We start from the raw sequence: 72,089 nt of genomic DNA on the forward strand, positions 1-72,089 counted from the left end.
TCAGACTGCTGCATTCTGAATCCTATTGTTCTAGGACCAATCAGACTGCTGCCTTTTGGATCCTATTCAACTCAGTACATAACATTTTCATAAGCCTTTTTGTCGCTATATTGGAGGGGATGAACTGTTTCTACAGTGGGAATGTGCTTTCCCCAAAAAACACAGCTGTCTGGGCACACCCATTTCTCCCACTCAGGTAGTGTTGACATATGATTATTTTGGAAATGAATGTGCATAGCAGCCTTCCCCATGGGGCTGATGGGAGTTCTGGCCCAAAAGATCAGGAGGGCAACAGGTTAGGGAAGGCTGGCATTATTGGACCCAACTCCTAGAGACCAAGTCCCCCCTCCCATAGAATACTTGAGGGGGCCACCCCACCCCCAATGATGGGCATTGCCATTCAAATTGTGACTGTGCACAGTGTCTTGTTATCAGTTACGGTATGTGGGATGGGGCTTACCTGCCCCCCAATATTTTATTCAAGTTGGCACTCTTGGCTGGCACATATTCTCTTTCACTCAAATACTTGTATATGTATGCAGTCATCCAGTATACAGATTCAAAGTAACATGTTAACAAACCTTATGTGACATATCTAATGGGAAGCAATGTGCTTTTATCCTTCTTCATTTTAAAAGCCAACATAATTGAGCATAGACAAGAAAATATTGGCAGTTTTTCTGTGGTATGGAAGCTTTGGAAGTCTGCGTAATGTAACACGGCAGGGAGGCTGAAGTAATATTTATCCTTGAGCTTTCTTCTATTTATAATACTTAATTTGCCTAGATTATTATTATGATCGTCAAATCAATTTCTGAAAGTGTGGCATTGGACAATCATTATAACATCAAGAAAACCTTGAGTCTTTCTTTCCACTGGGGGCTGATCCAAACCTGAAAGCAGTTCCATTAGTAGGTAGTAATTCCAACAAGCTTTAGAGTCTCTGAATTTTCTCGTGCTGCAGTTTCCTGCATAATTATTGTCTCTTATTCGGGGCATAATAAATATGTGTTTCAGAGAATTGTTTGGTATCTATAAAGCTATTAAGAGTTTCTGTCCACTTTACAACTGTACTTGTGTAGAGGCTTAACAGCAGAACTGGAGATCAGATTGGACATTAGAGCTAATAGATTCTGGATTTATGGATATAGAACTTGTGATGGTGAAGCACACTTAACTGAAATTTACTTAGTGTCCAATTGCAAGTCTCTTGACTTTCCAGCTTTCTTCCAGTGCCTTGATAAACCATCTTACTTATTGTCGATACGTTGAGAACATACATAGTTAGAAATATAATGGGCTAGCTTTATTCTCAATGAGGGGGAAAGAGTGTGTTTTCAAAAATAAAAAATAGTTCATATTTGTAAAAAATCAGAACAGGATGAAGGAGTGAAAAGGCGCTGATCTGCCCTCATTCCTGCCCTGTTGGCAAGAGCCATGCAAGACTTTGAATGAGGTGGTCTCTCCTTCTCTCCTTCTCACTTTTAAGATTGCATCATTACTGTAGTATCCTGGTTTTTATATTTCTCTTGCTAACCCCAAACTCAGAACCAAGCACTCGACTTTTCTGTATTACTGAACATCAGACAAACCAACAACAACAAAGAAATCAAAGTATACGTTTGGTAACTTCTTGTTTTCTACTGTTCTGAGCAAGTGTACTTTTTGTCAGGCAAAGTTTATATTTATTTATTTTGGACAGAAGGCCATTTATTATTTACAGATGTTTTTCTCTGCTGTGCCTGTTGCCCTTGATAGAGAAAATCATTCCAAGAGGAAGGAAATAAATAAATAAGAACAAACTGATTAGGAAGGATTGGAGGAAGCATCCTAAAAGGACACTTTGATAACTTGCTAAAGGCTCGGCGACTATAATCTTGTGGCTGCCCTGCTTCTCCATTTATTTTTATTCTCATTTTCTTTCTTTCTCTTTCTGTCCAGAGGAAGGTTATATTTTTCTATAATTATCAGAAGCAAACTTTTCGCTGACAGCACATGCAATGATTAATCACACATTTTTATTACGGCAGAGGTTTCTTTTTTTCTTTTTTCACATCCTGTTTTTCTATATATCCTTTAATTCTCTGTGTCTTGTACAGGCAGCATGAAGTAGTTTGCAGCAGAGGGAAAGAAAGAAAGAAAGAAAGAAAGAAAGAAAGAAAGAAAGAAAGAAAGAGCACAATTCATTTTCTATGAGTATGAAGGGGGGGGAGAGAGAAAGAGACACTTAGATCATTTGGTGGTGATTTTGAGGTCTATCTCCTTCCCTTAATGTGGATGTGTAATCCCTGTTAAAATGAAAAGAAGCCCATCTAAAGAACAGAAAATGATGCCTTGTGTACACAAGAGAAAACCAAATTCTTACCTTCTCCTTCCAAAAAGCTCAAATGCTGAGTGAGTCACTTGAATCATTAAAACTGAAGCCATCAATATAGACTGGAAATATAAAGACAAGTGGTGATTCAGGGCATGGAGGACAGCAGTCAGTGTCAAGCCAGCTGCCAGGAGCTGAGGTTTAGGATGGATTTGGCAATGACCCTTTTGGTATGACTCTCTGCCATACCCTTTAAATCAAAACAAAATGTCAATAGCCAAGATGGTCTGGTTGTGCAACCAAAATGGCAACTAGTGATTAGTGGGTGATTCAGTGCTCTCACTCATGGATAGCATTTATTTCAAAAGAACCACAGTACATGAAAAATGCTGAATGTGATCATAGACCACAGACCTGATCCTTCAGCCTTTTCTGCTACAAGTGGTCCCCTGCTGTGAACCTGAAGCGTGTGGAATGAATCTCTTGTGGAAATTAAGATTACTGACAGGAGGAGTCAGGATGACAAGGCCAAGACTGCAGTCAAAAATGGTTTCTCTATTATTTGACCACATTCCCAAAGATTATGGGTTTGAATCTCAGACTGGAATAAGCAGCTCCAAGCTGTTAAAAGAAATATGGCTCGTTGAACTGAGGAAGAGAGTCCTGAAATAGCACTGCTAGACCATATTCTGTACTGCCAAGGAGGAAAAGAAAAAACACAGCCTCAACTGCTCTAACAAAAACTTGAAGTAGGTTTTGGTGTGATACGGTTGAACGATTAACTGGTTTGACTAATCAACTAAACACTGAATTGTGGATTAATTTCTCCTTATGTTCTCTATTATAGTAAATGAGGCCAACTTAAAAAAACAACAACTCTGCCACTGGGGCGTTGCTGAGATGCAGACCCAAGGGATGTACAAATTTGCTCTTCTCTGTGCCATATTCAATAAAGAGGAAACTAAAAGACTTTCCCATTTCTAGATATTACTATTGCTCCCCTTCTAACAGTAAGACTCACTGGCAACTGAAACACATGATGGAAGTGCATTTTTTTTAATAGTTGGCTCTCCTAGCATGGTGATGGATTTTGAACTTGTTTTGCTTAAAGTCATCTCCATCTGTTACTGTAAGAAACACTCCATATTCACAAATTAGATAAAGGTTAAAGTGTATTTTCCCTCCAAATAACAAATACATTTTTGTTGTTTATTAAGCTGTATGGCAGTTAAAATAAATGGTCCTTTCTAAGAATCTTCAAAAACCTATCTTTGTTGAAGGTTTTATAATGCTTTGTGATGCTTAAACATATTAGACTTGATCTGAAGGTGTCCTTCTGTTTGCCAAAAAAAGTGGTGAAGTGTAAACAATTTTCTGTTTGAATATTCAGCCCCTCTCAGTTTATACTTTCCTGGGAAGGCTCAGTGAATATTAAACCAGCTTATAATGCAATGCTGTACATGTACCCTCAGAAGTAAACCTTGTGGAATTCAGTACTCCTGGGTTACTCTGGGTAAGAATGTAGCCTTAATTCTGTATTGTGGATATGTCCCTTGAATTTTGCAGGCTAAGATAGAAAAGTCAAGGCAAATATTCAAAATTCGTAAAGCCTTATTACCAGAGGCTATACATGAATGCACACAATGAGTCACCCTGAGGGATTGCTGGAGGGAGTTTTCAACTGTATGATGGCGTGTGACATCTTTCCCCTATCCATTGCATGAAAAGAAATAGGAGTGAAAATGCTAATTGCCATCCAATTTATAACTGTAAGATAAGAGGGTAGCAAATGACATCTATATGGGGAAAGTTGATGATGATGTTGATACTACAAAACAATAAATAGTGTCTGCATCCTAAAATGTTTACAATTTGAACTGAAAACAGACTTGAGGTGTTTTGGACATCATCCTATGGTCCATGGAAGGGTGTGCCAACTCCCAAGGGTCATACAATAAGGAGGAGGAGGAGGAGTTTGGACTTGATATCCTGCCTTTCCCTCCCCTTAAGGAGTCTCAAAGCGGCTAACAATCTCCTTTCCCTTCCTGCCCCACAACAAACACTCTGTGAGGTAAGTGAGGCTGAGAAGTGTGACTAGCCCAAGGTCACCCAGCAGCTGCATGTGGAGGAGCAGGGAAGCGAACCCGGTTCAGCAGATTACGTGTCCACCGCTCTTAACCACTATACCATGATGGAGAACATCCTTCCTGGGAACACAGAGGAAGGAGACCACCACTGCCTCAGTACCTGTCAGGGATTACGTTGAGGAGGGCTGCACTGAGGAGGAATGGTGGGAGCCTCCCCCTCCCCCTACTGCTGATCAGGATCCTGAATCTTCCCAGGAGCAGTGGGACAGTATAGATTTGGAACAGTGGTTTGCCGAGGGACATAGTTCAGAAGACAGAAGTTGGGAAGAACTGGGTGGTGAACAGCTAGAAGAAGAAGAACTGGGATAGAGAGTTAAGAGACTCTCTCTCGCTGGAAAGCGTACATCTGCCCAGCCCAAGGTCACAATGAGCAGATAAGGTGGCAGTGCAGAAAGCAAAGTGGTTGCGAGATCAAGTGGCAAGATGCGGTAGTGAAGTGGGTGACTAGGGAGGAAGTGGGTGGAACCCTTAATTGGGAGCACCTTTATTCCTAGGAATGGATTCTTTGTTCTCTTGCTGTGATAATTAAAAATTCTAACTGGTAAGAGATTCCTTTTGCTTTGTTCTGCTTATCTACTGTCGGGGGGGGGGGAGAGTCCCTGAAGCCTGACAGCACCTTCTGTGGTATTGGTAAAGGAGCGGAAGCTGGAGATGCGTTTGGATGTTTTGTTTTTTTGGATCTGCTTGATCCAAAGCTCTTCTATTCTCTTGACACACCTCTGAAATGGGGAGAAAGTACATTAGTCCTGGATTTGATATACTAACAATTCTGGGAAGGATTCCAGAAGAGAGAGGGAGGTAGGGGAGCAAAAACTACCTCAAGGCCTGCTCTAGCTCCACTTTCCCAATTCCTCTGAGGGTGATCCATCAACTGCCCTGTGGTCAAGTGATCTTGGTGTGTTTCTAATGTATTGTTTGTTCTATTTTTTACTATGTGTAACTGAATGCTCCTTGCGAGCCACCTTGGCATGATTTATATCCTGAAATGCCAAGTATAAATACTTGTGATAAATAAATAAATTGCAGCCATGGAGGATCTGAAAAGAAAAGAAAGCAAAAATAGCCAATGTAGTGAAAGCAAACAAGAGATCATTGCCCTCTTCGGGATTTTGCCCTGCTACTATTGGACTGAGGGGGCTTTCAGTTTGGAGGTTCTTGCAGCTTGGAATCTCTCACCACCATCAGGGTAAGTTTGCTCTGCTGGAGTCTTTGTTTATATCTTTCCTGTACATTGTAAAAATACTTAATTCTGTGACCTGCATTCCTTACCATTACAGAAACTGAAATACAAAGAAAGTCACTCACTATACCTCCGTCTTTGCAGCTGCCCTGCTAGGAATGGAAAAATCCATATAGCAGAATCTGTGTTTTGGAATCTGGTTAAAACTATCGCTACTCTTCATCCCCCACCCCCTAAATAGAGTTATTGATAAGCTGCCTTTGTAAGCTGTCAATGGCAAATTCACAGAGATGCTATAAATATCTGTGTTAAAATGTAAAATGACTTCCCCTCCCCAAAATGCAAGCCTTTTGGTATCACGTAATTGACTCATACCCTTCTGCCCTGAGAATGAAAATTGTGCCGTTATTATGATAGATTAGTCTTCATTTCACTGCATTCAGATTCAACTTGCTTAATCAATGCTTTTGCGTGATAAAAGAAGAACTTCAGACATCCTGTCTACACTTGTCTCTTTTCCATTAACTATATATTAATGGAGGAGACTTTTAAAAGTTATAGGCATATATCATCAGATGAGATGTCAGAATAAGCCAAATTAGACAATAATCAATGTAAAATAATTGATGGCAGTTCTCAAGTGAAATTACAGTGCACAGCAAAAGAGTAATTTTTAAAATTAGAAGAGCAAAGAGGACATAAAGACATAAAGTGATGAACGGGGGGGGGGGGGAGCTTTGGGAATGGAGTATCAATGTAACATAAAATGCAAAATGAGCCGTGCTAATTGTTGAATAAACGTGTCTCAGTTGCAGAGCTATAGTGACAAAATTCCTACTTTGGAGTAAACGCAACCCTGATTGCCTCCGAATCTATTATTTATTTATCTAATTTTTTTTGTCCAACTCTTCAACTTCGAAGGGTTCCCAGAGTATCTCACAAAGCAGCCACATAAATCAACAATCAAGTCACTGATTCACCAAATATGTATAAAATGGCAAAACAGTAATATGAAGTATTAAAAACTGAGCCAGATTAAGTTATATAAGGACTCTCCTCCCTGAAGAGAGGGGAGTGGTTGTGGGCGGGAGCCCGAGCACCGCCCCTAGCAGGGGGCATAGCCCCCTGCCTCCACCTCACCTGGCTGGCACCCACGCCCCCCTGGAGGCATCCAACCAGGTGCCTCGGAGGGGGCGTGTTCAGCAGCCTTTTGCTGCGGCGCCACCCTCTCCCTGGCCTCATTCTTTGCCATCGTCGTTGCTATGGACCTTAGGTTGGTCGCTCTGGTTGTCTAGGGGGCCTGGTAGGAGTTTTTCCATTTGGCATTAGGCTTTTTGGTTTTTTCACCTACCTCGTAGCAATCGTCACAACTTTTGTGGTATTGGTGGGTAGGTTAGGCATTGGATTCATGTGTTGTGCTGTGTCAAGGGCTAGGTGTGGTCATCACCTATGCCTTCAATTTTTTGGTATTCCGTTAAAGGAATCTGGCGGTCGTGTGTTCTGTCCGATGCCTGCTTGGCGGGAGGCCATAGCACGACCCTCAGTGACATCAGGGGGGAGCCTATAGTTGGATTAGCATCAACAGGCTCCACCTACTGGTGAATAAACCCACTTGTTTTAGAGATCCAATGCCTAAGCCAATACCTTTTCACTGCTGTAATCAATAAAGTTGTGGCCTTTCCATGCCCATTAACCTTATATCATGTGTCCTTGTGTATTCATTTCGCATCGCGGGGGTCGGGTCCTCGAACCACAACTACTTGTTAAAATAGCATCTAAAAGATCAGTAAAAAAAGAAAAAAACAGCCTTTGAAAGTTGTTGTTTTTTCTTTAAGATTAAGCACCAGACTATTACTTGATAGAGAAAGCAACCCTACAGTGATGGCGGAAGATTCCAAGGGTGGAGACCACCAAATTCAAAGTGTTGGAGTCTTTGTCCAAAGGGAGGGAAAATCAGTAAGCCAGCCCTGGGGCTGTCAAATTTTCTCCCCTGTTTTCAGTATGTGTCAGAAGAATAGGACTGTGAATATAGAAGTCTGTTGTTGATGTTTCAAAGCCTACTCTGAAATAAAAAATGCTTTTTCCTTCTTATGTTGGTAATCTTCAAAAGAGCACATCAAACTGGACAATGTTTCCATTTTGTCATGAGATGCTGAGCTGAGAGGAAGCATCTTGCCTAAAGCAAGATAGTTAAAAAACCCAAAATCCAAAACTAGCGATGTATCTATTGGGTGCCTCTTTCCCTCTGCCCCTTTATTTAGAAACATCTCCTCTCATCATGAACCAGCTCCAACCCTCAGGCCATCTAACTGTCCAGTGCCTTCTGTATGATGCCTCAAACCACCCCAGGATTGAGGCAAGCTCTCCACTGTGCTGGTAAATACAAGCCTCCCAGCTACCTATTGTGCAAGAGGAAACAAATGTGATTAACGTCAGCTGGAATTAAAACCAGTTGGAAGGGCAAGGCAGTACAACGGTATTTCCATCATAAATTTTTGGTTTCTTTGCAGCAGAGACCTGGACGAGGAGAGCAGGAAGTCCTGACAGAAGACAGCCAAAGAGAAGATGACAAGGAGGCAAGGAAGGTAAGCCAGCTCAACATCTGCCTGTCTTCTACCACTTTCCCAGCTAGGTGTTTTCCAGACACCTAGTGCCACACTCCAGTGCCACACCAGCACAGGAATCTAACTCCTACCCCCCATAATGTCCCAGGTGATAGTGTGAACATGCACCTAAGTACAAAGTGTGGTTTCTAGATGAGACAATTCAGGAATTATTTAGTATGATGCGGTTCTAGAATATTTTTGTCTAGCATGTGTGTGTTTATTTCTAACTAACCTCATGGGTTAAATACAACTTTTTTTTTTTTTTGGCATGTGCAAGATATGACCCATGCCTGAAGATTAGAGCATCCTTTCCCTGGAGCTTAATCTGATTTCTGAATCTGAATATGTTTTGGAAGCAGTCTAAGTCTAAACCTTTCCATTTGGCAGGGATTGAGTGGCTTGCTCATATGGAGTAGGAAGGTATTTACATTTCCAGTCTTTTAAGTTTTGCTGTTCTCTACTATGAACCAGAGATTTAGCATGGAGTGCAAGCCAAAATAAATATAAATTTACAATATGATAGTTCAGCTAACTTGCTCTTGTGAGCTTGTTCTATCTTCTGCTCCTTAATACCACGTGCTACCTTTGCACTTCTTATTTATCAGCTTTGCTCCTTCCGTTTTAAGCTAAGTATTTTGTAATAAATGTCAATTATTCTATTGTGGTAGATATGATTCATCCATTGTTAAAATGCTTTATATGTCTGGCTTTTCTTTTTAAAATCTTTTGTCGTGTTCATTCTGTTCGCTCCCCCATTTTGCTCACAAAAGAGAAAATTATAAAGACAATAGTTTAGAACATAAGAATTAATCATTCCGCAGCAAAAAACAAAAATAATCTACAGGCAGAAGCACAATTTTGAGCCTAAAGCAGAATGATAATGTCTCTTCAAAACAAGGACTTTGTATCTAAATCAAATAAAATGGAGTGAAAGCTGCTGATTGATAACAGTAAACATCACAATGAGAGACTTTCTGATAAGTCACTTTATCCTTTATTTGCTGAAGAATATAGATAATGGGTTTGTTTGTGATATCAGAAAAAGACAGGGAGATAGAGGAGGTAGAGGGATGAAGAAGTAATAACTCAATGAGATCTTATGCCTCGAGATATTCATTATGTCACTTATATTTTGTATGCCTAACTTGATCTGGGTAGACTTTATTTCAAATCACAATTGTTTAAATTGTGCAAATAGACATCTTGCAAATGAACTATAGGCTGTCACCATATTTTCAATGAAAGCAAGCAACAGCTCTGGGAGGAAAATGACAGTTTTGGTTCCTGGTCCTAGTGAAAAATCTCCAATAGGTGATAAAGGTGACTTGAATTTTAATTCAGCTGATTGTCCCTCTTCGTTTAAGGCCACTGGGCTGCCTAAAGCATAGATTAGTGCATTGTCATTGCTGTTACACCTTTGTGACACTGCTATCTATGTAATCCCTTAGTGACCTATGACAGCCTTGAAGATACAGAGCCTATTGCAATTCAATATTTATCCCCTTTTTGCTTTCTTTACTCTGTACTTGCCGTGTCCAATGCTTTGGGTAGATTCTGTCTCACTTTTGGGACAGATAATTGGATATGTGTTCAATTTCTTCCTTCCTATGGGAAGAATAGCTACATCTTGCTAAGGATATTATTAATCGATCAGGAAGGGGTGGGGGGAGAGGGGGAGGGGAACACAAAAAATGTCAGAAAAGCAAAAAGGGAGAGACAAATCTCCAAACTGGTTTCAAGGGAATAATTTATTGACTTGAAAAAGACCCAGTGTGTCAAGGGCAACTGTAAATTGATCGGAGGACCACTGCTGAAAACTGATGCAGTGCAGTAGCTCAGAGTATGAGGTGTGCATCTATTCTCACTTCATCATGACATCCAGGCTAGGTGTCCTCAGGGAAGCCATAATCGCAATCTCAGGCACCTCATCTGCAATCAGATCCTCCAAGTGTCACTATTTTCCAGGGACAGTCCCAGATTTACAGAAGCTACTCAGGGTTTCTTATTTAATCCCAGGATGTCCCGCTACATCAGAGAAATGTTGGAGGGTAAGGAGTTATGTGCCCCCTGAACCAATGAGATAATTAACTATAGGCAGTGTTTCCCAACCTTGGGCCTCCAGCTGTTTTTGAACTACAATTCCCATCATCCCTGACCACTGGTCTTGCTAGCTAGGGATGATGGGAGCTGTAGTCCAAAAACAGCTGGAGGCCCAAGGTTGGGAAACACTGAACTATACAACCTTAAGAAGACATCTGAAGGCAGCTGGTGAAGAATGAGACCTGTGGAAAAAGCAGGTAGCCTAGAGAGGGGCATTGCCTTGGGAAACTCTTGAGGTGCTTCCAGGCCTGGGGATCCCCATCCCTACCCTCACAGACCAGCTTCTGCAGTTCCCATATTGCAGTCCTACACACACTTGCTAAAAAGTAAACTCCACTGAATACAGTGGGACAATAGGTAAACATGCATAAGGTAGAATTGCTTGCCATGGAAGTGTAATCAAAAGTTGCAATATTTGAAGGTATCTGGAATAGACTAGTGAAGGAAGGAGAAAATTGTAGCGAAACATCCCCTGACTTCCAGTGACCATTAGAGAAAATGAAGGAAGGAGCGGGGAGGGGGGAAAAACATCCCTAACAGGACAAAGAAAGGCAGATGGAGGGAATGCAATCTTCTGTAGGTGATACAAAGTTGTCTTTTACTCAGCAGTGTCTGTGTTTTCAGATGCAATGACTCAAATCACCTTGAATAAATAGTGCTAAGTTTAATTCACCTCCATTTACCATGGATGATCAAATACAATAAGTCATGATTCAAGAAAGCACTTAATCACGTGCTTAAATCCTTTCCAACCCAGATATGCATTTACTTTGATGAGGCTTAAGTACTGAAGTACCTCCATGAATAGGGATGCTTTGGAGGCCTGCCTGCCAAAACATAATTATGGCAGATGTTCAATAGCCCAGTGATCGAGGCAACATACAGGTGGCTTCTAATTCTCCCTTTCATTCTCCAGCCTTCACCAAGGGCAGCTTCGGGGCACTCAGAAAAGTGTGAGCTTCCATAAATGTGTATATCTTGTTAGAAGCAGGCATGTGGTATATATTATAAACATTAGATCTGGGAAAGTACACCGACTGAAGCAGACATTAGCTGTGCAAAATGCCATTATAATTCCCACTCAGGAAATATTTACAGAATCAAGAATGTAGGGCAACATGTATGTGAAATCTTTGGGTGAGAATATTCATTCCCACACTGAGAAAAGCAGACATATATCACAGTGTGTGAGAGGCATGTGTTCGTGTTTACTTCTTTTGAGTAAATGATCCATGATGCACCTCCATAATATTTTATTTTCTGACAAAGGTTTGGGAGGAACAAGGAAAATGGGATAATATCATTAACAAGGCCTGAGTCCAGACCCTCCAAGTGTCCTTATTTTTCAGGGACAGTTTCAGATTTACAGAAGCCGTCCCAGTTTCTGATTTGATCCCAGAATGTTCCGCTTTTCCTTAAAATGTCCCTATTTTCATCAGAAGGTATGGAGTTATGTGACACCCAAGCCAAGGAAATAAATAACTATACAACCTTTAGAGGACACTTGAAGGCAGCCCTGTTTGAAATGTTTCGTGTTTTATTATGTTTTTATATATGTTGGAAGCTGCCCAGAGTGGACAGGGCAACCCAGTGAGATGGGTGGGGTATAAATAATAAAATGATGATGAAGATGAGGACAGAATAGGAAGTCCTCATTTTTATCAGAGAAATGTTGGAGGGTATGTGAATCCTGTATTTTGCATGTTGAGATAGGTTTGTAAAAATCTTCCAGTGATGACCGATCCCCCTTTTATCCAGTTTCTTGAAGTTAACTGCTGTGTCAAGCTAACTTCAATAAGTTATTTCTCGGGTCATTAACTTATTTTTTCTGGTGTACAATATTATTTAGCTGATCCCAAGGGAGTAAGTATACAGTGAAAGGGAAACAGAATGACATTATAGACCTGAATAGGGAGCATACCTTATTAATTTTTTTAAAACCAAGAAATCTTTTAGAAAGGTCAGGTATAAACCACTCTGTGCTGCATGTTGTTCTGTGTTCTGTTCTAGTCTGCTTCTAAGGCAGAGTTTTCTGTTTAATGACACGCTGTTCCCTTAGCAACTGTGGCAAAATAAAGCGCAAGTACAAGTACTATTCAGTGATATGAAACTGTTATGAAACTAGGAAGGGGATTAGTTGTTCTGATTAGGTTTTTCGAAGGCAAGATGCATTTCCACTGCTAGAAGTAAAAAGGCAGGCATCTGATTCGGAGGCCAAATTCTGTATTAATTTAATTCTCTCATGAATTCTGAGGATGGAAATAGCAAATGCAGTTTCCCGGTGATACATGGGTTCAGGTCACTGCTTCAAAGAGCAGAGATCTAACTAAATCCAGAACTGCATGCATAAGCGGGCCCTTATGGGTAAATATTGAATAGCTGCAACCCTCCGTCCAAATCTGCTTATCCAAACATCAGTTCTGGAAGGTGAAAGAATGTCGTATGCGAAGGCTGGGATGCATGTTTAAAGATGCGCTTGGGAAAAAATGGCCCAGAGCATATCTGGGGTTTAGCAAGCAGTTTACTCACTCCCAGGGGAATGCGTTTTATAAACACACAACAACCATGTTAAATAAAAGAAAATCTGTTGTTTTAGCAGGAATGAAAATATGATTTGCTCTCATAGGTTTAACTACCATCTGTTGAAATCAGAAAGTGAAGTTGGATGGGCATCTGCCATGTAACCAGTTGAGATCCCTGCATTGCAGGGGGTTAGACTAGATGACTCTCAGGGCCCTTCCAACTCTACAATTCTATGATTCTAAGTTTTTTCGGAAGTGGAGCCGCACATAATTTATTTATTGGAATATTTATAGGCCCCTAAACATTAGCAGGGACGTGGGTGGCATTGTGGTCTAAACCACTGCTGATCAGAAGGTCAGCAGTTTGAATCCCTGTGATGGGGTGAGCTCCTGTTGCTCTGTCCCAGCTCCTGCCAACCTAGCAGTTCAAAAGCATGCCAGTGCAAGTAGATAAATAGGCACCGCTCCGGTGGGAAGGTAAACGGCGTTTCCGTGCACTGCTCTGGTGTTGGTGTTCCATTGTGCCAGAAGTGGCTTAGTCATCCTGGTGACATGACCCGGAAAAACTGTCTGCGGACAAACGCTGACTCCCTTGGCCTGTAAAGCGAGATGAGTGCTACAACGCCAGAGTCGTTCGTGACTGGACTTAACTGTCAGGGGTCCTTTTATGTTTAAACATTAGCATATACCACAGCAACAATAAAAATAAAGCAAATAAAAGCATTTTTCCCAGGAGAATTCTGACACTGCCTTTCGTTCTTCTTTGTTACATTTATATACTACCTCTCTCTTTGAAAGATCTCAAAGTGGTGTGCATGGTTCTCCTTTCCATTTCATCCCTCAACAACTGTGTGAGGTAAGTTAAGCTAAGAGATGGTGACTGGCACAAGGTCACCCAGTCAGCTTCATGGCTGAGTGGGGATTCAAACCCTGCTCTCCCAGGTCCTAGTCCAACACTCTAACCATAATGCCACACTGACTCTCAGTCAACATATCCACAGCACTGAAGGACCCAGTCCATGACTTCATGAAACAAACCTCCGGCACATATGGAGAGCCCCACAGATAATTGCTGTGAAAGGGCAAGCACCTAGCGGATAAGACGTTCTCTCAGATATCCTGGTCCCAAAGCTATGATATGGTTAAAAGCACAGGGGGACAGTAGAGAAGTTGGCAACTCTGAAGAGTGCACTGCTTCAAAAATGTAAGGCAAATGCCTTACACTTTTTAATGAGCATTGTATATCTGGGATCTATAAAAGAAGGGAAGTGTGTGGTTAATTTCTGCAGAGCTGAGGGAAACTTGTCTGTGTGCTGTCTGTGCGGTAGAGCAAGATGACTAAATTCAAAGTCACACTCAATTGAATCAGTATTGCCATTAAACCAGAGACTAGGATAGATCATTGTATTGGTACATTCGAAGATGTGTGTGACATCCTGTATAGAAATATAGCAATCTGGGTGGTAGCTGAACCTGCTAATTGGTAACAGTAGAATGCTTTGCAAGAAGATGAAGGGCCAATATTTCAAACTGAGCTTTTAATTGGCGATGAGACTTTGGTAGGGCATGTTTTATTTACTTGGGTTTATGCAGATTTTTAATTTTTTTTTAGTTATTGCACATTGAGCCCATTGCATGGCGTAAGCTAGAATTTCAGTAGTCAAAATACTACAAAGCAGAGGCATATCAAGGGCTATTTAGTTTACCTGATGGACTAAATTTGCTCAGTCCAAAGCAATTTTGTACATATATTTTATTCATCTATTTATACATGTGTATTTTGGTGACCTGCCTTTAGCATCTCAATAGCTTAAGGGCTGTCACATGGAAGTGGGAACAAGCTTGTTTTTCTTCGGCTGTGGAGTGTAGGACCCAAACCAAATTACAAGAAAGGAGATTCCGACTAAACACACGGGAAAACTTTCTGTCAGTAAGAGCTGTTCGACAGTGGGACAGTCCCCCTCAGGAGGTTATGTCCTCTCCTTCTTTGGTGGCCATCTGTCATGGATGCTTTAGCTGAGATTCCTGCATTGCAGGCGGTTGGACTCGATGACCCTTGGGTCCCTTCCAACTCTATGATCACTTATGGTGTGTCCTCAAAACTGGAGAGAATTAACAAACTTCTAAATGGCAATATATATTTCTGCTCTTTTAGAGAGAGGGAATGCTTCCCTTTTCCAAACATCTGCTACAGCCTTGGAACAGAGCAGTCATTTTCAGTCAACCTGTTATTCGCGAGGTCCTCTGAAGTGTTTTGTATTTTGTTGCCAGTAGCCGGAGCAATCGCTAAACTCTTGATCCACTGCTTTTGCAAGAAAATTCTTGCTCTTTGTCTTTGTTCTACAAGGCTTATTTGTTCAGCTTCATAAACTAATAAACTGTGCTGAAACGGCATCAAGTCAGTGGACTTTAAATGAATCTAAATCACCTGCTCGAGAATGTGGAATTCTCGGCAGGAGGGAAGTCGAATCCTCCATTAACCTATAGACTTATGGGTGAATATCTAATGCTGAACAGGTAAACAGATGGCAGGGTCCCTCCCTGTTTTGAGGCTGAAATTTGGCAGCTAACAAAACACAACATTGAGATATGTTACATTTTAGGGTATAAAAATAATAATATCCTTCTTAAGAAAACCACAAAGGTATTCAAATAGCAATAAAATGGTGATTTGGCACAGTGTAGGTCCAGAAACTTCTGATATCAAGAATTGTAAATTCCCCAGCACCACCAATCCCTAATTTATAAATAGACATTTTAGACTGATGGCATTACAAACCTGCTAATCCGGGACAGTTTCATCAGCCACTTCTACAGTGAGTTCTGAATAAAATTCCACTCCACTGGGATTTTACAGCAGAGTTCCTTAGCTGTCTGTAGGCTGCCACTACAGTAATGCAACTTTGGGTAAATTAATTAATAGGATCTCCATATTCACTTGTGCCGGATCTTTCTTCTTATTCTTGTTTATACACTGTACTGCAGAAAAATTATGTGAGCTTACACTACACTCATGGAGTTGTGGACTTTGTGTTCCAGTAAGGCATGGACAACACTTGAGATTTCTATATGGGCGCACAATTGTTGTGAGCTTCAAAGGTCTCTTTCATTACTCACATGGTAGTGTTATTAATCCAGCGCTCCCACCCGTCCCTTTGAAATACCTATTCAGAACATAGAACCCCCAGAGTTACTTATCAGGCTAGTAAATACTTTTCTAATGCTAGTGAGCTGGCCAGAGACAGAGGTGCTCTCGAGGGAAAACTGCATGTGGTTTGAAACAAGAAATGAAGTCTGTGAGAGAGAAGAGAGGGAAGGAGATAGTGGAACCTCCTTAAATGGATCAAGTTTGTTGGCTCTCATCCAGTCCATTACTGAGGCAAGACAACGTTCCTACACATCCACTGCCACACCTCCTGTAAAGGAGATGTAGAGCTGTGTGTCATCAGCATATTGTTGACAACATATTCAAAAACACTGGATGGTCCCACTCAGTGGTTTCACGTAGCTGTTAAACAGCATGGGGGATAAAATCAAACTCTGAGGGGCCCCACATTGAAGGCTCCATGGGGCTGAAGAGCACTCCCCAAGCATTGCCATATGGGAGCAACCATCAAAGTAGGACTGGAACCAGCATAAAGACATGCCACAATCAGTCAGCTGCTCCAGAAGGATATCATGGTCAATGGCACTGAAAGCTACTGAGAAGTTCAAGGAGAATTAACAGGGACACATTTCCCCTGTCTCTCTCCCAACAGAGGTAATCATACCGGGCCACCAAAGCAGTTTCTGTGCCAAAACCAGACCTATACCCCATTGAAATGAATCTAGGAAATCAGTTTTGGTGTGGTGTAGTGGGTAAGAGCGGTGGACTCGTAATCTGGGGAACCGGGTTCGCGTCCCCGCTCCTCCACATGCAGCTGCTGGGTGACCTTGGGCCAGTCACACTTCTTTGAAGTCTCTCAGCCCCACTCACCTCACAGAGTGTTTGTTGTGGGGGAGGAAGGGAAAGGAGAATGTTAGCCGCTTTGAGACTCCTTAAAGGGAGTGAAAGGCGGGATATCAAATCCAAACTCTTCTTCTTTTCTCCAAGAGTGCCTGGATCTGGTCTATGTAACACCAAGTACAGCATGACGTAAGCTGCAACCCATATGTATCTTGAAGTTTCTTGAGAAATACTCTGATTTGAGCATTCCCTGTCCCCCTCAGCCTGTTTCCATATGTTTTGAAAACGTAAGCTGTGTTTAAGCTGAAGTGTGCACATTTAAGACAGCTGTTGCACATGCGCAGATGACAGCTTCGTTGAACTGGAGTTCAGGGTGGTTATACAGATGGGGAAACAAATCAGATAATGTGCATCAGCAGTGTATAAAGATACTTGAAACACAGCAGGGATGAGGAAAAACCTGGCCGTGCTTTAAGCTGCTAATGTGTTCATAGCCCTACTTAGATAGTTACTCTGACTCTGGTGCCAATACTTCTACAACAGTCATTAAAAATGGGTACCTCTCCATTTGTTAATACTCGACTTCTACAACAATAATTAGACATGGGTAACTCTTCATTTGTTAACCAGATCATTATGATTATTAACAAGCATTACCATCTGAGAGACTGCTTTGTGTTGCAACGTGTCTTCCAGCAACCTTCACACTTCAGTCTTCTTAGTTCTTGGTCAATCAATGACCCCATCCCCACCTCCCTTCCTTGCTTTGTCTTTCTTGGCTGCAAAGTAAGTCTCATTAATCTTCTTTATCACTTCATTATACTGGAATTACAGTAGTAGTCCAAAACTGGCTTAAGAATTGGAATTCAGATGCATTGGTGAGCTTTAGTTCAACCTTGGACGTTGAACTAAGCACAATCAATCTAAGGATAAATGCTTACGCTCATCTAAGCTGAATGAGACACTGGCAATACAGTATATTTAAATAAATTAGGCACTTACAAGTAGCAGAGCTGACTACAAATTATTTTGTCCAGAAAGTGTAATAGGTTAACATCATCTTTCCCTACATTACAGAAAGAAGCATACTTTATTATTACCCCTCCCCAAGAAATCTGAAGTGATGTTTTACTAATTCAATTTCACCCTTTCTTGGCTGTTAACAATTGCTGAAATAGTCTTTGTCAAGCAACACTACTCTCATATTCTTAAAGGCTTAAGGCGGATTCACACGTGCATGTATCTCTTGATGGTACATGACTCACAGCGCACATGTGAATTGCCTCTTTTGAAAAGCATTCTGTCTGAAATGATGCGAGAAGATGGGAAAGCTTTGTCTGATGTGCTTGATCATTTAATGCCTTTTCTGTATGCACACCTTCTTTGCAGTGGCTCAGGTCTTCCTCCATAGAACACATCCCATTAAATGTGCCCACATTTCATTGGATACCAGGATTGAACGCTCACCATTGCTTTAGAGAAGGAATGTTAAAAGCTTCTCTCTGTGAGTGAGCATGTTCATGGCTGATGCAGATGCCTTTCCCTCCACTGATGGGGGGGGCGAGTTTACATAATTTTTGGTCCTCTGTCTCTCTTTCTCTTTTAAATGTGACAGCCATCTGTTCTATCCTACACCCCACAGCAGCCATTTTGTGACTGGCACCTAAGGCACTTTCCTGAAATCCAAATGAGCCTACTGGCCCAAAGAGCTTGGCAACCCCTGTTCTAATGTTTAATAGAATATTGTATTTTAATATTTTGTTGTAAGCCACCCAGAGTGGCTGGGGAAACCCAGCGAGATGGGCGGGGTATAAATTATTATTATCATTATTATTCTACAGAAAGCTCTCAAATCCATATCAGAAAGTCGGGTGTATGTTACAGAATTGCTCAAAGGGTTATGATATGATCTTGCTTTTTAGACCAACTGCATACCCTCCAACATTTCTCTAATAAAATAGGGATGTCTTACTATTGTTGTTGTTGTTATTCCCCACTCCTATCTGGCTTGGTGGCTTCCAACATAAAAATATAATAAAATATTAAACATTAAAAACCTTCTCTATATAGGGTAGCCCTCAAATGTCTTCTAAAGGTTGTTTAGTTACTTATCTCCATGGCTCGGGGATGGCATAATTCTATAACCTTCGATGAAAATAGGGACGTCCTACCATACCCTTCAACATTTCTTCAATGAAAATAGGGAGGTCCTAAGGAAAAACGGGACTTTGCAGGATCAAATCAGAAACTGGGATGGCTTCTATAAATCCAGGACTGTCCCTGGAAAATAGGGACACTTGGAGGGTCTGCAATTCCTGCAAGCAGAGTCTCCTCTACATTTTCAGCTTAGAAATCTAAAGGGTGTTGTTTGTTTGTTTGTTTGTTTGTTTGTTTGTTTTGCATGTCTGGACTAATGGGATCAAAGAACAGCTGTCCTGATCCTCAAAGGTAGAGCTGCCGGGGTATGCAAATATAGAAGGGGCCTTCGGCTTACTTTTCACAGCTCCCCCTACCCACCGAAAGCTGTCATATTCCTAATACAGTTTTCAGATACTAGATTACTTGCATTATTCATATCTACATCTCCATGTGCAAACAAAAGTATTTTCGGAGGGCACCATGATTCATTGAATTAGCTTTGAAACTTTCTTGAAGAACAGCTGAATATCTTTCAACTGCTTCTGAAACTCAAGGTGAGTTTTAAAAGCTGCTTGTATGGGAGCAGTATCTGTGTGCCTTTTTGCTGTTCAAAGGATGAACCACAGAATGATCTGAGGACACATAATATGATTCTACCAATACAGCTAAGCGCATTTGCTCCTGAATTTTCTGGAAGGGAAACCATAGTTAAGCCATTGTAAGCTTTTTGGAGCAAATGAAGGAAATCCAGAAGTCAACCTGGGAATAGAACATGGAATTATTTGTGAGAGCTTAAAACATAGGATGCAACAAGCCATCTTCAGGTCCAAGGTTGGAATGAAGTGCTTGTGGCACCTTGACCCAGAAAACGGAATAGAACTAATTCAGGTAAAATCACACATTTGGTAATGCATCTTCAATGAAATATAATGCAAGGCAAATTACATGAAAGTATTACTGAAAACATGGTACAATGTGATTTATCACAGGAAGTAACAAAGTATGATTTCACAAAAGGTTGATCATGCCAAGGTAATTGGAAATCTTTTCTTTTAAAAAGAAAATAATTCTCTCTCTCTCCCCCTCCCCCGCTAAGGCACAGAAAGTGCAGTCAATTTAGTCTGATGGGATTTCAGACAAGAAACTGACAAATTTTAATAGCTACTCAAAATAAAAAAAAGATGGGGTGGGGTTACTAAACGTATAGCAGAATGAATAAGAAGCTGGTTAAAAGACAGATGAGAGAGGGTTATGCTGAAGGGCACACTCTTGAGTTGGAGAGAGTGCTTAGAGAATCACCCTTGGGAACTCTTCTAGCCATATATTTTTATTAAAAAACCTTGGAGATGGAAGTAGGTATGTGCCAATGAACCTTGCTGATGACACTAAATTGGGAGGCACCATTAGTATGACTGAGGATAGGAAAAATTATATTTGATGGATTAGATTACATGATTATATTAGCTACCAGCATGGGATGAATTCTAATAGTTAAAACCATAAAGGCGCACAGTCAGGAACAAATATGGTCATACCACACTGACTGATGAAGTAGAAAAGAAGAAAACGTGGTCCTCTATATATTCAGAAGTTGGATTATTATTATTATTATTATTATTATTAACCCCAGAGTTATGTTAGAGCCAGTATAATGTGATGCTGCTGAATAATTGTTTATACAAATTAAATGATTTTCCTGCTTACTTTTTACTGAAAACATCAAAAAATGTTTTAAATACAATGTCACCTTGCAATTTCATGGTAATACACGGCTTGCATTGTTGAAGACTTGACCGTAAGAATTCAAAGTAATAAATAAAGTATGAGACTACAACTGTACCCTGAGGAGGAACCCTTGGGGTAGAGCAAGGCAGGTCAGTTGTTTCAGCACCAGGGAGAGCTCCCAGTAGACATCGTAACCCAACCAGGGTTGAAAGTGAACTGAAGCCCTTAAATATATGCTTGTAGTCCACCACTCCAGTATTCCACCCACTTTGCTAGAGAGCTACATACTCTTGCTTCTCCTCCCATGGCCTCCTGCTTTGTCCATTCCCTGTGCCATCAGACTAGTAAGCCCCCATCTCCAAGTGCACACCCATTGCTGTCTATCACTGTCTTTTAAATTCAATTCCATTGGGAGCCAAAGATGGCAGGGAAACCACAGCTTTCACATTTAACTCCATCTTCCAAGGACTGACAGTAATTTCTCCACTTCTATGCGTGATAATTCTGCACATGAAGGAAGCGAGAGATGGGCTTAGTTTGAAAACCCCCTAAGAAGAATCCATGTGATCAAGTGAAACCTCACTTGATAAAGACAGTAGATCTAAAGTTAATGGAGTGAACACAAGATAATGGCAGGACTATAATGTGCTCTGCGTGAAGCAACCTTGATGAATATTGGAAAGCCTCAGCTGGTGCAGAATGCAGCTCCCTAGTGGGCAAGGTTTACAAAAAGCACATGATACCAATGCCTTAGTACTGGCATTGTCGCACAGCGGTAAATTAATCAAAGCAGAGTCTTCTTCATAAACAGTATAAAACTTTACTGAAGAAAATAAACTTGTTCAGAAATAGCCTACTTAAAGAGCATACACAGAGTGCTCATAGCAGCTATCTAACTCTTCACAGAGGTGTAGTCTTAGTTACTGATTAGTTAATCAGAGTCCAGGAGCCACCCTGTCTGCTTTAGCTTTACATGGCAACAATACAGATACACACACTGGCTGAGACACACAAGCACTGAGTGAGGCACATAGAAAGGCTGGCTGCTTTTACATAGGGAGAAGGAGTCAGCACCCAAGATGAGTCACGAGACACAGTGACTTAGCAGTTTGCTGTTAACAGTTAAAAGGCTTAGGCTTGAATGATTGTGTAGGCCTTGTAGGCCTTACTGCTTCTTCTGCTCTCAAGGACCTTTGTCTCATGACAGGCATGTCTTCTAGCATTGTGTTCTATGCCTTAGAGATGCCGATTTTGATTTATAAACCTAAATGCATCTTTTCCCAATTCATTACAGTGGTGCCTCGCAAGACAAAATTAATTCGTTCCGCAAGTTTTTTCTTCTTGCGAGTTTTTCGTCTTGCGAAGCACGGTTTCCCATAGGAATGCATTGAAAATCAATCAATGAGTTCCTATGGAGACCGTCCGGGGACAGAGGGGAAGCGCCGCGCGCCTTCCCCTCTGTCCCCGGACCTGTTTTAAAGCAAGGGAAGGGGCAGCGGGGAGAATCGCTTCTCCCCGTTGCCGCCCCTTGGTTCAAAAGGGGTCCGGGGACAGCGAGGAAGACGCGCTACGCTTCCCCGCTATCCCTGGAGCTTGCGGGGCAAGCTTCGTTTTGCGAAGCAAGCCCATAGGGAAATGCGTCTTGCAAAGCGGCTAAGAAAACGAAAAACTCCTTCGTCTAGCGAGTTTTTCGTCTTCCGAGGCGTTCGTCTTGCGGGGTACCACTGTATTCTGATTGCTAAAATCGGTGGGACAAGCAATTCGGTGATTATTTCACCTGGAACTTGATTTTGTTTTTTAACAAAGAAGAAGCTGAGCGAGGCTAAAATTTGGGTTGAATGGCCAGTGTGATGTGTGTGTTTGTGTTTGAATTGTCAGATTAACTCTTTAGTCCTTGTTACCACCATAATTTTATTTATATTGCACATTTTCCGCAAACAAATCTGTGCTCAGAGCTGTTTACACAAACATGAGAGTCTAAGTACTGTAATACAATTACATAATGTGGCATACAATATCACTTTTACATTAAAAAAATCAACTATTAATAGTTCGTTTAACAGACACAAACACTTACCTAAGCATGGAGCATACCAATAGGTCAAGTCTATAAGCAGCTCCTTTATGGAAGTTCATAATAATAATAATAATAATAATAATAATAATAATAATACCACCACACCCATCTGGTTGAGTTGTCCCAGCTACTCTCCCCTCACAGTTCTTCCACTGGAAACAACTGCCTTATTAAAGTTCCTAGGGGAAGAGGATGGAGCAACATAGGTAAAGACAACCAAGCCCTGATGGCTGCCACAGAGCCCCTCACCACTCACTTTTTCATTTGTTTATCCACTCAAAATCCATCTGCTTCTCCCCAGGGCTATAACCACGTCATAAGTGATTCCCATTTTTATCCTTCTTCACCTGTGGATGGGAAGCATGTCAGTGCGGGAGTAGAGGATTTTGAGTGGACAAATGGCAGGAAAGGGAGGGATTCAGTAGCCACTACACAGCTACTGTAGTTATCTGACTCCAATTTTAAGTCCTGCATGGCTGCTATTCATTAATTTTTTTGAAAAAAAAAAACAACCTAGGAGGAAGAATTGTGGAATTGCTTGCCTCATATATTTTGGCCCTGAGCCTAGACATAAAAAGCCTCCTTTCTGCTGAGTTTTAATGGGTTAAGCCAGCAGAGGAAAATTTAATTAATTAATAACATAGCATATTTCATATTTAATGGGTGTTTTGATCTTGTTGGTTTAAGCCTTTTCCTGCCACAGCCTTCAGGACAGGGCAGATTAAATACTGACATAAGCAAGTAATAAAAGAAGAGCTGGACAAGAGAAAATGTGGGAGGAAAGTAAAGGGGAAAAGGTTTTTAAATCCTAGAGAAGGTGAAACCGTGGAAGATGGAGCAAGCTTGTTTTCTCCTGGAGGCCAGGACTCAAACCAATGGCTTCAAGTTACAAGAAATAAGAGTCCAACTAAACACCAGGAAGAACTTTCTAACAATAAGAGCTGTTTGACAGTGGAACAGACTCCTTCCGATGGTGATGGGCTTCCTTGGAAGCTTGGAAGCAGAGGTTGGATGGCCATTGATCATGGATGATTTAGTTGAGATGCCTGTGTTGCAGAAATTTGGACCAGTTGACCTTCAAGTTCCCTTCAAACTCTAGAATACCAAGGAAACAGGATGAAATGACAGTAAATGTGATGGAGTGGGGAGAGGAGAGTTGCAAATTTGTATGAAAAGGTGTGTCTTCTTCACCTCAAAGGCTAAGAAAAAGTATGCTTTGTATACTACCCATTCAACAGTTTTGTAAGGTTTTTTTGTGTGTGTCTAAGATCTGAGATCCACAACCAAAACTCTCAGCAAGCCTTTTAAACTCTTTAGTACCACTTCAGTGTTTGCAATCACTGCATGAGCTGTTTACTGCCTTGTACACTCTTCCACCGTGAACATTATCCCATAATTATTATTTTCTTTCTGTGAAGTGTAGGATGAGATTTGAAACCCAGATCTGCCTGTTTTTTTCATTGAGCTTTGCTGTGTTGAAATTGCATTTGAAGTCCCGTGTTCAGGAGGACGGATAGGTTCTGGAACGTTTTACAGCCTATGAAAATGACGATTCTGGGAAAAGTAGAGTGCTAATAAAGTTAACTGAACCTTCGGGTGATCGAGTGGCAGCCCACTGTAGATTTTTGAGCACCTGATTTTGTTTCCACAGCCCAAACATTTAATGCAGAGTCCAACATGTGACTTAAATATTTCGTAGTTTCCAAGGTAAAGGCTGTGGTAAGCTCAACTTGACAAGTTGCCCACAATCACCTCTTTCAATTTAATGGTTAAAAATGACTTGCAGTTGGAAGCTGAGCAGGAGAGAGAAAGGGTTTTTTTGTTCTTTTTTAAAGAAAAAAGGTTTACATGGGGCAATTAGAAAGAAAAGAAGGAAAAGCTTTCAGTGCAGAGTTTATATGATATCTGGGAATGGCGAGCTTTTAAAAGCAAGCCCCAAATGTAACAACAAGTAAAGTAGCCAAAATGCACACAGCTCTCTAATAATTGCAATCTGCTACACCCCCTGTGTAACAGATATAATTATGTTAACAGCTTTCCTACTCAAGACACCATACACTCCTATTATGAAGCCAGCTTCATTTAATTAGCATCATGCAGTAAATTAGCAGTTATAAGGACTGCTGGGTACAAGGGGCTCTCCATTTTCTCACCATCTACTTAATCCTCAGTCAATGTTGAGATTACTGTTCGCTGAATCTCCATATTCAGAAAGAAAAAGGGAGTGAGAGAGATGTTAACACCCTCCCCCTAAGTTGCAGTTCAGTCAGTGTATGGATTTAGAGCAAGTAGCCCTCTACACATGCTCAGGAGTAAGGATTATTGTGCATACACGTTGATGTACTTTGGGAGAAATCTTTTGATAGCTGAGTCAACAGTTTACCTGGGCAATAATGCTAATACACAGGCAGGAGAAGATAAAAGGCAAGTTTCTTCTCCCAGAGAGAGGTTATGCTAAGCTAGTGCGTCACTAAAAGGAATTTTTGACGAAGTTTCAGTCATACAAATACCAAAATGCTGCTGCTTCTAGGGCAGGGTCAGCTGGGAATTATATTTGCTGAGCAGAGAGTGAAGCTTGCCCCACTCAGGTCTGTTCATCAAGCCATGCCCTCCTAATGCCACCACAGGCACGTTATTTTGAATCAGTGGGTTTGGCGGGAACACCTGAGCCTCCATGAGGGCTGAGGGGGACATGCTGTGCTCAAAATGGCGCAGCGTGTCAAAGCATTGAGGGAGGTGCTGCGTCAGGCCGCAACCACAGGTCACTGAGGAGGTACAGTAAGTGGCCATTCTTTCCCCCCTAATTATTTTATTCGGTTTCAACATTTTTAACATATACAGAAAAAAAAAATCAACTTTTATTTTTGTTGACTTCCACCCCTTTTTCCATGGAGTTGTTTCTTCTCCCCTTCTGCTGCACCCTATCTTCTACTTCTCATTTGTTTCTTTCTTAGAACTGATGCTGTTTGTGAACAAAAGGCTTATTAACTATGTGTGGCCAAATTCACTTCTTTACATTATGCTACCCAACCTGTGGTTTGGAGTTCACAGCAGCAAAAAACCTTGTCCATGACTGGAATTTACTTTTTTCAAACCACCTCCTTCTTGATGGAAATGAATAAGAGGGTTCACACAACTTAGTCTGACCCTTATGTTCCCCTCCCCTTATGGTTTTGATCTATGGGCAACTTTTAAAATGAGGCTGCATTTTAAATTGTATTTTAATCTGTATTTTAAATTGGGTTCCCCCTCCCCATTATGTTTTTACTTAATTTTACTGGTGTTAGCCGCCCTGAGCCCAGCTCTGGCCGGGGAGGGCGGGGTCTAAATAAACTTATTTATTATTGTTGTTATTATTATTATTGTTATTATTAATATTAATTTATTTAGAAACAATCTTAAGACTGGGTTTGGGGGCTGTGCAATCAAGTCACATACCCTTCTGTTGTACCAGTAGTGACTTCCCCCTGATACAGTGGTGCCCCGCAAGACGAATGCCTCGCAAGACGAAAAACTCGCTAGACGAAACGGTTTTGCGTTTTTTGAGTCGCTTCGCAAGACGAATTTCTCTATGGGCTTGCTTCGCAAGACGAAATGTCTTGCGAGTTCTTGCAACTTTGTTTCCTTTTTCTTAAAGCCGCTAAGCCGCTAATAGCCACTAAGCCGCTAAGCCGTTAATAGCTGCTAAGCCGCTAAGCCGCTAATAGCCGTGCTTCGCAAGACGGAAAAACCGCAAGACGAAGAGACTCGCGGAACGGATTAATTTCGTCTTGCGAGGCACCACTGTATCTGTGAGTTCTAGGTACATGATGATGGGAAAGTGTTGCAGCTCAGTGGTAAAACATCTGCTTCAATCTCTGACATCACCAGGCAAGACTAGGAAAGATTCCTTATCTGAAACTTTGGAGAGCTGCTGCCAGTCAGTGAGCTAGTTTGGGCCAGCAATGTAATGTTTCACCAGTGCCATTTTTCTAGGAAAAGAGATCCTGGAACTCACCATGAAGGCCTCCCTTTTTCTTTTATAATGGCAATGGTGCCTACCTGAGAGGGACCGGAACTTAGTTCCTGCAAATTCTGGCTAAAATAAAGGCCCTGGTTTCTCCTCATGTAGAACTTCTCCACAAGAGGATGGACCCTGTAGGGCCAGCATCCCTCCTCCTCTAGAGGAGCACTACACACCCATTGCTTCAAGCATGGAAGTCCTTCTGATGTGTGTTGAATGTGTAAGCATTAGGGGAGCACGATAATGGTGTGTAGTCTCTGGTGTAGTCTGCACAGTTACTTCTGTGTGATGCCCCTGCCCTTGTGACTTGCTTTGCTGGAAAAGTTTCTCCTAAAGTGATTTTTTTTTTGAGGGGTGCAGAGCTGTTATTCCACTCACGAAAACATCTGGAGAATTTTGAGGGAAGCCAAAAAGAGTTTCGGTAATATTAGCATAAATTCATCTGGGGAGTTCTGAACATCCACAGACATCTAATTCACATGGAATTCAAAGCAAATGTGGAAGTTCCTCTCCAGGCTAAGCATTTGAGGAATTCTGAGGGAAACCACAAAATCTTCAATTTGATGAGTGAAAGCTAAGCATGTTTCACACATCTCTAGCTATGATTGTATCATTTAAATCTCACATAAGGCCTCTTCAGATTATTTTCCTTTGAGTCCACAGTCACACGGATAAGAGAAACACTACTTCATGTGGGCCACGCCAACAATCCTAGGACTATGCATTGACTTCACTGAGATTGAGCAGGATGCTGTTCTTTGTTTGATATCTGACTATCCCTAACTTCAGATGGGCTAACAGCTAACATACAAGCCTGAAAGGTTAAATAGAGGCAACATAAAAGAGAGAAAGCTGTTTCTTCTTTAAGGAATTAGGGCACAACAAATCAGACCAATTCCATAGTGGTTCAGGCACTAAACCTAGCAGTACCCGTTAACCCTCCTTGAATCTAGCAACATGGACAAGAGCCAATATTAAATGCTAAGGTGATGCTCAGATAATTTTGTGATGTTCTTATGATGTTAAATTGATGCAACTTTTAGGATGCCAAAGCTATTATATGCTGGGGGGAGGGGATGCAAATCTGATACTGTGCATAGAGTACTGTGTGGATGATGGAGACTCCAGATTCAAATCCCTCCTCAACTGGAAAAGTCACCTTATTTCAGTCTACTCTAACTCACAGAGCTGTAGTGAGGATAAATGCACAATTGACATCAACATCTAGGCAACCTAAGCATATTTCCAAGGTCTTAGTGACAGTCCAACTGGAATGCATTGTTTTGTACTACTTCCTAATGCCCATCTTCCCTCCTTACTAAAACAGACAAGCCTGTTTTTGATCTAGAGCATGTTTACAGACGTAACAGAATGACAGTGATCCAAATCATGTATGCTAGAGTTGGAAGTTACTGGGGACAATCGACACCTGTTGTCCTCTTCTGCCATTTTAATTCAGTAGAATGGTCTACTCGGCTGCTAGGTTTACCACACCAGGTTTATGAGACTTTGTAAATCGAGATCCAGAAGCTGTCTGTTACTGGCAGGTTAGGTTGCTGGACTCTCCAACTTCCAGAACAGAGCCTGGATAAATGAGTGAAGCTTCTAAAAGCTATAGGAATGATGGATAATAATATGCTGGTCACAGCAAGTATTGGGATCAAGCCGTTAATCAATTAAAAACCTACTAAGTATGGTTTTATGATTATGGGACATGCTCTTGTTAGTCATGCAAGAACAGCATGCGGCAATGTGTGTATTTTGTATTATATTCCTTAATAGAAAAAAATGTAATCCTTAGTGGACAGCTGGTTCCCCAGGATTCATTAATTCCACCTGATCCATCCTGGAGACATAGTCCTCCTTGTGACATAAAGGTTGTTTGCTGTAGAAAACATTATATCACAATCCAAGGCTAATGACTTCAGGTGGGAGTAAAATCTGCAGTGACAGATACACTCAAACAAATTTCCTGTGTGCAGGGAAAGACCGTTCTTGCCAAAGAACATGGGAATACACAAAATATGATTAATTGTGTGGGGTGCTCCCATCCCGGTGGCCTGCAAATGATTCCCATTAGTGGGAAAAAGAAATGCCTTCTAGCTTAGTTGTTTCAAACAAGATTCAGAGACTTTTCAAGGAAGACAGAGCGAGAACCACCTTAATGAAAACTCTAGAGAGTAGAGGAGAGATAAGAACCAGTACTAACAAGGAGTAAAGCAACCAGAGCCCATCCATATATTTTTCCCTTGTGCTATATTAGAATAAATAGCTTCCAGATTATTTTGTTCTGCTCTCTCATTTTCAGTTCTCACTATGCCAAAATATGCATCTCTGAACTCCACAGCAAACAGAAGAATGTGCTTCCCTTCATTCGGCATAGCACCAAGTTGCAATGAGGAGTGTCTCAGAAAAAGTTGGGTAAGTTTTCTCCTAGGATACAATTGCATTGACTCCCAAAACTCTGCATTCAGCAAAAGATCTGAACAGAGCATACAATCGTATGTTCATACAGCTTTGTTCACATATTGTACTGAACATACAGAGGCTTGGTGTGGGGCAAGAGATCTTGCTCCTCTCCATGGATTCATGTGAAATCCTGTCATTTATCATTTCAATGAAATGTCTAGTATAAGCTATCAGTACTTTGAGGAGTGGGAATCACATGGCCCTCCAGATGTTGGACTCCAACTTCCATTAGCCCCTGCAACATGGGCAATAGAATTTGATAACAGCCAGGATAGCTCTGTTGGTTAGAGTATGGTGCTGATGATGCCAAAGTTGCAGGTTTGATCCCTGTATGGAACAGCTGCATATTTCTGCATTGAAGGGGTTGAACTAGACACTCCTCAGGGTCCCTCACAACTCTACAATTCTATGACTCTATATATCTATCGCACAGCAAATATGAGTTTTTCATTGTTGAGTCCAAAAGCTGTCATTTCTGCACTTGCTAGTTCATAAGGATCTAAAAATAAATGCATTGTGCAGATTTAAGGTACCACATTGAAAAGCACGAGAAGGCAATTGAATGGAGGAATCAAATGCACTAATGAGCAATTTGATTAAACTGCAATTCTTGGAATTAAGCTGAATTAAACCTACTGCCGTTTTACTGATCACTTTGCTGAATTTGAGATCAGCTATGTTGTTGACTTCAGAGGGGCTTATGTACAATAGAGATTGGCTTTTGTACAAATATGATGGCTTCAGAATACTGGGGTGTGAGTTAAGCTACAGCATACCTCATTTGTGGGTTTTCAGTAGAGCCAAATATGCCTGTTTAAGAATGTATGTATACAGCATGAATGGTCCCAGAAGACAGTGACAGAATAGAATTTATAGATTAAAAATAGGTGATTGAGGCCCACTGTATAATGCTGTACATGTTCATTGATTTTATGTCTTTATTAAGTAACTTTAAAATACATGTCAGCAATTAAGTTCAGGCTTCTTGACCTGTTACTTAACTCCATGCAAGCTCAGTTTCCAAAGGGTGGTTTATGATGAATTGCAACTAATTTAAATGTACAAAATGCTCCTTTGTAGAATAAGGGTTTATTTATGCATACAAGATATCCATAATTCATCCACAGTTGAAATGGGAGGGCAGAGCCAGTTTTTGAGGAGTTATTATTTGTATCCTTTATCTAGGCCATCGTACAGCAGAGGATGCAAAATATTTGAGCCTCCTGATGCTGGGGAGAAAAAAAAAGACCAGGTAACATCATTTTTATATCCTTAAAAAAACTATTGCTAAATTTCATCGAGCTAAAAATATAGGAAATATATTCAAGTCACTTCAAACTTATTGCTTATGCTGTAGGTCATCACAATGTAAAACAGGGTAGATGGGCATAACATAACCATTGTAATGAGAGATAAGACCTAAAACCTGACAGTCAACATCGGAAGTGGCCTAGATTGAAGCTGAATCCTGCTAAGGCAGATATATTGTGAGTAAGTGGGTCTCAAGTTCCAGAACTTGGGGTTCTGCCTGTTATAGATAGGGTTGCATTCCCTCTGCAAGAGCAGGCACACAATTTAACAGGTCTCTTGGAGATAGATAGATAGATAGATAGATAGATAGATAGATAAGTAGATAGATAGATAATTATTTTCCATTTTATAATACAGTGGTGCCTCACAAGCCGAAAAGAATCCATTCTGTGATCCTCTTCGTCTAGCGGTTTTTTCGTCTTGCGAAGCAAGCCCATTGACGGATTAGCGGATTAGCGCTATTAGTGGCTTTTAGCGGCTTAGCGGCTTAGCGGCTTAGCGGATCAGCTGATAAGCGGCTTAGCGGCTTAGAAAAAGGGGGGGAAAGGGGGAAAAACCCGCAGAAACTGGCAAGACATTTTCATCTTGCGAAGCAAGCCCATAGGAGATTCGTTTTGTGAAGCACCTCCAAAACGGAAAACTCTTTCGTCTAGCGAGTTTTCCGCCTTGCGAGGCATTCGTCTTGCGGGGCACCACTGTATATGTTCACATCATAACACTCCACTTTACATCCCTGGCTCTTTAGAGCCTATCAACTTCCTTCCCTCCTGCCTCATGGTTTTCAAAATTAACCTTTATATCATGGCATTTTGTACGTTTTCCAATTCTAATTACACACATTACAAAATGACTCAAAATTTAAATAAATATAGAAAGGTGGAGAATTTCTCATTACAAGTCTTCAAACAACCCTGCTAGTGATGTTAATTGCTTACACTAATCTTTCAGATATCGTATATAAATTTGCTCCAGTCCTTTTGGAATGCTTGATCTTGCTGGTTTTGGATTTTCCCCATCAGCTTCACTAGTTCTGCAAAGTCCATCATCTTCACCTGCCACTCTTCTTTCCTTGGTACTGCTTGCTGTTTCCATTTTTGGGCTAAAAGGATTGTTGCCACAGATGTTGCACCCATAAACAGTCTTTTCTCTTCACCCACTATACCCAGTAAAAAGGCTTCTGGGGTTTTTTTATAACAAAAGTATTTTCCAACATTTTCTTTAACGCATTATATATCATTTCCGAGAAAGCTTTTACCTCTTTACAAGTCCACCACATGTGGTAAAAAATACCTTCCTTTTCTTTACACTTGCAGCACTCATTAGTTCTTGTCTTATACATTTTGGCATGTTTAGCCATTTTTGTCCATGGAGGCCCAAATGGTCTCTGTGGTGAAGACTGTCTATCACCAGCTTTGGCTAGTGCATCAACTGTACCCTTTCCTGGACAAGGATAACTTGCCCACTGTGACACATACTTTAGTAACCTCACATTTGGATGCAATCTGTGTAGGACTTCCCTTGCAGCTTATTCAGAGGCTGCACCTGGTGCAGATCATCACAGGGGAATAGTCCTCCTTATCAGGCACATAACACACCAATGCTGAGGGATCTATACTGGCTGACTATTAGTCACTGAGCCAATGCAAAGTCTGAGATAACTCTGGGCCAGGTTACCTGAAAAAACTCTTCCTTTTCACTGCCTGGTAAGGGCAAGGCATTCAGTTAATTAAACCTGGTTAGTTTTGCCATGGCCCAAGTATTATTGGCTTGTGGTAACACACAAAGGTAAGAGTTTTTTCACTGGAAGCACCAGTGTGGTGGAATGCTCTTTCTGCTGAAATTTGAAAGCCCCATCAGTGTTGGCATTCTGCGGGCTCCTGAAGGGACATCTGCTGTGGCAAGCATTTCTCTGATCTCAACTTCAGATTTCATAGACTGTTTTTCAACCATTTAAATTGTTATTATTAAATTATTTAAAATTGTTATAATTACAATATAATTATATAATATAATATAATTAGAATTAGGGAAGTTTTAATGCCCTGTAGATTTGTTACTTTGTACAGTGGTACCTTGGGTTACAGACGCTTCAGGTTACAGATGCTTCAGGTTACAGACTCCGCTAACTCAGAAATAGTACCTCGGGTTAAGAACTTTGCTTCAGGATGAGAACAGAAATAGTGCTCTGGCAGCGCAGTGGCAGCAGGAAACCCCATTAGCTAGAGTGGTACCTCAGGTTAAGAACAATTTCAGGTTAAGAACGGACCTCCAGAACAAATTACCGTATTTTTTGCTCTATAACATGCACCCGACCATAACACGCACGTAGTTTTTAGAGGAGGAAAATCCGTAGGCATGCCACCCATAGGCATTCCCTCCATAACACGCACAGACATTTCCCCTTACTTTTTAGGAGGAAAAAAGTGAGTGTTATGGTGCAAAAAATACGGTAAGTTCTTAACCTGAGGTACCACTGTATTTTAATTATGTATTGATTTTTTAGTTGTAAACTACTTAAAAGCCATTTGGCGCGCATATATGTGTGTGTGTGTGTGTGTGTGTGTGTGTGTGTGTATGGTGTATATGTAAATGGTAGATATATACATAAATAATAATAAATAACAATTACTTAAGGCTTTCTCAGCAAGTTATTTATCCAGATTGAAATTCACACCATACCAGTTTACAGCTTTAGTTCTGTAGGTACCTATCAACCATAGTAAAACCATCAAAAAACAAAATCAAGATAATTATCCAGGCTTTTCTAGTAGTAGTTTTTACATCTACCTTGTAGAACTATGTAAATTGGCATAGTATTAAGGACCGGCGCTTGAGCTCTGGTGTCCAAGATGATACTATGGAAGGAGTATTGACTTTGCTCTAACACCATTTCAATTCCACCTTCATATTCTGCGGCTGATTAGCATAGATGACAGCCGGGGATGGAAATTCAATAGATGAGCAAATCAATAGAAAGAGAGGCCACTTTCCTTTCATGGTGGGAGTTCTAAAAGCCAGCTGTGGGAAAGCTTTCTACTATAACTGACTCCAGGAAAATATGGTACGTTACCCACTGTTATAAAAGTGGTTTAGGGCCAGATAATGCAAGTACTAAACTGTTCCGGAAACATCTGCTCCGAGGGAAGCCTGTAATCATTAAAACTGAATTTACCATAAGATAATTAGTAGAAGCAAAATTAACATTAGCTTACTCAGAGAGACAATTTCTGTATATTAAGTGGGTAATAAAACTGTATATCACGAATGCATTTTGTATACTGTGATTTGTGAATGCTTAAACTGTAATTTGTTGTGTTTCTGTACGTAGACAATCAAAAATCCAAAACTGACACCCAAAATGCAATTATTAAAAAATAGATTATGATAGTGTGAATAGTTTCTTCTAGTGAACTGTTAGGTCTGGTCACTTCCATCTTCCTATGATTTTCAGAATTGTTAGCACTATAGAGCCCCCTGTTGGTAGGATGCTAAATTTGGGAGCAAAGACACTGCTCTTTTTGGCTTTCCCTTCTCTAAAATGATACATAATTCTCAATTTTTCATTTTCTGCCTTACTCTGAAAAAGTTTCAAGAATACCTTTGTTTTGTCTTTCCCAGCCAGCTAAGAACATTAATCTCAGATTCTCATTTCTCTAGTTTTGATCAAGATAAACAGTTAAATAATTCATACTTTTATTCTAACCAATTCTCCAAGCCCTTTATTACATTCATATGGTCAAATAAATCATAGCTGCAATTGCTGTGGAATGAAAAGGGTCGCAAGAAGCTTTTGTGAATATAGGTTCAAAAAACATCCAATTCCACACTGTATTTTTTTTTAAAGGTGTTGGCCATGATCTAAAGGTCATAGCTCAGTTGGGCGTTTGGTGCCCTGAATAAACAAGGTTTGGATGTCTCACCAACATAAGAATGTAGATGCCTCTGACAGTTCATAGATCCTTGCTAGCATGTACATTCTGAACAGAAGCCAATTTTATTTGGCTGATCCCTTGTTGAAAAGAAAAGAAGGAAATGACTTGGAAGGAGCTCTGAAAGAATATCTGTTAGGGTTGGGATACAGATTTGGTTGAAGAGTTGACAAATACACTAAAACTGGCTAGGGCACATAAAAAGAAGGGTAGCTTGGGATCAGATTGGTTTGATTCTGCAACGTATGCGAATCATAAAACAATGATGTAATACAGCCATCTCAATATGCTACTTTGTGAAACTCAGACTTGCTCATTTTTTGCAGTAATAACATTAAGAATAATAGTGACATTTGTTATCTTTATACTGTACTTTGTAGAGAGCAATTTTTGCTATGCCTATTAGTCTCTAGATCTGAGTTTTATTGAAGCTGTGTTCAGAATTTTATTTATCAGGATAGACTGGCACCCTGTGATTTTGCACCATTTTGCAGTTTCCTTGCTCTTTTTGGGCCAGGTTGTTGTTGTTGTTGTTGCTGTTGCCATTTTTGCAGTTTAAATCAGTTTATTTAATTACTTCCTTGTGCCACATGTATATGTGGTTGTGTGTTAGTCGAACTTAGGTAAGTGGGGAGACATCTGAATGCAGTAGTTGGTGATTAGGCTCAGATCGATCCTGACATTGAAGTAAGAGTGTGTGTGTGTGTGTGTGTGTGTGTGTGTGTGTGTGTAAAGTTTGCTATGGAAAATGCTTAGGAGGTAATACAGGTGTTCCTTCCCAAGTACAAATGACCTTGTGTGAAGCAGTCCTGAAATATTTCACTTGGATGGTTTGTAGAATGCAAGCAACACCACTATCAGTATCTTTTGTTTCATTAATATTTGAAACGTCAGTATAGAAACCATATTATTATTGAATTAATAATCATAAAATTAAAAGAATTTTGGAGTTGGAAGATACCCCAAGAGTCATTCAGTCCAACCTCCTGCAATGCAGGAATCATGTTAGTTTTATGAACTAGGAAAACAAAAAATAATTATAATGTCTTTGGTTTTGATTTCCATCACCACCACCACCACCATTTATACCCCACTTTTCCCCTCATGGGACTCAGGGCAGCTTAGGGATAAATATGAGAATGGTTAAAAACAGAAAATCTATTATTCAAATACAATTAAACATTGATAGAATTAAAACTCTTACACCTATATAAAATCTGTGATAATTTTGTGTCAGGATACAGTGCAGAGCCTAAAGTTTTCATGACTCTTTCTTCCTCTTTATTATTTTCAGAGAAAAATAGATATTTACTCAAGATATGGCGAAAGACAATAGATTTTTTTTAACTCTAGCAATTATTGAAATCCTGCAGAATTGCTTTAGGAGGTTACCACTGTCCAGGAGTAGCATATGAATTAAATTAGGTTGAACACAGATCCCATTGACAATCCACTTGTCACTTTCCTATTCCATCTGTATCCATTTACCACTTTCTTCTTGCCATTGGCAACACTACTAAGCCAATTTATTATCCAATTTAGAATGTTACCATCACTAATGCACTCACTCACTAACGGTATTGTTACAGTGTGCCATACAGTGTGTTCTATATTGTGAAAACCATTTGTGAAAGAAAACCCGGCAAGGTGACCTCCTCCTTTACCTTTTATTACTCGTTGCCACCTTCTTAAAGGCAATAATCACATTAGCAGAACATCGTGTTGGTAATCATAGCTAACCTTTTCATTCAAAGGTGCAATCTTTTATCTATGTTCAATATGACCATCTATGTTCTTATCTAATTATACATGATAAAGCAATTTTTGACCATCTCAACCCTTGCTTTTTTCTGTAAGATCAATTGCAGTCGTTAACAGTCGTCAACAGGTTTACCATACCTATCACCCGATCACCCATTCCCACCACCCTTCTGAGTAATACCCCTCCCCACTTTCTCACTATATATAAGGGTCTGGTGACTTCTGTTTCAGTGTATATGAAAACGTGTGCATGCACACGGAAGCTCATACCAAGAACAAATTTAGTTGGTTTCTAAGGTGTTACTAGACATTTTTTGATTTTTTAAATATATATTTCTACTGCATCAGACCAACACGGCTACCTACCTGAACCCAATACAACCAGATTATCACATGCATACACCCGGCAACATCTGATTTTCAAGGATTTTGTGTTGTGGTATTCCCTTTTCCTGATTTTCCCATCCCTTACCTAAGAACAAGTTATTGTTGTTGTTTATTGAATTTATATACCGCCATATACCCAGAGGTCTCAGGGCGGTTCACACAATATTTAAAGGGGGGGGGAAAAGCTTTTTGGAGGCTTGTTTCAGAAGATTTTATTTGAACATCCAATTTATGAATGTGTAAAGTGCTCAGTCATATGTAAATGTAAAGTACTTTGCTTAAGAGCAGTGGCGAAGATCCAATGATTGCGGAAGCGAGCCAAAGAGGAAGCTCTCTGGCTCACGCCTCCGTTTAAATGGTCACAGCCACACACCCCCGGCCAGCAGATTGGCTGCCCAGTCGCTGATGTGGCCAGGATCCCGCGGGCAACAGGGGACTAAGTCCCCCACTCCCGGAGGAGAGTGGGTGGCCACACTGTCCACCTCCTCCCCACAGGGAAGCGAAGTGGATCCATTGACAAAAGTGCATGCAGATCTCTGTATAAAGAGTGACTGTCTTAATTGTGTAAACCATACCCATAAGTGGATTCTGTGAATAAAGCTTAACTACAGCTAAATATCCACTTCTGCATGCAGAAACACAATCCTATGCACTGTCCCGTTGCACCAAAAGTGGTTCAGTCATGCTGGCCACATGATCCAGAAAGCTGTCTGCAGACAAACGCTGGCTGCCTCAGCCTGAAAGCGAGATGAGCGCCACAACCCCATAGTCAAGTCTGACTGGACTTAACCGTCCAGGGGTCCTTTACCTTTACCATATTTAACTGTAAGATTGTCTTGCTCAGAGTTTACAGATGCTCAGACTTCACAGATGTCATGACCACAGGTACATAACATAAGGCTTTTCCCCCTTCTTTTTACGAAGTTTGGTATTTAGAGAAGGTTGGAAGCAACAAATCATCAGAAAATACCTATTTGCACTCAGTATTCCATCTTTCCTAATTTCATAAAGAGGGCAATAATATCAATCTGTTTTTAAAACTAACTGAGTTACATGGATGACAAGCCATCAAATCCTTAACACCAATAAAAACAAGGGATAGAAAAACATGATATCAAATACTGTGGTACATCGGTTTACAAACTTAATCCGTTCCGGAAGTCCGTTCTTAAACCGAAACTGTTCTTAATCTGAGGTGCGCTTTCCCTAATGAGGTCTCCTGCCGCCGGTGCCCTTCCTCCATTTGGATCCCGTTTTTAGACTGAGGTAAAGTTCTCAAACCGGGACACAGTTTCCAGTTTTGCAGAGTTTATAAACCGAATCGCTCTTAAACAGGACTGTTCTTAAACCAAGGTACCACTCTATGTGAAAGGCAGCATTTTATATTTAGATATGTTTTCCATGCATCTCATGGAATAAGAAAAGCCCAGCTGAATGAGACTAGAGACCTATCTAGTCCAGCCAAAAAAGTAGTGCGGGGGCCCCAGGCACAGATTTTTGAAGGGGTGTGAGGAAGTGCAAACAGGTGCCTCTATGAAAGGCTTCCTCATCAAGGCCAGAGCCACGAGGAGGCAAGCCAAGTCACGCCTGGACTCAGCCTTCAGGGCTGAGGCAGTGGCATCTCCTTCTCCTTGTGGCCTGCAAAGGATGCCTGAGTGCCCCAGGCACCAACAACCCACACTACGCCTCTGAGTCCAGCAAACTGATCTCATGATGGCCAGCCAGATGGCTGTGGGAAGCCTACAACCAAGGCATTATTGCGACAGCACTCTCCCTTCTTGTGATTCCCAGAAACTATTGTTGTGAGGCATGCTGTCTTTGACAGTGGGCGCAGACAACAGCTGTAATGACTAGCAGCCATTGATAGCCTTATCATGCATGAATTTGTCTTACCCTCTTTTAAACCATCCCAGTTGGTGGCCATCACTAAATTTTGGAGAAGCAAATTCCACAGTTTAATTACATGTTGTGCGAAAAAGTACTTCAGTGCAAACCAAGGAGGACCTGCCAAAAGACAGAAAGACTCTTGTTGCCCAGACAAAGTCTGAGCCCAACAGAAAACATTTATAGCTAAGTGGGCTCAGTGACCAACTCGGGAGAGCAGGGTCTGTCCAGAATCCAAGAGTCCAAACTACAGTAGTTCAAGGTCCAAGCTGCAATAATGCTTCACTACACAAGGCAGCCATGCATGGTTCTGAAGGTTTTCAGTTCCAGTCCAGATTGTTCCTAACACATGGAGCTGAAAGGAATATGAAGCCTTAGTTTGATACAATCCCTTTGCTGGAATCTATAGCGGTTTTGATGCCAGTGTAAATATACAGAAGGAGAGGGATCAAAAGGGCCACAGAGTCTCTTCAGATCCTAGCCAGAGTTTGCTAGGGGTCTGCCAAATACAGATAAAAAACAAGGTTCTTTTAAAAGGGAGAGAGAGAGAAATGTCACATTTCTCCAGGCAACAGGTAGCACCTGCCTAGGGAATCTGGAAATTAGCGTCCTAGAAAGCAGTTGGCATAGTGTTCCTTTGGCCAGAATTTTCCCTAATCACATTGCATACGAGCTAAATCGCATCTAAATTCATTCTGGTGTTACAGAGTGAGTATACCTATATCTGTATCCCAACATCCACACAGACATTGCTCCATTAATAGAGAAGTTTGAGGACATCACAATTTACAGATGTCATTGTCACAAGGACATTACAAGGTTCTTACAACATTAGGTATTTAGAGAACATTCTAAGCAACAAATTAATATAAAAATTCTTGTTTTCCCTTATTATTTCATAGTGCATAAATAGACATATTTTTTAAATGTGTTGAGCTATACTCAGATGACAGCCCAGGAAAAACTTCCCGCCAATAAGAAAAGAGAAGGGTTAGAAAATTATAGCATCAAATATCTGAAAGGCAGCATTTTATATCTGAAGATAAAGTTTTCCATGTACCACTGGGAATAGCACAAACCCAACATGGCACAATCACAGCAAATTTCTTCCAATATCTGCTGGCACAAGAAAATAAGCCTAAGCGTGGGATTTGAACTTGGAACCTATACATGTAGAAATGGTGCAGAAATGACAGCTGGGCCTAAATGCTTTCACTCTGGGGCTTGTGTAATGAAGCTTTAGATAAAGAAATGCTGTAATAAATGAGTGACATTTGCTACCACAACATGCGACATCAGGCCAGACTGTGACATCCTACTGATATTTGAGTTGTTTACAGTCTAATTTCAATTAGCTTTGGCTACTGTCTCTTTAGAAGGGGGGGGGGGAAACTGTAGCAAGGGAATGTTCTCTTAGACCCTTGTTTAAGTATTCAGTATGGAAGAACTGTGCAAAGCATTAGTTTCCCACCATGTACATTATGGTCAGAGCAACCTTTCCAAAAGGGTATTAGACATGGTCCTCAGAAAACTAGCTTTCACCCCTCTTTTAGCTATAAATGAACCATTCACTCCCTATGGCATTTGGTAGAAAAGGACAGGAAAAGGTGCTTGGAAAAATCTCTTCTGGCCTTGGGTTTCCCAACCAGCAAAATGGAAATAACAACATTTTGCCTTGCAGGGTGCTTTGCGATTATAACTAAAGCATCTATGACGGATGGTAGCTCAACCATCAGTGAAGGAGATTCTACCACCTCCCATCCCTATCAGTTAAATCAGAAAGTTCAGGAGCAGGAGCTTTCTTTTCACTATTCATAGTGACCTGGAATTTTTAGGGTAGAACTGGATATTGGGGATCTCAGGATGCTGCAATATGAATGTGATAGATTCACCATAAACCAGATTGGAAACTCACCCCCCTCTGCCAGGCAAAGGCTATGATGGAGATTGAATGGTAGGCAGTCTTTCATAGATTCCATTGTGTCTCTCAGTGTGCCATTCTCAAGGCAAGCCATATGAGTTCTTCTAGAGCTATTGCAATTGGGGAGACCATGCAGCTGCATATGCTCTTTAGGATCTTGGCTAGACTGAAAGAAAATAATAAGCACAGAGAGTGGGCAGAGGGGCATGGAAAAGTGGACAGGAGGGAAGCTGACTGGGAGAATGGCTCACAAAGGCTGAACAATGTGTTTCTCCAAGTCTTAAAACATGAGCAAGTTTTTTTGCAAATTACCAAATGGGTAGGGGAGAAGAAAATAAAGGGGTAGCATGTTTGGTAGCAATGCCAGATTTATTGTTCTTAGCCATAAATTGTGATTGGCATACCTCATAATTTAAATTATTTCAAAATGGTCTGATGACAAAGTTTGAAACTTAGCTGTGTTACAATCATTGCAATATTAGTAAATAAAATTATAATATTAAAGTGAATAAAATATTCTGTGTATCTATTTTAGATATATGAATCTGGGATCTTTTGGGGGGTAAGGAACAAATTGTAATGTTGCAGTTTATAGCAAAAAGAAAAAAGAGAATAGCAATAATTTTCAGAGGGAGATTGTGTACTGTTCTTCAGGGAAACAAGCAGAATGTGAAGATCAGAAGTTATATCTGAATAACAGTCATAAGATAGCTGAAGAAAGAACAATTATATTTTGTCTTGAGAAGGCATGATTGCAATTACTCTTTAGCAGGTACACAGGAAACTCAGAGTTTATGAAATGGAAGGCTAGCATGTCTGACCAAACAAGAACTGAAATCAGCTCTTGGAATTCCAGAATAATATATCTGACACAACATTCCAAGAAATTAATAATGAAAAATGCATTTGGTTTATTTTATTTTTTTGAAAGTGATGAGTTTTAATGGTAAGTGATGAAGTTTAAAGGTTATGCAACAAACCTGTTGTTAAATAGAATAGAATAAATTCTTACTACCGATAAAACAGCTTTGCTAAGGGTATCTGAAATGTCAAGACTGGTGTTCTTTGGTTACATTTTCCTCCAAACTATAATTCCTGCCCCCGAGATTGTTAGGCAAGCAAGCTGTTGCCCATAACTGTGAACATATAGGGTTTCCTTCTTTTTTATTATAATTTTTTATTATTTTTCAAAAAAAAGGTTGTAAGAGATCCTCTAAAATGCAATGTTACCAAAAGGTATCTGGTGACAATATACAGAGTCCATAAGCAATTATAGATCACTGTTGAACAAATACAGACATAAAATAAAACCAAAATAAATAAACCACAGGTATGTGAATGCATGAAAAGTAGGGACTAGAACTGTTCATAACATAGGCATAATGATTAAACAAGACAAGGTAGCAAAACATGAACCCTGTTTTAGTAAGGGAAAGTAATTAAAGTAGTCAAATGCCCAGAGTAACTATCTCAGTCGTATTTCTTCAGAGGTTGAGGGGGGGGTCCTTGGCCATGTTGAGGATCCACACACTATGTTCTCCTCGTGGACAGAAAATCGAGGTATTGACAGGTTAAACAAATTGACACAGCTTTTTAGGATTGAAAATTGGCCACAACTTTATTGATTACAGATGTAGGCTGGTCTTGGCTCCAGTACTGGTCATGTATACTGGATTAGCCTTCTGGCTGAAGACTGAAATTTTAACAGGGTTATGCCTGGGTTATGGACCAGGTCAAGATGCAGGACAACTAAGCTGCTCCCCCGGCCACTATTGGAAGTTCTACAGCTTGTCTGCTCCCACTTGGCTTCTGCAAAGTAATTACCACCCAGAAACCTTTACTGGGGTACCATGAGATATTGCACCTGCACAGGGTCAGGGAGATGCACCAAAATTACCCAACATCCAGAAATAGATGAAAGATTCCACCCAATAGCCATATTTGTTCATCAGCCAAGCAGTCTTTGGCCATGTTTACAAATGAAATAAAGTCAGACTAAACAGATTTGAAAACATCATTCTTTCTTTGGCCCTTAAGGACTCTTATCTTCTTAGTTTTTCCAACAGAGCAATATCCCACACTTCCCCTCTAAAATTGTGTGATTGTCTTTCTAGATGCTAGAAGCAGGTGCCCTACGAAGCCTTTATTTTGCAGTTTTTGTTATGCTTGTCAAATATCAATAAAAGTGCTAAATGAGAACTTGAGCTACAGTTGTTCCAAGTTGTGACTGCGGCAAACCCGGAAATAACTGGCGGCTTGCTGCCGTTCGCGCATGTGCAGGAGCGGAGATCGCTGTTCACACATGCGCAAAAGCGGGCAATCGCTGCCCATGCCAGCGCACAACGACCTGTTTCCCAGCGACCCGTTCCAACCTCCAGACGGACCTCTGAAACAGGTTATGGTCGCAAATAGAGGTTCCACTGTAATGTGGAAGTTTATCCATTTCTCTGAATAGTGTTGCCCAGAATTATTGCACTCTAGTACAGTCCCACGATAGGTGGAGGTACTATCCAATTTCTGAACATCCCATCCAGCACCTTGGGGATGCCGATGAATTTATAGAGCTATTTGTTTTTAAAAGAAAACTTCACCTGTTTTCCGTCCTTCACTGTGGATTGCTTTACAGTAGTATCTTGGGTTAAGTACTTAACTCGTTCCAGAGGTCCGTTCTTAACCTGAAACTGTTCCTAACCTGAAGCACCACTTTAGCTAATGGGGCCTCCTGCTGCCGCTGCACCGCTGCTGCACGATTTCTGTTCTCCTCCTGAAGCAAAGTTCTTAACCCGAGATACTATTTCTGGGTTAGCAGAGACTGTAACCTGAAGAGTGTTTAACCTGAAGCGCATGTAACCCGAGGTACCACTGTATTTCAGTATTGCATCACCTGGGCTATGAGGCCTTGCTACCTGCCATTGCTGAATTGTGGCTGGCATCCAACAATATCCAGGCAATGGATGAGGGATGCAATGTTTGACCATTCCCCTTCACCATTACAACCACTCATACACCTGCTAAATCTTCTCTGTCCAGAGTTTAGGAGGCATAAGTGCCGGAGGAGGAAGTGGAAATTGTTTCCCTCTCTGATCTGGGGACAGGGGACTGCCAAAATTTGCCTCCCTCCCCCATTTTGCTGGTGTATTTCTCCTACCAATAGACACCACTGCATATCACCCTGTGTCTACATAATCAATGAAATGGGAAATAGGTAAAGGTAAAGGTACCCCTGCCCGTACGGGCCAGTCGTGACCAACTCTAGGGTTGCGCACTCATCTCGCTCAAGAGGCCGGGAGCCGGCGCCGTCCGGAGACACTTCCGGGTCATGTGGCCAGTGTGACGAAGCTGCAGCTGGCAAGTCAGCACCAGCGCAGCACACGGAAACGCCGTTTACCTTCCTGCTATAAAGCGGTACCTATTTATCTACTTGCGCTTTGAGGTGCTTTCGAACTGCTAGGTGGGCAGGAGCTGAACGACGGGAGCTCACCCCGCCACGGGGATTTGAACCGCCGACCTTACGATCAGCAAGTCCTAGGCACTGAGGTTTTACCCACAGCGCCACCCGCGTCACTGAAATGGGAAATAGCTCACAGATAAAGTTATTCATCCTGCATGTGGGATTCATCCCACATGGGATTCATGGGATTCATCCTGCATGTGGTGATGTCAAAGGCAAAGCAGAAATACCCATCTTTCTCTTGCCTTAGAATCATAGAATCATAGAGTTGGAACAGACCACAAGGGCCATCGAGTCCAACCCCCTGCCAAGCAGGAAACACCATCAGAGCACTCCTGACATATGGTTGTCAAGCCTCTGCTTAAAGACCTCCAAAGTAGGAGACTCCACCACACTCCTTGGCAGCAAATTCCACTGTCGAACAGCTCTTACTGTCAGGAAGTTCTTCCTAATGTTTAGGTGGAATCTTCTTTCTTGTAGTTTGGATCCATTGCTCCGTGTCCGCTTCTCTGGAGCAGCAGAAAACAACTTTTCTCCCTCCTCTATGTGACATCCTTTTATATATTTGAACATGGCTATCATATCACCCCTTAACCTCCTCTTCTCCAGGCTAAACATGCCCAGCTCCCTTAGCCGTCAGTGGCGTAGCGTGGGGGGTGCCAAGGGTGCCGACCGCACCGGGCGCAACATCTGGGGGGGCGCGAGTCCAGAGGGAAGGGACAAGTTCCTTCCTCCGCCGGGCTCCCCGCCGCCACCGCCAGCCTTGCGCCCTAGCGCGCCCCCCGCCGTCGCTGTGGCTGCGCTCCGCTCACTGCTCGCAGGAGGAGCAGCCGCTGCAGCAGCGCCGACGCCGCCACCGACGCCTGGCCGGGCACGGGCAGCCTCCGCACCCTGCCGCCGCCGCCATCCCCTCGGCCCAGCCACAGGCGGCGGCTGCTTCTGCCTCCATCCTCCTCCGGGCAAGCAGCGTTGTTTGCGCGGCAGCGCCAGCGGCAACTCGCAGGTTAGGGGTTGGGGGGGCGCAAATTACTTGCCTTGCCCCGGGTTAGGGGGCGCAAATTACTTGCGTTGCCCCGGGTGCTGACAACTCACGCTACGCCGCTGTTAGCCGTTCCTCATAAGGCATCGTTTCCAGGCCTTTGACCATTTTGGTTGCCCTCCTCTGGACACGTTCCAGTTTGTCAGTGTCCTTCTTGAACTGTGGTGCCCAGAACTGGACACAGTACTCCAGGTGAGGTCTGACCAGAGCAGAATACAGTGGCACTATTACTTCCCTTGATCTAGATGCTATACTCCTATTGATGCAGCCCAGAATTGCATTGGCTTTTTTAGCTGCCGCGTCACACTGTTGGCTCATGTCAAGTTTGTGGTCAACCAAGACTCCTAGATCCTTTTCACATGTACTGCTCTCAAGCCAGGTGTCACCCATCTTGTATTTGTGCCTCTCATTTTTTTTTGCCCAAGTGCAATACTTTACATTTCTCCCTGTTAAAATTCATCTTGTTTGTTTTGGCCCAGTTCTCTAATCTGTCAAGGTCGTTTTGAAGTGTGATCCTGTCCTCTGGGGTGTTAGCCACCCCTCCCAGTTTGGCGTCATCTGCAAATTTGACCAGGATGCCCTTGAGTCCATCATCCAAGTCGTTGATAAAGAAAGCCTTGAATGTTTTAAATATAAGGGAACTGACATTTTATGGGTTTGGCTATTGGCAGAGAACATTTTGGGGGTACCAGAGATGTGCTTGAAATGTGTACAATGCGTGCTCGGAATAGGAGAATTGCAAGGGATCTCAAAGGTCATCTAGGTGGAGCTGAATGAAAACAATAACTAATACTATAAGTCAATCTAATTTCTTGACAACATAAATGCTGGATTTCCCTCCCTTAAATCGAGACCATCTCACAGTTTTGCTACCTGAACCAATACAGTATTTTCCAGGATGCCCAGTCAGTCAACACAGAGAAAGCAGCAATTCACAAAGGGAAACACTTCCTTGAAAGTGATGAGCCTCACATAGAGTGCATCTGTGCCAGAACTCTCTAATGTTCTTGATGAGTTAGCAGATGGTGACGATGTGATCCAACATTGACCTGTCAGGAAGAAATCCCACAGACACATTTTTTTGTTTGTTTGTTTCAATTTCAGAGCCTATTGGGATTTGTTTAAGGAGAGTTGTCGCATTTATTTCTAGTAGCTAGAGGGAAGGTGTGTGAGAAAGGTACTATACTAAACTATACAATATTATATTCTGTTCTGATTACGCTTATTGCATTGGTGAAGTGGACTGAAGTCCATGAAAGCTTAAGTTAAAATAAGTTTGTTAGTTAAGGTGTCACAAGACTCTTGCTTTTGCTACAGCAGACAAACAAGGCAAACCTTCTGGAAATTTATAGTATCTTCATTAAATCTGAAGGTTATGTGCCCTCTTTTTCTGTTGCAAAAAGATGCTTGTTTTAATTCGGGTGCAATACACATGTACACACAGGGAGTGCAAGATTTGATGTCTCCAAAGTCAAGTGTCTCTACCACCCTACCTCAACTCCGTAATCTCAACTCTTCTGTTCTCCTGCTGTCCCTGTCTTGGTGAAATCTTCAAAGAGGTTACCTTAAATGTTCCTAAAAGGGAACCAGAGTGGTGCAACACTATGATGTTGCATTGAACTTGAGCCACTCCAGAAAGTATGGCTGTCTGCTTTGCTCTTGCAACACTTCCTGAAGTGGTTCTGGAGCAACGCGACATCATAGCATTGCACTGCACTGAAGCCTGTCTAGGAAGTGCAGGCAAATGAAATGGGCAGTGGGATTTGCACCACTGTGAAGAGGGCAAGTCCTTCTTTTGAAGGTTAAAAAAAGATCAAAACAGCTCCCCACCCTTCTCAGTGATGGGAGGAGACAGGGCTGCCATTTACTTACCATGTACAAGGTAAATGTACCTTGTACCCTCAGCCTATTAGGGGCCACTTGGGCTACAAGAGACATTCTGGGCTGTGTGGGGTCTCAGACCTGTACATGCTAGTCTAGAATCATTGAACAAAAAATGTACATGGTTTCTTTCAGCTAAACCTCTGATTTGCTTCTGAAACATAGGAGCAGTCCCCATAAAGCTGTATTATTTATTTATTTTTCTTCTGTGCCCTTCTGAATATAACATAAGAAATAAGATAGTAAGAAACAGCATGCTCTGTATTCATAAGGACCAGGCAGGATTTCTGCCAGGTCGGCAGATGAGAGACAATATAAGATATATTATTGACATGTTAGAATTCTTATCTATTAGGATTGACAAACAAGTTATAATGATGTTTATCGACGCCGAAAAGGCGTTTGATAATGTGATATGGAATTTTATGCTGAGAAACCTAGAGCACATGGGCGTAGGCAGTGATTTTTACAACGGGGTGAAAGCGATATACACGGATCAGAAGGCCAAACTGATTGTAAATGGTACAGTAACGGAAGAGATTAAGATAAGGAAGGGTACAAGGCAAGGATGCCCACTCTCCCCGTTACTATTTATAACAGTGTTAGAAACCCTCCTAAATTCTATAAGGAAAAATGGAAATATAAAAGGTGTGACTTTAGGTCAGAATGTATACAAAACCAAGGCCTTTGCCGATGATTTAGTGGTGATGACGGAAGACCCATTAATATCAACAGGAGAGATAATGAAAGAAATAGAATCATTTGGAAAGGTGGCTGGATTCAAACTAAACAAGACAAAAACAAAAATGATATATAAGAATGCGGACACAAAGACAATAGAATTAATTCAACAGCAATGGCAGATAGGGACGGTAAAGAAAGTTAAATACCTTGGCATCTGGATAACATCTAAAAATATGGACCTATATAAAAATAACTATGAGCCAATGTGGAGGGAAATAAGGAAAGATTTAGAAAAGTGGGGACGGCTAAAACTATCATTATGGGGAAGAATAAACATGATCAAGATGAACGTCCTACCAAGATTGATGTCTCTGTTTCAGTCTATACCCATAATAAAAGGGAGTAAGACCCTAAAAGAATGGCAGAGGGTAGTTTCGAGGTTCATATGGCAGGGCAAAAAACCCAGAATCCAATTTAAATTACTCACAGATGTAAAAGAAAGGGGGGGGGGTTGCCCTGCCAGATCTTATGTTATATTATGAGGCAACATGTTTAAGTTGGCTAAAAGACTGGGTTAACTTAGAAAACACGGAGCTACTCGATCTGGAGGGCTTCGATAACCGCTTCGGTTGGCATGCCTACCTGTGGAAGAATAAAATGAAAGTACACAGGGGGTTTAGCAATCATATTTTCAGAGGACCAATAATTGAAGTGTGGGAAAGATACAAAAATATATTGGAACCGAAAACACCACACTGGTTAGCACCACTCGAAATAATAAGCAGAAAAACTATCAACATGGGAGGCAACTGGGCAACATACAACCAGCTAGTAACTAAAGTGGATGGGAAATGGAGAATCAAACCCTACGAGATGATTAGAGAATGTGTGTACGACTGGTTTAGTCATCAACAGATTAACCAGATGTTTAGCAAAGATATTAAAGAAAGAGGGTATGTAGACAAAGACTCAAAATTCCAGACGGAAATAATAAATAACAAAGTGAAAAACATATCTAAAGCATATAGGATGCTGTTAGATTGGAATCTGGGAGACGAGGAAGTGAAATCAGTGATGATCCGTTGGGCAAAAGACGTAGGCCATAGTATACAATATGAGGACTGGGAAAGATTATGGAAAGATGGATTGAACTTTACAGCGTGTACGGCGATAAAAGAAAACGTTATGAAGATGTTTTATAGGTGGCATTTGACACCTATAAAACTTTCAAAAATGTATAAGGTGAACAACAAGTGTTGGAGATGTAAAGACGCAGAGGGCACCTTCTACCATATGTGGTGGGAGTGTGGAAGGGTAAAACAGTTCTGGGAAAAGGTATATACAGAATTGAAAAAGATATTAAAGTACACGTTTATAAAAAAACCAGAAACTTTCCTATTAGGAATATTACAACGAGAGATAAGAAAGGAGGATTGCAGAATGGTATACTATGCGGTTACGGCAGCAAGGATCTTAATAGCACAAAGATGGAAACAGCAGGAAACCCCAACAGTGGAGGAGTGGAGATCCAAACTAACAGAATATGCAGAGCTAGATAAATTAACGGGAAAACTTAGATACATAAAAGACCAAGTGTTCATCAGGGACTGGGGAAAATATGCAAATTATCTGGAAAACATCAGTGATGGACAAATAACGCTAAAGGGGTTTAGAGATGTACTGTGACAGACTAAGGTTATTGTATAAGGAAAATATAGAAAAAAAACTGGACACAACGACAATATAAAAGATGAAACGTGCGACTTTATTTATTTGCTTCGTATGATTCGCGGCCAGGCTGAAGGAAGTCCCAAAAGAAAGAAATATGTTATGAGAAAATTATGGAAATAAGAACTTTGTGCGCTTTTTTGCTTTGGTTGAGAATTTTTGTTTTTTTCTCTATATGTTTGTGTTTTGTTTATTTCATGTGTGTGTTTGTCTTTATGGAACAAAAAATAAAAAGAATTTGGAAAAAAAAAAGAAACAGCATGCTCTGTTGTCACTAGTGATACGAAACCTTGCCTGGTGATTCCTAGTTTGATGGAGAAGACCTAGAGAAGCTGGTTATCACCCCCATTTTATGAAGAATCCAGATGACTGTTCTGCAAATTTCTTCAGGGAATTCTTTCCATCTCTATCCCAACAACTGAGGCAATATATATATATATATTACAGCAACTTAATGTCTTAGTATAGACATCAAATAATTTTATTTATATTGACTGGATATGTTTTAAGGAACATTTGTAATGTACAGTTCAAGCACACAAATCATTTTCAATAGTTCTAGGTAGTTGACATTAAAAGGACACAATTCATTTACAGTGGAACCTCGGGTTACGGACATAATCCATGACAGAGGCACATCCGCAACCCGCAGCGATCGCATCCTGAAGTGCCGTGCCGGCACAATTTGGTGCTTCTGCGCATGCATGAAGCGCGATTTACCACTTTTCCGCAGGCACGAGCGGTGAAACCCGGAAGTAACTTGTTCCGGTACCCAAAAACACGTAACCTGAAGCATCCGTAATATGAGGTATGACTGTACATCCTAATTCCAAACACATATTGCAGTTAAGACATGTTGATTTAGGTGTGTTTAGGATTGGGATGCCCTTCAAACGCCTGTTAATCCATGTCAAGATCACAAAAAACAGGCAATAATAGGTGACTCTTAATGCCATGAAGAAGCAGATTATCAACATAATTAGTCACTTCTTTCAGACCTTAAGAAAGAGAGAGAAAGAGAGATTAAATGGAATGTGTTGAAATTGTTCATTTTAATAAGAAGAATGTTGAAATTAGAAGACAGACTTGTAGACATAATGCTAACATGTTAAACACAAAGCCAAAATGAGTGGTTAAGATGCGAGTAAAAACCTCATTATGTTACCATTGACCTTTCTAGTCACATTTATGTATGATGGGTTGCTAACTGTGGCCATAGTTCCATTGTTGCCTTCCCACCAGCACATGTCTACCAGCAGAGAGAGAGAGGCAGGAAACTAAAGGAAACAATCTTGCAGGATGTTAGAGTAGAATCGAAAACTATAAATCTAACAAATAAGGAAAATGTGTGTCTGCTTAGGGAGCACACGTTCTCATCATTAAGGCAATGGAGACTAGAACCAATCCAGGGATTAATCTTGATTATTATTATTATTTTCTAAAAAAAACCCTACAGATAAAGGTGGCATTACACGATGACCTCCTTTAGACTACTGGCAGACTCATGTGATGTGCTGGCAGAATGTATGAAAGTGACTGGTGGGCTTCCAAGCCACATGTGGAAGCAGCTGTGCTATTCTGACCACAAGGAAGGAGGGAGGCCTATATTTTTCCTTGGTTCCCCAAAGCTTACATGCTAGGACCAGTGTTTGAAACTCCCATTGTTCTAGGCGCATTTTGCGACAGGGAATTTCAATAGCATGAGCAGTTTCTCAGCTCTGGGCGCAGTACCACGCCTAAGATTTCAGCTTGTCATGGAATTTAGCTGAGCTTTCCCCCTGGTTTTTGAGTAAATCCAAACACAACCAGGATGAAGGAAGTCAACTATCACCAGAAGTAACACGAACTGGGGCTTAATCCTCACTGAAAGATACTTCACCAATTATTAGCTGTTATATCTATATCCATCTATGTATCTTTTCAATATTCAAACAGATTTACTCCCATATTCATGCTGCAAAATGTAAATTTACTTGGCCATGTAAGTCATTGGGTCAATGGAAAATCTAACACGGTATGTAATAGATACATATTCTCAGGCTGTACTTGGTATAAAAAAGTAATTGAAACTCCTTCAGGCTGAACCAGATCTTGACTGCTAAATTTTGTACAGTTTAAATGCATTTTAATAAAATATTGAATGTTAGTTTTCACTGCAAAGCACACATCGTGGAATTACTTTAAAGAATAGAAATGACTGATAAATACTGAGCTCAGCTGCTCTCTTTCATGCTGGTCCTGGTATTGTGCACCTAAAGCTTTGCAAATATACAATGCTTTTTCTTTTGCTCTACATGTACAAATAGAACTGTAAGCCTGTAGCCAGAGAAATAGCAGATAAGATCAGTTACATACGGGAAATTCATCTGCACTCCTTCACATTTAATTGCCCCTTAGGGTTGCCAGTGACAATGTAGCAGAGGCAGTCTAAGCTACAGAACTTCCCTGCAAATGTCTGTATCAGGAATGGGGAGCCTGTGGCTATCTAGTTCTTGTGGGATCCCAGTGCATCAGCCCCAGCCAGTGCACACAATGTTCAGCTAGGATGGGAGCTGGAGTCCACCAGCACCTGAAGGGTCAGAGGTTCCATATATTTGGTCTGGGTTCTGGGCTTAGCAACCAATTGGCTTCTTGCTTCCTAGGAGCTCGTCCTACACTCGAGTAGGACCTTGGTAGAAACACATGCCCAACTGGCATGTTCCCTCCCTCCTGGTTGATCGTTCGGGAGCTTCTAAAACTTTCTTCTGCCTAAACATCACAGCGACTGATGCCAACAGACACTGGCACACTTAGGGATCCGCAGAGTCTTCGCAGCTTGCGTGACAGACCTCAGCAACTCAGCATTTTGGCTAATCTACTTTATTTACATATAAACACACACGGAGCACTGCAACATGGCTCCCTCTCTCTCTAGCATCAGACAGCAAAGAGAAAAAGAACAAAGGACAATAGTCCCACTTCATGGAACACAGTAACACAAACATCCTGTCTCCGTCACTTCGCACTTTCTGGAGTCAAAGCATACACCGTCACGTGAAAGACAAAAATCCCATGATTGCAGTCATGGAGCAGGAATTCTAACAAACAACTCCCCACCCCACCCCGTGTCTGCTTACTTCCTTTCTGCAACACCACATCAGCATTGTGTGATATTTTGCAGCATCTCCTCAGATCCCTGTGCAAATCTGTCAAATCTGTGCAAGGGATCTCCTCAGATCCCTTGCACAAATCTGTGCAAATCTGGGATCCCACAATGGAAACATAGGAGCCATGTTCTCTGTTTCTTATTTTTCTAGTCTTTAAGTTCTGCATCAGTTGGCATTTTTGTTTAAACCTTTGTGAAAATTCATTAGCATTTGGGTATGAATTTCTCCTGATATACAGTTTCACAAGCATTGTGAAATATACCGTATTTTTTGCACCATAACACTCACTTTTTTCCTCCTAGAAAGTAAGGGGAAATGTCTGTGCGTGTTATGGAGGGTATGCCTACGGGTGGCATGCCTATGGATTTCCCTCCTCTAAAAACTACATGCGTGTTATGGTCGGGTGCGTGTTATAGAGTGAAAAATACGGTAACACATTTCAATGTTATTTTCTTTGCTAATGAATGCATGCATATTTTCCACTAGCACAATATTTCTGCATACATTATTCGGTTCGAAAACTGCATCACAAAAATGGGAGAAGTGTGGATTTCAAAGGATAACTGCATTTCAGGAAGTGCAAATCGGGAGTTTCGTATTGAAATGTGAACCACCCCTAGACTTGGGCAAAAACCTAGAGAAAACTCTATTGAACTGAATCGCTATAGCACAGTAGTAGTGTTTGGGAGATTCTGTCCACAGTGGAACACGAACTATTCCAGGAAAAACCCACTTTTACATGTGCTCAGATATTTATCTTGCGAAAAAATGAAAGGAAAGATGGAAAAACATTGCAAACATTTAAAAAAAGAAAGTCTTTCTCACTAAGCTAAATGAAAAGTAGTTGATCCCACTGGAGTTTAGAAAGCTGCGGGTCAAAGTTCGTCTTGGACGTGCCTCATTGCTTGCTTTCTAAACCTTAATCTCCACATGATGGTCTGTAACACTCACTTTCTCACTGGGGAAACTTTAGAACAAAGGCATGTTTCATTTAAGGTCACACAGAGAACTGCCTTAAAGAGGATGAAGCATGGCTGCATTCACGCCAAGTATAACAGGGCGCCACTTCAGTATAGTAAATTGAGCTGCACTCATTTGTACCAGGTCCGATTTTGGCTAGTCGCGTACTGAAGCAGATCCAGTGCTTCTTACAATATTTATACAGATGGCAGAAAGAAACCCACTCATTCTACTCCCTCTTTGGAGCAAAAATATTATTCCCTCTGAGAAGCTGAGCACACAAGTGTTTTCAGCCAGCATATCAGGTACAGGAGAAACCACATCAAAGCGAAGCATTTAGTCCACGATTCCTTTCAGTAGGCTGTCACCCTCAATGCACCCCATTGCATTGCATATTCCAATTTGCTTCCTTTCCTCCTCCTCCTTCTCCTGCAGCTCCATTCCACACCCTAATTGTGACAAATTATATCAGGAAAAATATTACCAGTCATGATTTTCCTGTGGCACACGTGCAAGGTGGGAATTTAATGACTTGCACATTCTCTTTGTCACTCCTAAGTATAGAACACAGCTTGATGCAATGGGAAGGGGATGGGCAGAATCAAAATTTGACAAAGGGCATTTAGGAAAGTCTGTCAAAATGCACTGTAATTTGTTTCAGCACACTGTGCTTTTAAATGAACTTATTTGTCATAAAAATACTACAGAATACACACACACACACACACACACACACAGAGAGAGAGAGAGAGAGAGCGAGAGAGAGAGAGAGACAGAGCTCCTATGAAAGCTCACTGAAAAGGGTATCTGTTGTTTTATGAAACCAAGTTACATTTCCAATGAACACAGTATTGGAATGCCAGCTCAGGACATCTTAGCACACATCCCAACCTACTGTGTTGTTTGGGGAGTAAGTCCCCCAGGAGTAATGGGCAGCTGGAAAAAATATATATATCCCATGCTAAGGAAACCCATGTTGCTGGTTGAGAATAGGTTGCTGTCAGTCCAGTAATCCTGGCTAAGGAACTAACATGCTTACCCAATTAGCAGCTGCCCAGTGCAATCCTATGTATGTCTATTCAGACATTGAGCTCAGCGACAATTTTCCTTAGGTAAATGGGTACAGGAATGCAGCCAATAGAACTTTGGTGCAGATAATGATTACCAAACAAAAGCTGAAGGGTTCACCATTAGATTGTATTATTTCATTGATCTTATGTCTATTCCAATCCTAGGTTGCCATATTTCTAAAAGTAAAAAACTAGGACACCCCAAAATTGTTGAGCCTTTTAAGGAAAACCCAAAAGCTTTTTTTATTTAAAGCTACAAGATGTATTTTTCTTAGTTTTAGAGCTTTTTAAAGGCATTTTCGGATGTATGACAGCCCTACCCATACCACATTTTAGCTGAGCTGCAAGGTAATAGAAAACAACAGCCACTAAAAAACCCCCAGCTCACTCCCCTCCCCTTGAGAACATTCCCCTTTTTTTCAGTGCTGGGACCAAAAATCTAAGAATTAAAATCTATGCTAAAACTTTCAGCGCTATGGTAGAGCACCTAAACATTGTTTCTGGTCAGCAGTGAAACACAGGATGTTGTCTGCTCTTAATTTGGAACAATCACTTTGCAGGAAAAGTAGACGTTTTCCATGCATTTTGGCAAAATCTCTTAGTGTCTTGTGAATAATAAAATGTTATCTGATGCAAAATAGCTGCTGTCAGTTAAGCTGTACAAAATGTTTGTTAGCACCTGAGTAATTGACTTCTTAATTTCCTCCCAGGTTGAACTGCTTTTGATTGTTATGCTTAATGTTCTGTGGTTGCTGTCATTCTGTAATTATCAACTGGAGCATTTTGCAATTGTTTCACTATGAAATAATTCCATATGGATTCTGTTTAATAATGATCATTGTCACTAAATAAAGTTTGAAATGGGAATCTGCAAAGAAACTTGTTCGTTTCAAAGAACATCTGATAGGCAGAGAAGCTTCTATCAAGATGTTCTAAATTATGCTGGGGATGGGAACATATAGACAAACTACACTATGTGTGATGTTAAGTGCAACACTTGCAGTTTTATGAATCTTTAAAAACTGCAAAAAGCAGCTGGCTGGGGAGGGGGCTGATCAGGGTGTGGATGAGTCCTCATTTGCCAAAACAAAACTACTTTTTAAGGACGTGGAAGGAGAAAAGGAAATGAATGGCCAGTGTCAATTCCCAAAGTTGGGGTGACAGTTTTAACACTCATTAACTAATTAAAAAGTGGTGGTCTGAGAGCCTAGAATAATGTATACCTGATGCTGACATCTTCATAACCTTTTAGCTATTTCCATAATTCTTTACAATGCTATTTATATCAACTAGGCCTCTTATTCTCCACCCTGATTTGGTAATGATAAAGTTAATATCTAGAAAACAAAATCAGGCCTTGAGTTTTCCTCTTGAGGTTTCTTTGTAACATACACAGTAGGAGTTAAAGACAGTTGCTGCACATTTTGTGGCAGATTCTGCAGGGTTTCCCCCCCTAATGGATTCTATTCAGTAAACAGGATCTGGTGACTCCCTATATTTTCTTCCATTCCAGAAACAATTGTGTCCTGTGAGCATTGGCAGTAGCAAGCCTTGGGTTTGTGCACCCTCCTTCCCCTTGCACAGCTACAAGGAAGTGATCAGAAGCTTTAGCTTCCTCTTTGAAATGAAACAGTTTCTCGTTGCATCAAAAGTGTTGTAAACTATGGTTAGTTTAAGCTACACTTTGCTCAGAAAAGCCAGGATAAATATTTGGTTTATGACCTGCCTTTTTAACAAACCGTAGTCCCTATATTTAGGACATAATGATAAAACACTTTAAATCAGCAAGCAAATGCTTTCCTCCTACAAAATTTCTTCTTATTACAAGAATTTTAGTTGCACTACCCATATCAAGAGAGGTGAATGTAGCATTATCCACATGTTTTGGACTCCAGTGTCCATCAGCCCCAGCTACCAGTGATCAGGGATGATGGGAGTTGTAGTCTAGCACCTTCTGAAGGGCACTGCATTGGCTGCCCCTGACCTGTATTAATAGTCTTCTTCCTCTCCATAAACATGCTTTCTCTTCTACATTATATTGTGCAATGAAGTCAAATATCCAGACAATTTTATTGTTGTTGTGAGTGGAAACTCTTTATCAACATAGTTTGCATTTCAGAGCTGAAATTAAACTGAAAGCAGTTTTGCAGCTTCATTAAAATGCCTTCCTCACTGTATTTGCCTCAGGAGATACAACATGTTTTGTTCATGCAGATCCTATGGGACAATAAGCAATATGCTATATGTCAATTATATTAATTTTTATAACACCTGGAGTGACTTAGCTGTAACTGAACAAATTCATTTAATTGCTCTCAGAACACTGGGCCTCATGCAAAATATTTAAGGCTAAATTGTTTAAGTTTGAAAGTGGCACTATCAGTTCAAATCAGTAGGCCATGTTTTTAGCACTGCTTTAGTCAGTGAGGGGATGATCCAGCCAAAGTTAAGCATATGCTTAATTCTTCTTCACTGAAATTGGTTGGATTTCAACTGGTATAACTTTAGCTGAATAATGAAAGAATGTAAGAAGAGCTGTGCTGGGGGCAGGTAATCATAATCGATCACAAGATGCAACACAGCATACATACACACCATTTGAATGGCAATGTCCATCAACTTTGGAGGAGCCCAGCCCCCTAAAAAAATAATCAGAGTGCCGAAGGGACCTCAGCCCCCAGGAGTTGGCTCTTGTGGCTGGATTGCACCAAAGACCCAACTGATCCAGCTTTCTGTTCTCACAGTGGACAGCCAGATACCTATGGGAAGCTCACAAGGAGGAAGGACATGAATGGATTAATAGCTTCTGCTCATTATCTTCAGCAACTGATGAGCAGAGGTACAATGCCTTGCATACTGGAGATTGTACATAGTCATCATGACTAATAGCCATGACTAATAGCTATGAATTTTTATAATCCCCCTTTAATGCCATTTAAGTTGTTGACCATCACTACATCTTGTGGTAGCAAATTCAATAGTTAAAGCACTGTGTGAAGAAGTACCTTGGCTTGTCTGTCTGGAGTTATTCAGCTCCACTGGCTGATCCCTACAATTCCCATAATTTCTGGTAATTAGCCATTCTTGCTGGGGTTGATGAGAGTTATAGTTCAGAAACCAAAGGTGGTTGGGCCAAAGGTTCTCCACACCTGAGCTACAAGATCCATGTACATAATCGGTTTTCATTAAGGAAAGATTATAATACTCAAAATAATCTTGGAAAATTTTGCTTGTCATGAGCATTGTATTATGGAAATTGTGACGAGCCTCTTCAGATGACGATACTGTAGGGAACACATGTTTTATGTTGATGTAGTCCAATTACTTCTGAATTTGGGATTGCTCTTGGATAGTCAGATAGCTGTGGTGGCCAGTAGGTGGTTTGTCTGTTTTTTAACAGCTGCATCCCTGGCGAACAAGGATATGAACATTTTTTTATTCATGCTCTAGGAAACTTGAACATGGACTGTTGTGATGTGTCTTGTGCAAGGGGTGAGGAGCAAATACCCTTGAAGATTGTTTGGTAGCTGGAGCTTGTGCAAAATGCGACAGCCTGCTGAGATATCACATTGTCTACTTTGTCAACTGGAACCAGTGCCTGTTTGTTCTGGGCCTCAGTTTAAGGATTCTGTTTTACCTGCTGTCTTTTTCTTAACCAAAGTAACAAGACATGCGAAAAAGAAACATCCCTCTTGGGGAGAAAAGAGTTGTTGAAGAAGAAAACCTCCAGCATGCTTGTATTTTGTCAACGGATCTTTGGCAACCGGCGCAGTACTATCCAGTTATTTCATTTTTGCTTTTCTCCTCACTTCCATGCTTTCTTGTGCAACTCTGCCACCTCGGAAGAGAACAGAGCCAGTCTGACATCTATTGGGATAAGGGGGAAAGAGTCATTAGTAGAAGCGAAAGAACAAGATTCATGGCACATGAGCAAATAAGCTCAAGTTCTCTCTTTTGTAAGAAAGGAAAGTATGGTACAATTAGTTGGGAATGTCCTTCTTGCCCTCTGCCAAATTGAAGAGGCATGATAATAGACTAATCCTATGGTATGCTCATTGCTCTTTATGATAATCTATCTGTAGTGCCTGCTGAAAATTCATTGTAGAAGCATCAGATCACTAAATTGGAAGGAATGTTAGAGGTCTAGTCCAATGTTCTGCTCCATGCAAGGACCTACAACACAGTCTACAATATCCCTGATAGAAGAACATCCAGGCTTTGTTTAAAAACTTTTAGTGAAGAAGAGTAATTCCTGAGGGATTACCTGGAAATCCGGGATTGACTCTGAAGGAATATCACCCAGCAGACTGGCTGGGTAATTCAGGATGCAAACCCAATGCCTATGCCAAAACCTACTGGCAGTTGCGGCCACTTGATCCTAAGCTATTTGACTTGCCATGGTTTCTTATTTGCACACCCCGTCCTCCAGTTGCCTGGACTCACTGCCCCTAGTCCTGCAAATTTCTGTTCCATTTTCTGTGTATTTCAGTTGTTTGAAGACAGTTCTTGTGTCTGCCCTTAACCTTTTCTTTCCCATACTAGACATACCCAGCTCTTTCACTGTTCCTCACAAGATGTAGTTGGTTCCCTTATAAAACTTGATGGCATCAAACTGAAAGGCACTTACGCAACACTGAACAAGGACATAATGGCAATATTTGAAATAATTTTAGCAAAATATTGAAATAATTTTAGCAAAATTGGCCAATTACAGATTATCTCAATGAAGGCTGAGAACATTTCTCTGAAATGGCCCCAAATACTTTAGCTATTTAATGAGAAGAAGGGGCAGGAAAGGGGAAAACACACACACACACAAATATCTACACTGTCTGTTTGAATCTTTGCCAACAATAATAGCTTAAGCATTTTACCCTGTTACCCGTGGTGAAAGACACATTCAACATTTGCAAATAATTCAGTTACTTAAATACATTTGGATATTGCAGGCCATTTCAATTAAGTGAGCACCTAGAACAGCCACTGTTTCCACACAAAAGGAGTAGGAATAAAGATAAGCTAAGGAATGCTCTATCATTACTCATTCAACAAAAACCTTTTTAATTCATGCTAAATCTTAAAAAGGGGGCTCTTTCAGATTCCTGTTGAACTATAGCAGCATTATTTGAGTCAGGTAAAGCATTGAGCTTCAAGAACTCAGACATTTGAGGAAGTATCATGTTTAATAGTGGCTCCGGTTGGGGGAATAATACTAGAAAAGCATCTGTTGTTTACAAAGTTACAGAAAAACACTAATGTTGTGTTTACGCACAGATGGATAAAATGCAGCTTCCTAGTGCCTCTCTGCTACCACCTGTCAGCAATGAAATTATTTTAATGGGGAGGATTTCCTTTGCCATTTGTGTCTACACTGAGGAACCAAGGTTACCAAGCATGAATGATGACTCATCCACCCCACATTAGCCCTGTGCTTGTGAAGGGCCTCAGTGGGACACCCTAAATCTCTCATTCACTTGTCTAGTGCCTCTCTTTATCATACAACTCTCATACCTAAAACAAAACAAAAAACCGAACCAGATTTTCTCTCTCAAGCCTCATAGCCCAGGCAAACTATTGTGTTAAATTCTTGCAAAGCTTTTTTCTTGTCCTAAAACAGAGAGTAGAAGGCTTTATTAAGGACCACAATGCCTTCTGGGCATCCTTCAGAGGCCACATTCTAGTCATGGATGAAGCCAGAGTCAAAAGTGGGCATAGTCCGTGGCAAAGGTGGGCAGAGCGGGAAATGTTCATTCTACCTTTGTACAGTAGGCTAGTTTCAACACATATACATCCTTTTCTGTTTTCCATTCAGCCAAGCAAGAGGCATTATCAGCAGTGGTACAGCATGGGTTGCCAGTGCCCGGGGCCACACAGAAGGAAGTGGGTGGGAAGGAGGGAAACATGCACATTCAACTGCCTAACTCCATCAGCATTACCTAGGAGATTGTAGCTTCAGAGATAATAAAAGAAGGGTCTGTTGTCTGGTTCACATGGAGAAGCCATTTTCAATGGAACCCAAGGATGGAAGCATGCAGCTGTATTGAGGCAGCACCGGGTATTGAAATTTTGCACCCCTAACAATTTTGCGCCCAGGACCATCACCCCTGTGCCCCTCCCCCACACATTATGCCAATGATTATCAGAGTTCAAGGGCACATTACAGGGAGGCAAAAACACTAAAAGAGAAGGGGGTGCCTGTGTAGAGATGGGAGTGGCCTGAGGAACATCCTGAGGCCAAGTAGAACTGGAGGGCCACATTAGGTCCCCATGCCTGAGGTTCCCCACACCTATCCTAAAACAACAGTAAAGCACAATCTGCCAATTTTTTTGTGCCAGCATTGAGTATTTCTGCTTATACAAGGTGAAGCACCCAGTTGGTGTTGATCATCCCTACCCACTCCAACTCCTTACACATGGTGCCAAAAAAGAGAGCTGCTCCTGAGATTTGAGGAGCCTTCTGAATCAGTATGGAAGTATGAGTGCTGGTGTTCATAGGCATGCTGGATATATAACACAGTCATGATAGCTAGTAGTCATTGATCACCTTATTCACCATGTATTTAAGAATTTGAGTGGGCCTTTGTGCTTGTGGCCACATCTATGGCCAATGAGGCCTGCCTGACACTAAATATGACCTTTTTGGCACCAGGTTAAAACTCTCATTAAGTGTTTGATGGCATGGGATGGGCTGGTTTTGCTGATCGTTACATTTTGATTTTATTATTTTTTTGTTTATATTCTGCAGGCCTTTTCTTAATTTTTATGTGGTATGTGCTTTTCATACTACAGTGGTACCTCGCAAGACGAATGCCTCGGGAGACGGAAAACTTGCAAGACGAAAGGGTCTTTGGTTTTTTGAGTTGCTTCGCAAGACGATTTTCCCTATGGGCTTGCTTCGCAAGACGGAAACGTCTTGCAAGTTTGCTTCCTTTTTCTTAAAATCGTTAATACAGTTGCGACTTGACTTCGAGGAGCAACTCATAGCACGCGGTGTGGTAGCCTTTTTTGAGGTTTTTGAAGACTTTGGTGATTTTTGAAGCTTTTTCAAAACTTTTCCGACACCGTGCTTTGCAAGACGAAAAAACCGCAAGATGAAAAAACTCGCGGAATGAATTAATTTCGTCTTGCGAGGCACCACTGTATTTACTTTTATTGCTGTTTATTGCTGAGTTTAAAACTCTATATATTTAATATTTCTGTAAGTCATCATGGGTTGTTTTTGAGAAAGGCAATAAAGATTCTTTAAAATATAGATATTAAAGAACAACAAACAACAACAAAGCTGGTAACTACATGTGTCCAAACAACAATAAGATATCATTACTCAATCAAAATATAGGAAATGTAAGGTTAGGTATAATGAAAATTTTACACACAAATAATGTGCATCTCAAATTGAAATATAGTTGTGCAGATTTGGTTTGTTTTCATCCAGTTTAGTTATGGGATCAAGCAGAATAGCCACATTTGCATCCCAGAGGGATGATCTGAGTCACACTTTTAGACAATTTTCTGGTTTTAAATATGCATTTTATATTGCTTTTTATTTGCTTGCTGTTGTCTGGAATACTTTTTTAAACATTGATTTGAAGTTTTGGAATATAATGCAATTAATAAAGTCTGTAGATAGATAAATAAATACAATAAATAATGCATTGCCCTTGGTTCCTTGGAGGAAGGGCCAGCTACAAAATATTTCGTAATCAACATAATCTGACTATGACAAACATAGAGAGTGTTGTACTTTCATTATAAAATGCTGTGAAGAAGGGTAGTGCAGTTTCTCACTTTTTTTAAAAAAGTTATTAATCTACTGTACAAAGACAGTCTTACATGAAAATGTTAAGGGAAGAAAATGTATGGCCTTCTCAAAGATAACAAGAACTAACATCTATGTTTATTTTCTGCATTTGTACAAAGGCTAAGTGTGCGGAATTCACATTCCTGGGTTCTCATGAAAATATTTAAATGGATAGTTTTCTCTTTATTTGAATGTCCCATCGATGACAGATTGTCTTCCAGCTAGGACAAAATGCTTGTCCAATTACACATTATAGATACTGTACATTACACACTTTTTGTGGCCTCGTGTAATAAGCATTGCACGAGAGATTAGTTTCATCTTCTGGAAACCGAATATGTAGCTAAATAAAACCTACTTGGCACTATTTGCTTTTACAGGGCAATATAGCTCCAGGCCACCGTCAGGCATTCTGAAACTGGAGAAAGGCTGTGTATCCAATAAAAGCAATTAACACATTCATTTATTTGGTGAAGGGAGGGAGAAAGGAGTAGAGAATGGACCCTAACCAAGGCCTCTAGCTTCCCTTTAATGTTCTGCTTTTAATCTAAAGAGTCATCATCGCCATGTGCTTATGCCGGTAAAAAACAAAACACAACAATTTCTTTTTTTAAAAAAATCACAATTACAGGGTATACAGGCAGCAATTCTCTTTTAAGAGGGCGGATACTGGAGACTGGCTGGCAGAGCTCACAGATCATGTTTCTCCTCTCTCTCTCTCTCTCTCTCTCTCTCTCTCTCTCTCTCTCTCTGGCATCTCTGAATTATTCACTGAAACCTGCCAAACCCCAGCTTATACTATTGTAAGGGTAAATTAATATTAGGGTTGGGTCATTGAAAAATATCTGTATGTAATGAACAGCAGCCATATTAAAGTCCATCCTTAACTGGATACCAATCCAGGCCATGGGTGCATTCAGACATGGGGAATAAAGTGTTCGTTTTCCTGATCCTGATAATCCATGCTGGCACTTTGGTCCTGTTTCTAATGTTCCTTTCACACTGCAGTACCTGTTGAATTGTGGAACTGAAGCTGATATGTAGAAATGCTGTGCGAAATTTCATGCGCACCAGTGGTTGTGAAGTGAAACTACAATGAACATCATGGGGCAATGTCACTTCTTCCCTTTGCTTTCTACACATGCTTACTTCTGTTCTCCTACAATTCCCCCTTTAAAACTGCAGGAAAGAACTGCATGCCGGTATATCGCTCTAAATTTCACCACTTTATCCCTGCAGTGTTTCTGGTTTAGAGGGCTGCAAGCACTAAACATATGCAGTATTCTGTTTCCCAGATGTGGCTTTTATGCTGTGTAAAAGCTGAAATATAATGTGGAAACGTTAGCGAAATGTCAAGGAAATGGAATAAACTGCCATGTGAATGCAGTCAGTGCTTTCATAACACTGCTTGAATCAATACTTATTCTAAGCAGGATAAAGAAAAGGTGAGCCAGTCCTGAGGCTGAGGAACACAATGGTTTCAGATGGAGTGAAGACACAAATAAATACATAAATTTAAATACAGAAGTTAAACAACAACAGCTCTTTCATGGTTGGTCTAGCTCAGGCATCCACAAACTCGGCCCTCCAGTTGTTTTGGGACTACAATTCCCATCATCCCTGACCACTGGTCCTGTTAGCTAGGGATGATGGGAGTTGTAGTCCCAAAACAGCTGGAGGGCTGAGTTTGGGGATGCCTAGTTTCCAGGTAAGACTTGGAAAGACTACCAGTCAGTGTGGATAATACTAAGGTAGATGGGCCATTGGTCTGACTCAGTGGAAGGCAGCTTCCCATGTTCCTATGATGGGAGAGATTTTAAGTCTATGTGTTACTCTCCCTTGGAAATAAACAGGCTTTTAAAGTGCTGAACTTTGCCACGATGGTGCCAGTAGAAAGAATACTGCTTTGGCCTACATGCCAACAAGAAAGATATGTTAAGCTGCCTGAAGAAGAAATCACTCTGAGCCCTCTTATCTGAGCCGATCGAGAAGTTCCTTGAAGGCATCATTCCTTTTAAAGGCACCATTTCTCCTGCTGCCCACAGAATGCTCAGTGTAAATCTGCCCACAGAATGCTCCGAGAGGGAATTTAGAACAGAGAAGCAGTGGGAGACATAGGAGCCAATTCTTAGGGGCTGAGGTCCCTTCGCATCCCCCAATAAAATATTTGAGTTGTTGGGCATTGACATTCAAATGATGTGTGTGCACTAGGTCCTGTGATCGATTATGCAGGGCGAGGCTTATCTGACCCGCACCCCCTTATTTTATTCAAGTTGGCATCCCTGGTAGGAGAAACCATGCTATGCTGGCTTTTTTGCACTCTGAATGAGCTCTCTAGGCTCAAAATCTTCATTGTAAACACTTTTTAATACATATTTTCAGCCAATATCTACTTTGGAATGTTTGGAAATTTTGCAAACTGGTAGACGACGCATAGAATCATCAAGATGCCCCTTCAGTAGCCTAGCTAGTCCCCAGCAGCCTCTTGTTAGCTGCTGGTGGTGCAAAGCTCTAACCAAATGTAGCTTTCTGATGATGAGAAGGGTCAGGGCAGGGTTGAGCAGGTATGGGATTCATTGAATCTGTAGCCAGTCCCACTGCCATCGTGCAACAGCAGCATGCAATCAGTGGATTAGGGATTAGGCTAGTGTCCTAAATGTTCCAGTAAACTAAAGTATCAAAGCCTGGTGCCTCCTTCCCAAATCCCAGGAAGCTTCTTCCTGGCTTAAGGAGGGAGGCATGATGTGCCAATGGGGTCCAAGAGCCCTCCCGCCACCTTCCCAAAGCTTGCCCAGCTTTGGGATGGAGGCAGGAGGGCTCCAGAATCGTGTCAGAGGCTTGGCAAGGAGGCCAAGGAAGCTTCTGCCTGGCTTAGGGAAAGAGGCATGTTGCTTAAACATCGCGATGTCACGTCTGTGATGTCGGCCCTTCCCAATCGACCTCGCAAGTTGGCGCCGCTAGCCCTAACTGTTCCCATATGAAAAATTTCACCGCATGCCACTACACCCAATGGTATCAGGCCTCCACCAGCTCCATTGCTGTGCTTGCCCCATACCCTCCAATGAAAATAGGGACATCCCATTCCATAATGATAATTTTACTATTTTTACGCCACACATCTTACTGGCTTGCCCCAGTCGCTCTGCACAGATTCCAACAAATAAAAATAAAACATTTTTTAAAACTTCCCTATACTGGATTGCTTTCAGGCAGCTTGGGGGTCGAATAACTCCATACCCTCCAACATTTCTCCAGTGTAAATACGGACATCCTAAAGAGAAGTGGGACATTCCAGGATCAAATCAGAAATCAGAACAGCTTCTCTAAATCAGGGATGTCTCTGGAAAATAGGGACACTTGGAGGGTCTGTGGTCCATTTCCCATCTTCCATCCTAGTCATCATGCACAGTAGGCTGTCAAAGTGGTAGTGGCCCCATTGGTCTATTAACGGCCTGCGCATTAGCCTGGGAGGTGGAGATCAGTTGTGACTTGCACAAAGATTCGAATCATCACACATCCCTACTGAGTCAAAAAAGGAGGGGATAATAGCTGTAGAGTTTGCCGACTCTCCTCCAGGTCTCCTTTCTCCTCTCCATAGGAGTTCCAAGGACTTCACTGGCAATGCCTAAGAGTAAATGCTTGAGCAGTGTGGCCCCCAGGAATCAATTCAGAACTCTCAAAGTGGCAGCATTAAAAAAATGTGACATATGGAAAATGTCAGCAATAACTTAAAACAAGTTTTTGATTTATTTGTAGCACGACTACTGGCATCATTACTGTGAACTTCCAACAATTGGAAAATGCTTTTGAAATGTAGAAAACAAATCCTGTTTTTGTTCTTCATTTAAAATAGTAGTAGCTGCAGTAATATCCATGAGGTTTTTTTTAAAAAACAAAAGTCTTACATTTTATGTTACCTTCAAGTATTATGCTGAAGGAAAATTAAATTACTCCCGTTATGAAAATTGTATCTTTTCAAAAATCTTTTCCTTAGGCCAGTTTTAATTTCAAGAGGTTATATAAAAGTCAAATGGCTTAAAATAAGCACATCCATGTATTTTAAAACTATCTATGTATTTCAAACCTGGCTATTTTTATCTTTATTCTTTTCAGTGCTTAAGCATGCATTTCCTGATTTTAATTTATTAATTTTTTTTAAAAAAAAATTCTTCAGTATCCAGAGATAAAACAAATTGCATTTGCTCTAGGTTTTAGGACATAGAATGTTAGCCGTGTTTAATTGTGTTTGACTACTCAGCTGTTGCTTTAGAACTACAGCTACAATATATAATGGAATTATGTTAAGATTGCAACACATAATTAATTACTTAACTTGCCTAGCATAGCATTTGACAACTGGCCAGGATGTTAGGTAGGGGCTATAGCAGGAAACGGGGGCCAGAAATTCCACCTTTCAATGCTGCTGCAATCCAAACACGCTGAGTATTAGCACATTTCTGAACTGTTTCAAAAGAAAACATGGGGGATCGAGTAGCACTCAATTCTCCACTTCGTGTTCCTTTTGGAGCTTGATTAGATACGATCTAAATTCAAAGCAAACATAGACTGCCAAACCAAATAGATCTCTCCTCAACGTTTCGCCGTTTCATTATATCTCCAATGCATAAGGTGTTATGAAGTGCCATATATCTTATGTATATCTCAACGGTATGATGTTCTGAATGCAGTGTGCTGTAAATCAACAGGATACCGAGTCATGGTAAACAGAACTAATAATAAAAGTGAGAAAACATGAACCAAGCCTAAACAAGAAATCTTTCTCTCTCCTACACACACACACTTTTAGTGAGCTGTAATTTTGGATGCTGTGAAATGCTATGGGATCCACAAGTCAAAGGTAAACCAACTCTGTATCCTGCATTAACACTGCATAGATTCTGTGCCAGGTTATGGGCATACCAGATTTCCTTCATGCTTGACTTATTAAAACCATAGACCCAGGTTTTAGTCAAAGCTGTCAGTTGTTTGTATTGGTTTGCATTGTTTGAAATGGCCTGCATGTCATTTAGGGTTCATTTTCACAGGAGGATCCTGTCATGTCAGGTTTCTTAGCGCTGCTGTGAAATAATCACATACCCTTAGAACATTTAGCAGATGGAAATGTACTGGGACATCCCATGAACGTCTAGAAGTCAGAACCCATATGATTCAGATTGCAAGTAAATGGACTGCAGATCTTCAAGTCCACAGATGTGCGCAGTGAAGGCACCATCATGGTACATGCTAGTGCTTTTTTCCCTGGAAAAATAGGTGCCGGTACTCACCATGAAGTTGTTACAGTAAGTGCCACACTTTTTAACAACAAAAAAGGAGGCGCCAGTATTGCGTACCCTTGGGTACCCTCTGAAATAAAGGCCTGGCACATGCTGTTATGGTTATTGGATTGATCAGATAAGTCATGTAGAAGATTTTCCAGCATTTTAGAGATAGGAAGCACAGAGGAGGATGGAATGACTTGGCAAAGAGACTTCAGCAGATATTTCTTAAGTACTAGTCCCATGATAGAATTGAGGTGGTCTGGAATTTTCCAAGGTCTGGAATAATCTCCATGTACGAAAGAAGAAGAGGAGGAGGAGAGTTTGGATTTGATATCCCACTTTATCACTACCCTAAGGAGCCTCAAAGCGGCTAATATTCTCTTTCCCTTCCTCCCCCACAACAAACACTCTGTGAGGTGAGTGGGGCTGAGAGACTTCAGAGAAGTGTGACTGGCCCAAGGTCACCCAGCAGCTGCACGTGGAGGAGCGGGGACGCGAACCCGGTTCAGCAGATTATGAGTCTACACCACACTGGCTCTCAGAACATACCCTTGAACTCTTGACATTTCTGAATCTAGAACAGGCTGCTGCTTCATATCATACAAATGTCATCATTCATATATATATACACACACACACATGCAAATACATGGAGACTTTGCTCAAAGACTAAAGCTGCAACCATACTTTGGAGCTTAATTCACTATGCATGGCTTCCGGAGGCGGCGCGAACGGCAATGGCGGTCCTCTTCAGTTGCTGAAGGGGAAGCTCCGCGGAAACGGGTCGTCCGCTACGGCGAAGCGGAGAGCCACGTCGGAAAACCACAGGCAGAGTGAGCCTGTGGCCGTGGGACTCGGCGGGCACCAAAAACGCCCCCAGAAACGTAGAAGGGACCCCGTAAGGGGTCGCGGAACGTAGAAGGGTGCGTGGTGCTGTGAGTCGATCGCTCTTTCCGTGAGGGCAAAGCCACATAAGCTGCTGTCGGTGAGCGCTGACCTTTTTTCCTGGATTATTGGATTCGGAAACAGCAACCCGTGAGTAAAGGGGACTTAAAATAACTGAAAATTGACTTTTAAAATTTGGACAAAGCGGGAGATGCAACCAGGAAGTCCGTCTCCCTCTTCCGCTAAACTTTAAAGCAACGTTTTTGAACTGATGCCTATGAATAAGAATTTAAAGTTACAACTTCTTGCACGATCTGATCTGTCGTTATATGAATTAAGGGCTTTAAATTTTCTTCTACTCTGGATGTTGGCTCTGTCTTTCCTCTCCCTGTGGATTTACAATTTTATAAGAGAAACCCAGGTACTGGGCTGCTGAATTATTGGAGCTGTCAGTTGTTGGACTGAAACGCTACATCTGAGTGACTTTGGACTAGCTACTTTGAAATACTTTTTTTTTGCACCCTTTTTGAAACATTGTTGAAGCAAGGATTTACTCTGCTGGCTCTAAGGAAGAGTTGAAGTTTCTTTTTTGTTAACTTTCTGGCTGGTGGGACATTATATATTGAGGAAACTTTCAAACTTTGGATTTAAGCTTTTGGGGGAAATTTCCTTTGTCTTTCTCAAGACCTGCTCTTACTGCCCCTAGTGGATTTTTGGATTTACAATTGTCTGGGACTGGTGTTTTTCCTCTTCCTTCCTTTAACTTTTTGTTTATTCTCTGAGTCTGTGGTTCCCATGGGACTATACAGAATCTGACCTTGGCACGTAGACGGGAGTGGAATGAGTGGCACTGGAAAAACAAGGGCGGCCAAAGCGAAAGCTAAGCAACTTACTCAGTCAACATTGACACCCCAGCTGCGTAGATCATCGGTTCCCACGGTTTTGGGAACACAAGAAGCAGAAATTGAGGTGACCTCACTAGAAGGCATGGCAGCGGAGGAGATGACTCAGTACTAGATAAAATCTTGCAGAAACTGGAAATATTAGACAAGAAAGCAGATGTATAAGCTGCTAAGACTGATCAAAACACTGCCAGTCTTAACAAACTAACTGAACAAGTTACCTTACATTCACAATCAATTGGGAAACTTTTTGAAGCAACTTCTGAGAATCGTAAATTGGTAGAAGCGGCCAGCCAGAAAGTGGAAGCAGTGAAGGAGGAAGTTAGACCACTACATAAACAGGTTGGGGAACATCAGGCCTACCTGTCTATGGTTGAACTACGTTCCAGGGAAAACAATCTGAGGCTGAGATCAATTCCAGAATTTGAACAGGGAAATCTGACGGACTACTTGACAAAAGAATTTGCTAAGTTCTGGAATTTGGAGGAAAATAAGGATTTTAGAATTTTGACTGCCTTCAGATTGGGAAGAATAGTGAAGAAGGACAGACCCAGAGACTGCCTAATTACCTTGAGATCTAAGGAGGAAAGGGATAAAATACTAGGCTTACACTACGAAAAATACCTTCTAATTCAGGGCACGAGAGCTGAAATTTACAAAGATATCCCAAAACAACTTTTGGAGCTTAGAGCCTTCTACACAGATCTGACAAAGCTTCTCAAAGGCAACAAAATTCCCTTTAGGTGGGAATTTCCACAAGGACTATCTTTTACTTTTAGAGGGAAGAAGGTGAAAATCAAAACACCAGCGGAAAAAGACAAGTTTTTGAAAGACTACGAAGAAGACCTTCAGAAAGGAACTACAGGGCCTGATTCCTGGCCACCGCCGCAACTTACACCTACACCTTTGGGATCAATTGACCAAGAGAAAGAAATACCATCACTTACTGAATAACATATTGGTCCAGGATGTCTCTGCAACTTCTCAGCTGGAATATTAATGGCGGGAATTCCCCGGAAAAAAGAAGAAGAATATTTCATATATTAAAGAAAGAGCAATTGGACATTATCTGCCTGCAGGAAACACATGTGACTAGACTCCACAGGAAAGTGTTAATTAACAAAAGATTAGGCCAAGAATTTATTTCATCAGACCGAGTAAAAAAGAGAGGAGTGGTGATCTACGCAAAGGAGAGTCTTTCACCAAAATTTCTCTTTAAAGATGAGCAAGGAAGAATTATGGCAATTGAAATACAAACTCAAGGTGAAAAATTCTTGATACTGGGAATCTACGCTCCGAATGAAGGAAAATCGGAATTCTACAAGAGGCTGCATGAGACAATGCTGGACTATATGGACTATAACAACATCATTATGATGGGAGACATGAATGGGGTGGTGTCTACAAATATGGATAAGTCACAAAGCCAAAATGTTACAAAAGATGGCAGACTACCTAAAACCTTTTTTGAACTAACTGACAATATGGACTTGATTGATATATGGAGGACAAAAAACCCCCTAGGAAGAGAAGGAACATTCTTTTCTGAAGCCCAACTGACATGGACAAGAATCGACCAAATTTGGATAACTAGAGGTCTGGCACCCAAGATCAGGAAAGTGGAAATCTGCCCAAAGACCTGCTCCGACCATAATGCAGTAAAGATGGATATGAGACTAACTACAACCGGCTCCTTTAGATGGAGGATGAATGACAACCTGTTTAGAGATCAGGAGACCACCAAGAAGGCCCAAAAAGCTTTGAAGGACTATTTTGAGATAAATCTAAACACTACGGTCGAAAAAAGAGTAATCTGGGACGCAAGTAAAGCTGTGATGAGAGGGTTCCTGATACAACAGAACTCCATAAAGAAAAGAGTACAGAATGAGAAAAAGGACAAGATTCTGGAGAAAATTAAAGAATGTGAGAAGAAGTTAAGACTGAAACCGAAATCACAAGAGATCCTGAGAGAAACTAAATTTTATCAAGCACAATATTCTAAACTGATGAATCAGGAAGTGGAATGGAAAATCAAGTTAATGAAACAAAGATCATTTGAATCGGCGAATAAATGTGGAAAGTTGCGAGCATGGCAACTGAAAAAGAGACAAAAATTAAACACGGTTATTAATTTAGAGATTGAAGGGAAAAACATTCAGAATCCCTTGGAGATTAGAAAGTGTTTCCAGAGATACTTTAAACAATTGTACACTCAAGGGCTGCAAAATGAGACTGAGATTGACCAATTTTTGAAAAGGAATGGCCTACCGAAATTGACTCAAGAAAATAGAACAATCCTGAATCATAAAATAACACAACAAGAGATCGAAGGTGCCATTCAAAATATGCAATTGGGCAAATCTCCAGGACCAGATGGGCTTTCCTCCAAGTATTACAAAACATTGAGAGACTATTTGATACAACCACTAATGGAGGTTTGCAACGACATTATGGAAGGCAAAAAGGCGCCGGAATCGTGGAAAGAGGCTTTCATCACTTTGATACCTAAATCAGAAACTGAAAAGACACAACTCAAGAACTACCGTCCCATCTCCCTCCTGAATGTGGATTACAAAATTTTTGCTGATATTTTGGCAAACAGACTTAAAAAAGTTTTAAATGAAGTAATTCATAAAGACCAGGCAGGCTTTCTCCCAGGTAGACATCTCTCTGACAACACTAGAAACATTATTGACATTTTGGAACTTTTACAAACGAACATAAATACTAAAGCTGTGTTGATTTTCATTGACGCGGAGAAGGCCTTTGATAACATTTCCTGGAAGTTTATGAAAAAAAAATTGGGAGGGATGGGAGTGGGACGGGGGTTTGAAAATGGTAT

At 41.1% G+C, this 72,089-nt stretch overlaps 1 long non-coding RNA gene across 2 annotated transcripts; it reads left to right on the forward strand.

The window, feature by feature from the left end:
* Window positions 1–5,618: 5,618 nt before the first annotated feature.
* LOC308597819 lies at window positions 5,619–57,890 on the forward strand. Of its 2 annotated transcripts, XR_014013142.1 has the most exons (7): window positions 5,619–5,647; window positions 8,152–8,226; window positions 29,068–29,180; window positions 30,414–30,480; window positions 55,894–55,935; window positions 57,125–57,219; window positions 57,831–57,890. It is a non-coding gene; the product is annotated as an uncharacterized lncRNA (long non-coding RNA). The 2 variants fall into 2 exon arrangements; XR_014013143.1 differs by lacking the exons at window positions 5,619–5,647; window positions 8,152–8,226 and adding an exon at window positions 8,519–8,667.
* Window positions 57,891–72,089: the final 14,199 nt, after the last annotated feature.

This window comes from Podarcis bocagei, assembly GCF_964188305.1.
Source record: "Podarcis bocagei genome assembly, chromosome: 11".
NCBI lineage: Eukaryota > Metazoa > Chordata > Lepidosauria > Squamata > Lacertidae > Podarcis > Podarcis bocagei.